The 72,089-nt window shown below is 34.7% G+C and overlaps 2 protein-coding genes across 3 annotated transcripts; both read left to right on the top strand.

Moving 5' to 3' along the window:
• The first annotated feature begins 18,346 nt into the window (after positions 1 to 18,346).
• LOC114195651 (probable alpha-mannosidase At5g13980) lies at positions 18,347 to 53,328 on the top strand. 2 transcript variants are annotated; one of them, XM_028086204.1, is made up of 30 exons: positions 18,347 to 18,757; positions 18,853 to 18,936; positions 19,415 to 19,503; positions 19,726 to 19,900; positions 20,287 to 20,406; positions 20,661 to 20,744; positions 20,835 to 20,906; positions 23,724 to 23,837; positions 23,950 to 24,050; positions 24,150 to 24,243; positions 24,334 to 24,501; positions 24,584 to 24,673; positions 32,075 to 32,140; positions 32,239 to 32,295; positions 38,491 to 38,710; positions 38,797 to 38,930; positions 39,128 to 39,199; positions 39,503 to 39,562; positions 39,641 to 39,712; positions 40,372 to 40,419; positions 40,608 to 40,727; positions 41,394 to 41,459; positions 41,829 to 41,941; positions 43,031 to 43,115; positions 51,026 to 51,136; positions 51,251 to 51,349; positions 52,000 to 52,047; positions 52,432 to 52,500; positions 52,587 to 52,856; positions 52,962 to 53,328. In XM_028086204.1, exons 1-29 carry the CDS (start codon positions 18,524 to 18,526, stop codon positions 52,809 to 52,811), a joined length of 3,090 nt encoding a protein of 1,029 aa, XP_027942005.1. In that variant the 5' UTR covers positions 18,347 to 18,523; the 3' UTR covers positions 52,812 to 52,856; positions 52,962 to 53,328. The 2 variants fall into 2 exon arrangements, with proteins under 2 accessions (XP_027942005.1, XP_027941997.1); XM_028086196.1 differs by lacking the exon at positions 52,962 to 53,328 and having other exon boundaries at positions 52,587 to 52,948.
• A 1,491-nt stretch (positions 53,329 to 54,819) lies between these two features.
• LOC114181096 (RING finger protein 10) lies at positions 54,820 to 63,331 on the top strand. The gene is given in 10 exon segments (XM_028067441.1): positions 54,820 to 55,124; positions 55,335 to 55,381; positions 55,499 to 55,745; positions 55,748 to 56,763; positions 58,252 to 58,340; positions 60,625 to 60,727; positions 60,803 to 60,907; positions 61,329 to 61,446; positions 62,660 to 62,833; positions 62,954 to 63,331. Coding segments are annotated over 10 exon segments (2,229 nt in total). The 5' UTR covers positions 54,820 to 54,949; the 3' UTR covers positions 63,109 to 63,331.
• Positions 63,332 to 72,089: the final 8,758 nt, after the last annotated feature.

Genomic DNA, 72,089 nt, shown 5'->3' with positions numbered 1-72,089 from the left:
AATCAAAAATAACAAACGCAAATGAAAGGGATGAAGGATTAGTGAACTTCCTTTCTAAACATGCTTAGTCTTCTTAAGCATGTGCCTCCATCCTTGGTTGGGGTCAATCCTTCATCATCCTCCCCTTCTTGGAGAGAATTTAACCACAAATTCTTTAAGCCTTTGTGGATGGAACTTGACTTGATTTGGGGGAGGATTTGCGCCTCCCTTTTATGAGCTTTTGTTCCATCCTTTCTAAGGGTATTACCCCTAGCTTTGGTTAGGCCATCTTTATTTTCTAGACTACTCTTCCTCTCTTGCTTATGCTTTGGGCCTTCCTTTTTGGCTTGGGAAGAGAAGGAAGAGTGATGCACATCTTGCTTTGGAAGAATTTTTTTGTAGGCAAGTAACACCTTGGTGAAAGCTTGCCCCTTTTCTTTTTCTTCTTTATATTTTCTTATTTTATTTCTATCCTTATTAACTTCTTGAGGTGATAGAGGTAGTAAAGTTGTCTTTTTCCCATTTTTGAAGAAAATGTATTGGTTGGTATGGCCATCATGTAAAGTTTGTTTATCAAATTGCCATGGCCTACCTAGTAAGATATGTGTGACTTCCATGGGAACAACATCACATAGCACCTCATCTTTGTAGCTTCCTATAGAGAAGTTAATTAGGACTTGTTTATTGACATCTATTTCTCCCTCTTTACTTATCCAAGCAAGCTTGTAGGGCTTAGCATGAGGAATGGTCTCTAAGCTAAGCTTTTCCACCAACCTTGTGCTAGCTACATTGGTACTACTTCCTCCATCAATAATTAGAGAGCAAACCCATTTGTTAATTTTGCATCTAGATTGAAAAATGTTTTCTCTTTGAGTTGGCTTAAGCTCACTTTGATCTTGACCTATCATGCGCCTTAATAACATAGGGTCTTTCTCAAAAATTTTAGTTTTACTAGAGGAAGAAGGTTCTTTTGAAAGAGAATGGGGAGATAAGTGTTCACTTTCAACATCATTACTCTTCTTTAAGATCATGGTCCTCTTGGTTGGGCAATTTAAAGCAATGTGATTATAACCCAAACATTTAAAACATTTAATAGAACTTGATCTTGGAGAAGTGGAATGGTGAATGTGATCACTTGGTGACTTACTTTTACTTTGTAGTTCTTGATGAGAGTTAGAAGGGAACTTATCATGTTTCATTTTATCATTTCCCTTCCATGAGTGACTAAAGTAGTGGTTGGGTGAGTAACTCTTCCTTGCCCTTCTTTTTCTTTTCAATTGAATTTCAATCCCAAGGGCAAATGTGAAAACATTTTCAAGAATGGAGTACTCATACAACTCTACTTGGTCTTGTATGTCTCTCCTAAGACCACTCACAAATCTTTTTATTTTTTCTTTGTTAGTTTCTTTTATTTCAACCCTACGCATTTGAGACTCTAATTCTTTAAAGTACTCACTCACACTCATAGAACCTTGGTAAAGCCTTTGGAGCTTCAAAAGAAGTTCCTTCCTATAGGAGGGAGGAACAAATCTAGCGCGCATAAGAGTTTTAATGTCCATCCAAGAAGCCACGGGTGGCCCTTGGTCATAATTCTTACAAACTTTATGCCACCAAGTATTGGCATACTCCAAAAATCCTAAAACTACTATATCAACTTGTGTTTGATCCTTTACATGATTTTCATTGAAAATTTGATCAACTTTAGCTTCCCAATCAAGGAAGACTTTGGGATCACTTCCTCCATAGAACTTAGGAATCTTTGGAGTTTGCTTCTCTTGTGATGGGTTGCGCCTAGAATACCCTCTTTTCCTAGCCTCTCTTTCTTGCTCTTTAGCTTCAAGCCTTTGAATGTGCTCTTGGATTCTTAGGTCACTTTGCTCCTTGTCTTTTCTTAATTGTTCAAAGGCCTCCTTCCTAGACAACTCCAAATCCCGAAGCAATCTCATCAATGTATTGTTTTTGTTTGGTGTAGGTGCATTTGATGAACTTGCCATGATTCCTACAACAAAAACACTCAAATCCGAGACAAAATAAATGGATTAGAGGTTAGACAACATGAAAACCGAGACCAAATCCAACCCAAATTGTAACCCAAGTGTTTAGATCACTCTCCCAAAGTAACAAGGCAAGGCTAGCACTCAAAATCCACCAAAGGAGTGAAGCAAACACTTTTAAAATCTTGTTCAAAACCTTTCAAATGCAAGACAAGTGATTCGGCCACAACATCCCAAGAGTTTCAAGAAAAGAAAACTACTAAGACACAACAAAGAACACCTAGTGACAAGCAAAAAAAGCACAAAAACAAGAAAGTTTAACTTCTAAGGAAATTTTGTTTTAAAGACAAAACGTGAATAAGACTAAAGCAATGAAAAACACTTTTAAAGACTCTATGGAAAGCATTTGAACAAGCCAAGATTATACCTCAAATTATGCATACACCAAGAAAGATCATAACCAAGTTAAAGCATGGAACTAATTTTCCAATATCACCCAAAATCCAAGTATAAAATTTGGTAGCATAACACCTAGTAAAAATGGCCAAATGGATTGACCAAGCAACACATTAGCTCTCGGCCAAACTGTTTTTGGTCATGAAAATAATTTTTCTTTTCAAAACTAGGTACTTAAGATGATGAGAAGGATATTTTAGGGTGTCTTGAACACTTAGTTCCTTAAAAATTAGGTCAAAATCAATTTCAAGGAGCATGCTACAACAAAAGGCATAGATCTCATGCAATAGCTCAAATACTTAGAAACAAGAATAAGAAAACTCAAAGAAGCATATGACATATGACTCAAGTAAAAGTTAGACACATTTAAAGACTCAACATGACATACACAAAGACACAAACATGTAGCTATCATGCATTTAAACTCATGGATTTGAGGATCAAATACTAAGCATCAAAAGACATGTTATCCAACCACATTTAGGAGCAAAAGAGTCACAAAACCGAAGCCAAAATTGTCACAACATAACCTGAAAACGTTGTTTTTCGTATTCTCGGCAACTCTGACCTTTGCTCACTCATTTGATCATAACTCTCTCCACAGAACTCCAAATGCATTAATTCTTTTTTTGTTGGAAACTAGACTCAAAGAGATTTCTTTTGATATAAAGAACGTTACTTTTGGACTACTGAGCAGGTGCAGTTTAATCTTTTAAAATCGTGAACAGTTTCTGCCAGCATTGTTTTTGTGTGCAATGGAAGTGGATTTGAACCATACAAAGATAGCTACAACAAGACAAGGTTAGCACATGAAAAACACCATATTCAAGATAACCTAGGCTCTAGATACCAAATGATGAAGGATTATCTTGTTCACTAATCATGTTTAGAAAGGAAGTTCACTAATCCTTCATCCCTTTCATTTGCGTTTGTTATTTTTGATTCCCTAAGTTGACTTAGTTGAATCAACTTTAGTTGACTTGTTGACCTTTGACTAGGTTTGACTTGTTGACTATAGTTGACTTGACTTAAGCCAACATGCTAATCTATGTTTATTTGCTTTGTAGGTTAATTAGGAGTAAGAAAGCAATGCTAGGTGGCGCATGGTGATTGGGGAGCATAAATGATGTGGAGGAGAGAGTAAAGCAAAGGCATAAAGCATAAAGTAAAAGGTATGAAGCAAGTGTACCTATGTACCTTTGGTCTCCTTTGTTTTTAGCACACTTTGGCCACTTTTTGGAGACATATGAGACACATTCTTTGTCTCCTTTTGTGCTAGAACGAAATTAGCCTTGCACACACCATAGTTGGCTCTTTTGTCTCTCATTTTTGTAACCTTATTTGACCTAGCTTCTAGAAGCTAGGTTAGGTTTTTGTAGAGACATCCTTAGGTATCTTTTATTTGCTTAGAGGCCCCTAAACTCTTCTATATAAGGGGTGCTCCTAGACATGTAAAAGGGTTGAAGATTTTGAAGTAAAAACACTCTTGTGTCTCAACCATTTGTGAGAGTTTCCTCCCTAGGGAGTGAATACTTTTAAGCCTTATCTTGCATAGCAAGTGGCGACACACATCCACTCATCTTCAAGGTTGTCATGGCTTCTAGCCTAGCCTTGTAGTGGCGTGCTTCTCACATTTTTACCATTTCTTTCCTTTCCAATTTATGTTTTCTTCTTCCTTTAATTGTTCTTGGTTTTCTATGATTTATGTGCTTTCCATTTCCTTTTTATTTTGAATCAATCCATCATCTTCTTCTCTTGAGCTTTGTGAAAGGAACCTTCACATCTAGATAGCTTGCTATCTTAATGTCCAGTGGGAATTTCACTTAGCTTTCTTAATCAACTCACACCATATTCAATATTCTTAAAAAGGAACAAGATGATCCTTCATCAACGTGTGAGGCTAAGGCTAAAAAGGTAGAAACTAGGAAGGGAATAAGGGAGGAAGGATCTCAAGTGGGACGTTAAGTTGAGTCAAAGCTTGGAAGATTAATCCGATAAGGTGGTGTTCTAAGAAAAACGGGTCTTTGATATATGTCGCTGAGTCGGTTGAAGTAAATAAGTACATTAAAGGATACAAAGCATAAATGATGTGACCCTAATAAGGCTTACAGCATTGGGCCAATGCCTGGGCCCATTCCTTTTTAATTTCTTTTATTTTTCTTTATTTTTAATTAAATAAATGTGTTCTAATTGGGTTTGTTTGTTAAATGCAGCCTATTTTCTAAGCTGCCAATTATTGAAGATTGGCATTGGGCCTGCGGCCCAATTCTCCTTTGCATCAACAATCACACGCTTCTTCAATTTTTCCTTCCAGCACCACATCCTTGCTGCAGCCAACACAACACGAGCCCAATTCTACAATTCATTCAGCACCTTCGAGCCATTCCTCTCTAAGTCTTGCTTTCTGCACACCACGTGTTTCATCCTTCTTCACATTACGAGAGCTTCAGCTTGTTGGGCTGCAAGCTTTCATTTCTTTTCCGCGTACGGAACCTTTAACTGCTACTTCTTCGAATCTTCACACCAACCTAATGCAATAACATTTTGTCTTCATTGGGCCGAGAATCATTTCATGCGTGCAGCCCAATTATCTTTAGGGTTCCTCTCCACGCGTCCCTTTCTCTCGTCAACGCCGCTAGCTTCTTTCTCTTTCACGCTGCTCGGGTTCCTTGTGTTGCACCTTCATCCAAAACTGACAACCCAAACAGCCAACCCAAACAAGAGTGCATCACACGTCCCTGGCCCGCATCACATGTTCTTTTCCCCTCACCCATTTCCCATTAGGATTCTTGTACACGGCCTCGTTGCCGTTAGATCCTTTTCTCTTTCACTTTCGTTTCCCTTGCCGTTAGGTCTGTTAGACGACGTTCCTTTCTTCATTCTGGTTTCCGGTTGCCTCTCCTATAAAGGGCAAGCCAATCTCATGTAACAAACAGCTTTGATGAATGAGAATGCCGGTAGAGATCACTCCCACCGTTCATCAGCTCACCCAAACCCTAGATTAGCTTTTTACCTCTTAGGGTTTCCGAAACCAGTGAGATTCGAGCCTAAACACCATACACGAACCATTCCGCTGCGTTTTCCCTCGCTTCTTGCGAGATTCAATCGGTAGAACACCGATTGGGAGAGGTTTCCAGCGACTACCGCGACGGAGGAGCCTCATCAATAAAAGTAGTGCCTGGGGTATGGATTTTGGTTTTGATTAAGATCGTATACTATTGGTTATCGCCAGTATGAGAATTAGGTTATGGTTGTCTACAAGAGGGAGTTAGTAGTGAGATGGTGGTTTCGCTACAGTTGCGACTAAGTGCAGAGTACTCGGGTTTGGTGGTGTCTCGGGATGATCAAAGAATCCATACTCAATGTTAATTGGAATTGATTCCTTTGTGAGATTGGGACATAAATGCAAGAGTGAATAGGTTATTTTCCAATCTCATCTCGGAACGATGCAATACCGAACAAAGTGGCGTTCGATGATCTAAAGAGATAAATCGACGATGGCGTATCAATTGTGGATCAAGCAGAAATGTGAGGGTAGAGTGTCGTGTGAACCAGAGTTACCTAGCAAAGACAAGCGAAGAATAGACGCAGATGATCTCAATCGTGGAAGAGTCCTAGACGTGTTTTGAGGTGGGTACTAGAATTTCACCTTGGAGTGGTGAAGTTCTTCATTGCTCTAGTATCTGAAGTAGAGTTGGTGCCAATAGTTCCAAATTGGATGTATGCAACACAAGAAAGACATAAGTGGTACGCAGATAGGAAGAGATGGTCATTGGAAGTTGAGGCGGTAAAGCAGGTGATTCTTAGGGTTCCCAAACTACAAGCATTGGAAGAACGATCAATTCAGAAAGTTGACTCGGGAGTTCATCGGCAATATAAAATTAATCGAAGGATCGATTCAGTTACATAGGAGATTGTCGGACCACCACACCTGGCGAACTTGGACCAAGTGTTTCACGTGTCACAAATAAGGATACGCATTGCAAGTCCCAATCATGTACTATAGGGGGATGATGTTCAGATCAGGATGAGGTTCAGATCAGGGAAGATCTGACTTTGGACGTGAGGTTAGTAAGAATATTGTATTCTCTGGTCATGGAAGTGAGGGAGAATGAGATCCAGACAATGAAGGTTTCTAGGATGAAGCTACGCACGAGAAGACGTGGGAAATGGAAGACCTCGCAAGACAAACATAGCCATAGTTGTTTCCAGGTAAGTGCAATTTTTGAGGGCGAAAATTCTATAAGTTGAGGAAAATGTAAGACCCGAGAAAATTAAATAAATAAATAAATATTTATTTAATAAATGTGAGGGCGAGAATTTCTAAGTTAATTAATGTGGAGAGAGAAGACAAGGAATTGTACTAGCTCAAGTGATTCAGAGACTTGGTTATATGAGAGGACTTAGGTAAGTCTTGTGTATGACATTGTGGTGTTAATTAATTACTTAATTTGTTTTGCGTGGGGATAAGATCTCGTGACTTAATGTATAGGCACATGTGTGCATAAAACACCACAAAACATGAATTTGTTGGTTGGTTGTGCTTTTGCTTTGTATTTGTTTGGGTATGGGTTTGAACCTTGGTGAACACAAAATAGTTCTTTTTGCGCTTAGATTATTTTAGCAGTGAGGAGAGATGTTCAGAAAACTCTAGCCGTCAAGATTTTTCCAAGCACACACCTAAATTCAAAGAGAGTTGGTGCTCGTTTTAGTGTGGAGGCAAATGTGTGACTCTTTGGAGCAAAAAGAACTCTAGAAGAGCTTTGATGCAGGAAATCCAGGTTAGAAGAGCTTTGATGCGTGTGCTTGTGACTTTTGTTGTATTGAGTTCTCTTTGTGTCCCATCTCTTTTGTGATTATTATGATTCTTTTTTTTTACTTAGCGTGATGTTTAGAGTTTTTCTTTTAAATACGACACACTTATTTTTTTTATTATTACTACTATTATTATTATTATTACTATTATTATTATTATTATTATTATCATTCTTACTATTATTATTACTTTTATTTTATTTTTATTATATTATTATTATTATTATTATAATTACTATTATTATTGTTATTATTTTATTTCACTATTATTACTATTATTTTTATTATTATTATTATTATTATTATTATTATAATTACTATTATTATTGTTATTATTTTATTTCACTATTATTACTATTATTTTTATTTTATTATTATTATTATTATTTTATTATTATTATTATGGTTATTATTTTTATTTTATTATTATTTATTATTATTTTTACTATTATTATTATTACTATTTATTATTATTATTATGTTTATTATGTTTATTATTATAATTATTATTTTATTATTATTCTTTTATATATATTATTATTATTTATTATATTACTATTATTACTATTATTATTATTATTATTTTTATTATTATTATTTTATTATTACTATTATTTTTATTTTTATTTTTATTTTATTTTATTACTATTATTAATATTATTATTATTATGATTTTTATTTTATTTTATTTTATTTTACTATTTTGTTTTATTTTACTATTCTTTTATTATTATTGTTATTAGTATCATTTTTATTTTATTTATGATTTTATTATCATTATTATTGTTTTGTTTTATTATTATTAATACTTTTTATTTTATTAGTATTATTGTTTTATTATTATTGTTTCATTTTATTTGATTATTATTTTCATTTTCATTATTATTATTTTTATTTTTTCGTTTTATTATTATTATTATTATCATTATTATTGTTGGTGTTGTTGTTGAATTGTATTATTATCATTATTAGTATTTTATTGCTTGTGCGATATTTTGGGGCAATGGTTATGTGTTCTTCGTGCTTTGTATATTGTTTGGTTGTCTAGGATTGTGTGTTGGGTATAACACTTTGTTTTGGTGTCTTTATGTGGATTTATTGTGATTATCTAGGATGTATGAAAGCAAGGATATGCTTGTTTGTTATGTATGACCATGTGATATTGTGTACTTGAGTTCAACTTAATGATATGAAAGTGTATTTACTTGTCATGGATGCATGTTTTGCATGAACTGAGTGTCTTGTGTAAATAGGTTCTTTGGAACCTATTCTAGAGTACCAAAAACCAGTAAATTACCAGTTACTAGTGTGGCGTCTAACGGAACGGTGTAAATCGCCAGGAGATAAGCTACAAAGTGAACTCTGGATGAAAACCCGAGAGTTGGCGCTTGGCGACGGAAGTGGTTCTGCCAGGGGTGTGTTGTAGAACTGGGCCTAGACCAAAATCCAATGGGTTGGCGCCTGACGACGCCAAGTGCCCTGCCAAGCGGTCTGGAACGTGAATTAGCCTAGCGACGTGGGTGTTGCGTTAGGCGATTTGGGTGCAGAGTTGGATTGCACGGAGGATTCTACACAACTTTGGATGGTGATCTTGAGGCGATGTTTGGTTGGGGGCCTAGTTACGAGTGTAGCTTGTATTGGGGTAACACGTGGGCACTAGTGGTTGCAGTCTAGTGGTTTGGAAGTCCAGTGGAGTGTGCAAGATCGTGGCTCGTATGGATGGTTTCCGGAAGATTGCCCTCCTTGAGTTTGGTAGTCTTGGGACAAATACAGACTGCAGTTCATATTGGGGAACTCCACTTGGTGTTGCAGATTGTGGCCGTGACAAGATTATTCCCACGTGTGGACTATAGGTGGTGACCTGTAGTCGGAGGGACGAGTAGACACTCGTGGCAGTAAGTATCAACCAAAGTAACCATCAAAGGGTGTAGAATCAAGAGGCATCTAGAGGAAGATGTGAAAGTGTGGGTCTGAGGTTTGAGTGTAGCAGGGTTTTAAATTGTTATTATAATGTTCCTTATAATGCGTTTTTATTTTGAGCTCACCCTATCTCTGTGTTATTGGTGATGATCATGTAACTCGTTACATGGAAGTTGATGTTGATGTAGGAGAGCACGTGGATACTTAAAGCTGGAGTGGGGTCAGCAGGAGAATTTTTACATGAAATTATTTAAGGATTTTAAGGATTATTTTTGTAATCAGTTACTATAAATCGTTTTATATTTGTAAGCGTTGAACACATTTATGGATTTTATCTTTTAATGCTTTTAATAAAGTTTGAATTTTTTTTCCGCGTTTTGGAAAATAATTTTTGTTATTAAATGCGTTTTATTTTAGCTTCATTTTATTTTATTTAAAATAGTAATATCCAATTGGGATGTTACACTTCAAATTATAGGATTCACCTTACTAATTTAAAATATGTGATAATTGATAAAAAGCATAAACCAAAAAAATTTACAAATTCTCCATGAGAAAAACAAAACAAAACATTTGAAGATAAATCACATTTCATTAACTAGAAGGATGTATATAATATAAAAAATATATACATAATATATGTTGCTCTCTCTATGAAGATCATCTGAAGTCCTATTATTTCACAAATCTCCCATTTGCAATACCATTTGCTCATGTATATCATACGATCATTATAGGTGGACAAACAACTGTATAACAAACAATTGGGTAAACTATAATTAAATTAAAACTTATAAGTTTAAAATAAATAAGAAAAGAATCTACTAGCAATTCAGAAAAAAATAAGTACGTAGCTTTCACAAATCATACAATCTGAATCCAAACACAAAGGTCCTAATATCATAACTCATTCATATACCAAGAACCACAAACACAACCTTCGAATGACTGATGTATTGACTTGAACCTTGAGATCTTACACATGTCATTGCTCAATCACTCTTGTCTCTCAGGAACTATAGTTATAACATGTTCGGGCCTTTACTCGATCCATAAGGCATAACATGGTAAATTCTATATCTCACAATCTCAACTTTAGTCAACCACTCTAGATACGAAACTCCTTTGAATCTCACAACTAGTTGTTTTCATCTATGAATCCAATCACTAGTAGAGTTAGGATGATCTCATCTCAATCCTTATAGTCAATACACCCCACACAAAACCAAATCATTGCAATATTCTCACCCCAAGAATAACTACCTCATCATTTCATTCATATACATCTTAATTCACAATAAATATTACCAAGTTGGTAAACATAGTCATAATAAAATAGTCAAAGAACAATGTAACATCCCGACCGGATATTACGAATTTAAATAATAAAATAAAGAATTAATAAATAAACCTCATTTATTGAAATATCATTTCCTAAAAACGCGGGAAATTTAAAACTTTATTATATTATAAAGTATCGCAAAACATCTAATATAACTCAATTATAAATTCATGTTAAATCTCAAAGTCTAGTAATATAAAATATTACAATTTATTTAAAATCATAAAACATAAAAACTATAATAAAATTATCCTCCCAAGACTAGTCCCGCTTCGGCTCTATGCCTCACCAGATCCACCTACAACATCATTTGCTCTCGTGTATCACGTACACGATCATCGCCAAACACAAGCAGATAAGATGAGCTAACAGTTAAATATTGCCTATATATATATATATATATATATATATATATATATATATATATATATATATATATAACATAAACACACATCCAAACACACCAAAGGAATTCCATCCTTTGATTCAATATCAAATGGTCACCACCATGTTACCTATGTTCTACGTCTTATGATGAGTATCTCAAGATGTCTTGCTGCCACACCTACCAGTCACAACTGGTAGAGCATGTGCGAGAAACCATGCTACGGACCACATTCCATAACACTAGGTAGAGTTTCCAATACGAATAATATTCGTAACGTCCCAAGACTACCAAACTCGTCAACTTAATACTGAGGAGGGAAATCTAACTGAACCCATCCGTACGCGTTTCAACACGCACACTCACACCGGCAACAATCGCCAACTCGAGCCATAACTCAAGAGTTCCTCGTGTTCATCTGCCATCCCGAGCCACAACTCAAGAGATGTCATTTCGAGCCACAACTCGAGGAATGTCATGTGCTTAAACCCTATCCCGAGCCACAACTCTAGAGATGCGTTCTGAGGCACAACTCAAGGAACATCAGTAAGCTGACCTTCAAGATATCAGCAAAGCCTTGTAAATCACACACATCCAAAGCATGCAAAAACACTAGTTTGACCTTTGCATTATCACCTGGCGATGCTCTAGAGACGCCAGGCGACACACGCTTCCAGATCGCCTAGCGGGGGACACGTGCCGCGAGGCACCAAGCGTCTCTCCTACCACTGTTTTGCAACTATCGCTTAGCGAAACAACCTTCACCGCCAGGTGCCACGTGTCTAATACCTCACCGTTTTTGTAACTTCCGCCTGGCGGTTCGAACCACACCACTTGACGTTATACCAGTACAACAAGCCTACTGGTTTTTACCAATTTGCACAATTTACTGACTCTCTTATTACCTCAACACACACACACACACACACAAGATTCATAGACTTAGTTGAATATTATCAACAAGGCTTCCTATTATCCTATCCGATCTTATATAAAATTAATCATCTCCCTACGGTCCCATGTATGAATTTCAATCTTATAATGCCAATTGGACATTATTGTATTCTTGTGTAAATCCTTAATCCAATCCGGGTTTAGTAGTACCAAGTTCCCTTTCTAATTCACTACTTAAGTGTTTACCAATACTTCATTCATAAATTCGAACCACTCAAAGAACAGGGTCAAGGTTCTGGACCTTCCCCATAAAGCTTGCCCAAAACCATAATTTACGCTATACCATACTTTAGCCTAAGCTAAGTCTTAGAATAATTAATACCATAACAAATTAGGCAGCATTCATTCTCAGTCCTCATTCAACTAACCTCATCTATACCTCTCTCACATCACTTTACTACTAAATCCAACCAAATTCTAAGTTTAAACCAACCACCTTAATTCATGCCTTAGGGTTCTATCATTAACTATTCAAAGATATCACCAAATCCATTCTTCCAGTTCCATTTAGGATCACAATAGAACCCAAACCCAGTGTCTGCCATCACAGCCACGCAGTGCAGAATCCACTGCGTTGGCGCTTGGCAGAGATGCAAGTGCCACCAGGCGGTGCATGAAAGTCTGGGAAAATTCTATCTTTTCATTACACTTGCGAATGCCCAAAAACTCCAATACACCTTACATTGATCTTTTACCCAATTCTAGTAGATAATCATTGCTACCAAAGGTACCCATTCTCCAACCAGAGTCAAATTTATAGATTATCAACGCAATTCCAACCTCAAACATTAATAACCCTCAAATCCCCAATTTGCCAAACCCTAAAAGATATTCATGCAATTTCATCCAATTTAAACTTCAATCATGCATCATTCAACGATATATGGCATCTAATCATACACAAATAGATAAAACTTCCTTTTTCTCCGATCAGAATCATCCTAGAAACCCTAAAACACCATAATGGAACCAAAATTGGTTCGCGTCGCTTGGCGGGTGTTCATCACCGCCAAGCAATTCAACAAAACCCAAAAAACTGGCTGGTCAACACGCGTCGCTTGGTGAGTAGGGTTATGCTGCCAGGTGGTTCCTCTGTAGGAACCCATAATTGCATAGAAATGGGATGAGTCGCCTGGTGACAGTTCATCGTCCGCCAAGCAGTTTTTGGAAATTTCCAAAAACACGAAATTAGACAGTATATAAGGGATTCAGGTATAGTCATACTATATTTATCATGCAATTCATTCTTAAACAAAAATTTAATGAGTAAAGCTCCCCTAATTTGGATTCCTTTGCTTAGAATTAGAGATTTTTTAGAGTTTCTCTTTGATCACTATGCCGCCTAGCACTTCCCCTCAATTTAGCTCCTAATTACACTCAATTCTCACCACACACTCTCTGAATTCGTTCTCTTCTTCCTATGCAACAATGACAGCCACAAAAACACTCTCACTTTCCCTTAATTAGTCACTAAATGTTGTCTTAATGAGAGGTAAATGGTGCAAAACGAAAATACCATTAAAATTAAATTTAATTGTCATTCAATGGTGATTTTCTTGCCCTTTGGTTGCCTCTTTTTGTTAGGGTTTCTTTATCCTTTCACATTCATGCTAAAAGAATTTTGGCAAGAGAAAATTTAGGGTTTCTTTACCCTTTCACATTCATGCCAAAAGAATTTTGGCAAAAGAAAATTTAGTTTGTATTCACCAAGGTTCAAACCTATAACCATGTCAATGTTAAATCAATGCACAAGCATTCAACTAATTCATGTTTCGTGATAATTCTTATAAATATAAGATTATCTTATCACTCTTCATTATCCAATATATTATTAAAATAATAATAAATTAAATAATGCATAAATGGCATACATAGGACTTCCAAGTCCATTCACACAATCAAGTATTCTTAACCACTTGAGCTATTACTTTTTCACATTATGTCAATCAATAATTAATGTCATAAAGGCTCCTACTACCCACATTTATTAATTAATTAATTATTTAATTAATTAAATTTAGCGGATCTTACAAACAACATATCACACATAGCTCATTCATCACATTCTCATAAAACCTTAAATCATTACACCATGTCATACATATGTATTTTAACTCAATCCAAACTCATCTTATAACATCAATCACCTATTATTTATTTCAATTTACATGTTAATAATGTATCATTTATTTTCTATTGCATTATCATAACCACAAACTTCTAGTTGACAATCCCAACGATCAAAATTAAGAAGCATTTGTCAAAAACCACCTGTTAAAATTTTATCCTGATCCAACAGTTAACAAAGCAGGAATCAAAATTTTACCGAGACAATACAGAGTAAAAATCCAAGTGACACCCAACGCCGTGAACTTGGCACCCCGTGCCAGAACCCTTGATGCTCATTGTTAAGTGGGCGCCTAGTGCGATTAGGGGACCTCCAAATGCCATGGGTCATTGAAGTTCACTATCAAGTGAGCATGTAGCTTTGGACCACTAAAGCTCATTGACTTGAGTCTTGTAAGTGATGCCCAATGGTTATATGGTACCACCCTGCGTGTATCCGAGTTTTAACTCCCTAATTGACTTGAATAGGTTGTTCAACTCGATTATCTATGAACCTTTAGTTCCTTCTTAGTTTAAAATACCTTGTTTTAGTTCAAAATAACCATAAGATATATCAAATTGGACAATCATAGCCAAATCAATTTAGCTCCATAGACAACAATCCTAAAAACACCCAAACACAATAGTCCAAGCAATAACATCACAATTCAATTCCATTATTATACTTAAGGAAACAAAACCAAAATCAAACAATCACATAATCTCAATTAAAACCAATACACAGGTCAAAACAAATATAAGTAATTGTAAAATTACTATTAGCTACCCTTACTTGGATTGTTAGATATGTATAAGCTATGAGAAGGAAAATATGCACAAGAAGCATTTGATGAAAAACAACTGAAGTATAGCTTTCATATTGATCTATTGGAAACTTGTCCAATATATAGAGTACAATATCCCATGATATAAGAAAAAAATAAAACCTAATATATCATCACAATACATGAATATTTGATAATAATACAAGAGAAAAAATATATGATATCTCCATCAATAGAATTAAAATTAGGAGATATATGATATCTCTAACACCCCTTCTCAAGATGGGCATGAAGCTTATGAAGGCGCAACTTGAAAGTAGTAGTTTTTTTGGAGAGTAGTCGGATGAAAAGAATCTTGAGAACGCGAGAACCTTGAAGAACATGAGAACCTTGAGAGATTGGTTTAAGAAGGTCGAGAACTTGAAAAGGCCAAGAACGAGAAAATCGAGAACTTGAGAAAAACCGAGACCTTGAGAAAGTCAAGAACTTTGAGATTTTTTTTTTATTATTGTTGATAATTGTTATCAACAAGAAAGAGATATACAAGAACAAATTGATTGTTTTCTCCAAGATGAAGAAATAAAGGGTGAGGAGAAGCAAAACTCACCATGAATGAAATGACAAAGAGAAGATAATGGCTGAAGGTGTTTTTGCTATGATATCATGTTAGGAAGTGGGCTTGAAGCTTAACTCAATCCAACAAAACCAGCTTGTAAGGTTAGATTTGCACCCTACTTATATAGTATGAAATTACCTTATCTTTAGTCGATGTGAGACTTCCAACACACCCCTCACTCACACCGAGGTATATACATCTCGTGCATGGGTCTAGAAATGGGTGGTTTGTTAGTGACCCGATAGAGGGTGTAACAGAATGTCCAATATGTATAAGTCATGAGAAGGAAAAATATGCAAGAGGTGTTTGATGAAAAACAACTAAAATTTAGCTTTCATATTGATCTATTGGAAACTTGTTAAATATATAAAGTATAATATCCCATAATATAAGAAAAAAATAAAACCTAATATATCATCATAATACACGAATATTGATAATAATACAAGAGAATAAAATATATGATATCTTCATCAATAAAATTAAAATAAGGAGATATATGATATCTCTAACATGGATAAACGCTCATAGACTCAAAAGGTGCTCCTTATACGTTTATGAACCCTTAAAAGACATATGCAAGTCCAAACATCCCACATGCAACATGTTTTCTTAAAAAAAAACACAAAAGAATGATAAAAGATGAACTTAATCTGATCAAGATTTTGATCAAGTAGAATTGTAGACCTCAACACTATAAATCTACATGTGGTCTCTGATTGTCAAAAAAAAAAGAATGATGAAGTCAGAGATCTAGAAAGAAATGTTTAGAAAAAGTTTTAGAGAAATAATGATTCTTATAAAATGAATAGAAAATCTTTGAACTTTTCATAAATAAAATAATTGAAAGTCATTATGAAAATCACTATTACTTTTGAACTAAGTCTTAAAACAAACAATAAATACTTGTCATAATAAATCTCTTTTCGGTTCTTGTGGAGACAATGTCATTTTTTATTTAACTTTTTATCATGTTATTAAAATAAATAAAAAAATTTAAATGTTTAAAATAATGATTTAAACTATTAAAACGAGTTTGATCCGATAAGTTAGTTCTATAAATTTACAAAATGAACATGAACATGGTTAAATAGAAAAATGTATGACATTAATAATAATTATGTCTAAAAATATAAAAAATAGTTTTATTTCATGAAAAATATATGTGATAAGTTATGCATCAATCACTATATTAAACTTAAAATTAATTTAATTAAAATAAATTAAATTTTAAAAGAATGTTTTTATACCTAGTATTTTTTGTTTTATATATATATATATATATATATATATATATATATATATATATATATATATATATATATCTTTTAAAGTAGACCAACGAAATCAGTTAATATAATCCAAGATGAAGTTAGGAAAAAAAAACTATAAACTACATTAGAAATGGATTAAGTTAGATCCATTAGATGATATGTGGGGCCGATATTTGATGCTTCAAATTATTCCTTGACTCAGCAAATGGATAAGAAATTATACAGTTTGAGATATGTCTGAGACCCCACTTTTATTTTTCTTTTAAAAAAACAAAGAAAGGAAATAATTTATAAATATCTAAAACATTGATCAACATATAAAATATATTTAGAAAGAAAAAAATATATGATAAAAAAGAAAATCAAAAAGAAAAAAGAAATGATTAATATATATATATATATGTATGTATGTATGTATAAGAAAAATATATGTGTATTATCTAAATTAAAACAAAATCATTTGTCTTTATCTGAATTGGGCCCAGTTATCCTAAAACCTAATTAATTATTAAATTAAAAAAAAAGCAAATGGAAAATGCTTTGTAGTGATTATGTCAGACAAATGAAGACAATGCTACTAACAACTGATGGAGGAGACTTCCATTGATTTTGACAAGGATTTGATTAGGGATAAAATATATTTTAATACACATTTTACACTCATTATTTTGTTATTAATATGTGATTCAATATGGTGTTATTTATTTAATAATTCTTTTAAAATATTTATTATTAAATTAACCTTTGATATAACTTTTTTAAAATAAGCAAGTATTTCTTAGATTTATCATGCACCACACTGTATTATTAAGGGGCCATGATTTTGTTTAATAGTTATTTTTTTTATATAGAATTATTTATTAAGTAGTGTTATGCAAACGATAAATAATGTTAAAAAACTAACTATTCTCATTATGTCAATTCATCATTTTTGTTTTAAGAGTGTTAACCGTGTTTTCCAACACACTTTTTTGATCAATTAAAATTTACTAAAATCTCTAAGCTTGGTTGAACAAAATTAATTGTAGTAAAAACAATTTAAACTTACAATTATAGTTGTTAGGATTTACATTATATAATAATATATTGTGGAATGATTGTATAAAATCATTTATTACAAACATGACTTGATCAGCAAGTAAAAAAGTAATAATTTCATTATTCACGAGAAAAGATTGTTAACAACAAAAAACACAGCAAAATGTATTTTTTAACATTAATTTCAGTTCTTATTTTTTAAAATAAGCAAATTTGTATTCTTTTATATCTTACTCCTACCTAAGAAAGAAATTTGCCATAGTCTAAAAAGTAAAAAATAAAACTAAAACAACTATTATTAAAGAAATAGAAATTAAAATCTGTTTTCTGAAACAATCATGTTATTAAGTTGAAATATCCATGAAAAAAACTCACCGATTAACTTCAATACTTTATGACTTACAATATTTAAATCACAGATTATTTAAAAGGATCGAGCCCATTTTCCTAAAACTAACTATTTATTTATTTATTGATAAATGAAGTCAATTTCTATGAAAATGTGAAGGAATTTAAAAATCTTATCCTTGAAATACATTTATTTTTAAAATGATGTACTTTCTCTGTCATTTATTTTGGCTAGATTAGAAGCGAAGTCAGTAAGAATCGATGATTACCAAAACGAGAACTTGATTACCACAAAATAAAAAAAAAAAAAAAAACTAAGAGCCGATAAAATCACCAGTGTGTGCTTCTAACCTTCGAACACAACACATGGAAGTGACTCTCACGAGCTTGCTTCATCACCGCTGTCCATGATCACCGAGTGGGAGGTGTTCCATCTTCCATATTCCCAAACAAATTAAGAAAAATTATATCTTTTCCGCTTTTCTTTGGCGTCTGAAACGGTTTTCCTTTCATGGGTGAAGCCACCATTTTTCATTTTCAGCATCTAATGGCAAAAAAATTGCTCTTTTTGTTGACCCTTTTGGAAATACTCCTCTGTGGGCAATCCAAGTTTATGGTGTACAACACATCACAGGGTATAGTCCCTGACAAGCTCAATGTTCATCTGGTAGCTCATACCCATGACGATGTTGGTTGGTTGAAGACCGTTGATCAGTACTATGTTGGTTCTAACAATTCAATTCAGGTGTTTATTTAATTCTCTTTCTTTGGCTAGACTTGTGAACAATGTGTCTGAAGATTGCAAGTTGAGGGTCTTGTTTGTTATGTTGCAATGTGTAGGGGGCTTGTGTGCAGAATGTGTTGGACTCTATGGTGCACGCACTGTTGGCTGACAAGAACAGAAAATTTATCTATGTTGAGATGGTGAGTTGACTTTTTTTTAATCCCTTGTATGTTGCTTTCTTGAGTTTCCTTTGTTGGATCAAAGTGCTGCTGCTTGTGCCAAGAGGAAATTTTGAAGTTGCTTTTTTGGGCTAAAAGTAGTGATGTGATGTTCCAGGATACAATCCGGCAAAGCATTTCATTTCCTTTTTGTAGTTCATGCCTTCCTTTGCATTCTTTTTACCAAATGTCATGATTTATATTTCACATCCTTCTTGTGGCAACAGATTAATGTTGCTCCTACAGCAAGCTTGATTTACCTAAGACTGTTAATGCTTGTGACATTGACAAATAGGAATACTAAGAAAATGAGGAAAGAAGATGTTTTTGAAAGTATGGATTACTTTTTAGGCTTTCTTTAAATGCTCATGTGAAATGCTCTCTCTTGGGATCAACTCTTTAAAGAAATGCTCTTTCTTTAAAGGCTTTCATATTAATTCTTTCACTTTCATCAATGCAGGCATTTTTCAAGCGATGGTGGAGAGATCAAAGTGAAGCTGTTCAGGATGTTGTTAAGAAACTTGTTAGTTCGGGTCAACTAGAGTTCATGTAAATACCTTTCTGACTACAGATTTCACTGTGATTAAGAACAAAGTCATTCTTCAATTGTGAAATGAAAGCTATCCTTCACTGTGAAAACAAACTGATTAAGAATTCGTTTGTGATAGTTCCAATATCTATGGGCGATTATCTCTCCATTATTGTATTCTTCAATCGTCTTTTACTTGGGGATTGATGCTATTTCTTTCCTTTATTTTCTCCTTGTTACAGAAATGGCGCCATGTCTATGCATGATGAGGCGGTTACACATTACATAGACATGATTGATCAGACTGCACTTGGACATCAATTTCTGAAAGAGGAATTTGGTGTGACTCCTAGAATTGGTTGGCAAATTGATCCTTTTGGACACTCTGCTGTGCAGGCCTACCTGTTGGGAGCTGAAGTATGCCATAGATCTTCAAGCAATGAATCTTGTCATGACTCTCAAATTTATAAAGAATATGTTTCTCTTGTATTTTAATAATGAGGGCAATGGACCTATAAATACATAAGCTTGGTAGTTATTTTAGGAAATATAGATAGCTAATTCTAAGGAAACAAATCTCTGTAACTATGGGATTGTTTTGAATACATAATCCTAGCATTAATAGCAAGATACACATGCAATAAAGAATAAAATTATAGCAAGAATGGAATAAAAAAATTTCTAAAATACATAATGAGCAAAGCATGATTTTGATAATGACTAGTGAATATATTTTGAAGAAGATATGTGTCAGAAGTGTTATGTTCTATGTGGTTTATCAATTGGTTCTACTTTGTATGCAGGTTGGCTTTGACTCACTTTTCTTTGGTCGGATAGACTACCAAGATAGGGCTAAGCGCAAGAAGGAGAAGCGTCTTGAGGTTATCTGGCATGGTAGTAAGAGCCTTGGCTCTTCAGCCCAGGTGAATATCAAGAAATATTTTATTTTTCTCTTTAAATATTTTATGGTTGTTGTTAGAGATCCTACATTGACTAAGAATAAGGTCGAATTTTATAATATATATAAGTAAGTTGTAATCCTCATTTTACAAGTTAGTTTTGTAAGGTTGAATTAGATATAAGTTCACTTACTAAGAGTCTTTGTATTTTTATGATTGGTTTCTCTTAAATTAAATGTTTCCTTTTATTATGTTGAGTATCCTTTTTGTTCTTCCAGATTTTTGCCGGAGCGTTCCCTGAAAATTATGAGCCACCTGCTGGACTTTACTTTGAAGTTAATGATAACTCACCGATAGTTCAAGTAATATTATAAGAACTTATTAATTTTGTTATCACATACAACTATTTTAGTTCTTTGTTCTGCTAAACTTTGCTTACTTTGTTCCTGAAGGATAACATGGAATTATTTGATTACAATGTCCAAGAACGAGTGAATGACTTTGTTGCAGCTGCATTATCACAGGTAAGTTGAGCGTGTTTATCTTCAGACTTCTTAAAAATGTTATTTGACTTTTGAGATTTAAGAACATGATTAGAAACTAAAAATTGAGTTGAGTGATTGAGAGGTGTTGGGTCTTTCGAGGGGAATTCACCATGGAGATTGAATGAACCAAACTCACATAAGGGATTAACATAAGTTTATGGGTCCTTTTTTCCTATATTTTAGAATTATTGCATCTATGTATTATCATTAACCCTAAGTATAGGGTGTAGAGTGTTGAAAACCTCCTACAACTGTATCTAGTTTTGAACCTAGGGTTCTAGTGCAGTCTCTTAGTCTTCTATGTATCCTTGTATAAGATTTTCATTATAAATAGAAGAAAGTGAGAGGGTTCCTTTAAGCCCCCTAATCATATATTTTCAGTTTTAATCTTAAGTCTTTATGTTGCTTAACTTTGTCATTTCTACTCAATGTAAGATTTAGACTCATACTTAGATTTCTAACAATCTCCTTCTCAAGTATCAAATACACGGTTGGGTCTTTCGAGGGGATTCACCGAGGAGTTTTAACATTAATGAGACTTAAGCCAAACCCACATTACCATGATTGTTGTCAAATAAATGTGAATCTTAAGTGTTGCAGTAATTGTCTAATGGTCTGCACTAATCGTCTAATGCCTTGAATTGGGTGTTTGCTTCACAAAAAAATTAATAGAATGAATATAGATGAGGTTAAGCTGACTCAAGTCGTCTCCCAATGATTTCGATTGATTAAGTCACTTAAAACGGTACCTATTAGAATTTGCAATAAGGATTAGAACATAAAAATAGTAATTTGGTGGGGGGGTTAAAACAATAAATGATAAAACAAAAATAAACAATTGTAAGAGGACAAGTTGATTCTCCATCTCTTCCATAATAGCTCTCGCAAAATAATACCTTAATAACAACTCTATCTTGTAGAAGATCCAACTCAACAAACAATAGGTGTAGACGAGGTTCTCCAAATGATACATGTCAGACGAAACCATCAAATGAGTCTCAGTAGACAAGTGCATCAAACGAGTCCATCAAATGATAATATCATTAGATGAGTCTGGCAAACCATTGAGTAGACGCGTCTAGCAAAGCATGTAAGACGAATCCAACAATGTATTGACTAGACAACTTCAAAAATACACTAATTAGACAGTATGTTGACTAGATGACTTGTCTTTTACCATCTTTTCTTTTCCATCTTTAAGAACACTTTATTTTTTTCTCCAAGCTTATGATATTAGCTTCTCTTAACCACTAGAAAATCTCAAATTCAGCCATGCTTGCATTGTCTATAAGGCATTAGACGATTCAAAATTGTATCATCTATAGATGGTTTATGAGATTGCTTTCATTTCAACTATACAAAGCATGCATTAGAACATTTAGGAAACATCTATCCAATTATATAACATCATCAAAGCTCATGTCATAGATGATTTATCAAGTCATCTAGACAAATTCCATAGACTAGACTCGCTAGTTAAACTCATCTAACTAGATCATGTAGTGCCTTTCGTCTACCTAGAACACCTATCATCTAACATGGCTTAAAGAGATGATTTTAATGCATAATTTGATTCAAAGTTCATATTATCTCATTTGAACAAATCCTAGTTAAAACAATGGATTTAAACTCAATTATACCTCAAGATAGCTATGGTTAAGTATTCTAAAAGTGTATAAAAATGTGTTCATCACACTACCCACAACCTAAAATCTTATTGTGATGATTTATGAGTAATCTTCTGTGTATGGTAGGAAATTTTTAGAGTTCAAAGAAGGAAAACCAATCTTTAGTGATGTAAAAAATCATTATATTTCATAGTATAATTGCATAAATTACCAATCATATTTATCTAGAAAAAAATTTCTATTTTTATGTTTTGGATAAGGCATATGTTTACTGTCTAGCTGAATAAGATTTCTGCTATACAAATCGAATCAACAACCAAAAAAACCACTGCCTGAATGACCAGCCTTACTAACTTGTTCTAACTTCCATAAATGGTTTTTGTAGCGGAATAGCTCAAAACAAATTTGCTGCAAAAGCGTCTACCATACAAATAACATGATATTAGATAAATCGCAAAAGAAACAATTAGAAGGTAAACGAAGGAAGAATAAGGAAAAATCACAATAGAAAATAACGTGGCTAAATTGAAGTGTTAAAAATTATAGCTTGAAGTTTCTCTCAAAGTGAACTCTCTTAACTAACAGTTTTCTGTTATACAGTTGAACAACAACTCTCAATTGAAAAAATTGTTGATATATGTTCCTATTTATACAGCATAACTACCTTAACTAAGTTCAGTAAATCACACCGAAACAAGCCAAGAAAAATATGTGAACAGTGCTTTCACTGCTGAGTTTGAAATGTCACTTATGCAGACTCTTCAGATGATACAAGTCTAAGAGGAAGTTAAAGTCTGGATGCAAGCAGACAATTTGATGTCATCGAATGCTCTTATAAAAGACAAAAGCACTAATGAAGATGTACTGACGAAGTCAGACTCACTTGAACCATCAGATGATCTGGAACAGTTAGATGAACTAGGAACCTTAACAAGGTTTTACTGAGTCAACCATCATAGTTTTGAAAAGGGATAAATTAAACTGTAAACAAGAACTCAACCATGACCTTAAATTTAAAGCAAATGGAAAAAACAGAAAAAGATGATATTAGCTTGAAGCTTGAATAGGAATTTTTATTTTGCTACTGAGTTTTTTGTAATAGCGGGAACTTTAATTGCTTTTATTCAGGATCTCATCTAAATCGCTATCTTACACTATTTTACTTTAGGCAAACATAACTCGAACAAATCATATAATGTGGACAATGGGAACTGATTTTAAGTATCAATATGCACATACATGGTTCCGGCAGCTAGACAAACTCATTCATTATGTAAACAAGGTAACTCACTCATATACATGAATTTATTTGTGGTTTAACTTGTGGTTTGACTTCATGTCTTTATTCTTGGTGTTATTATGAACTCTTATTGTTAAATGTTTTGCAACTTTAGGATGGACGTGTTAATGCTCTGTACTCTACACCATCCATATATACTGATGCAAAATTTGCTACCAATGAGTACTGGCCAATCAAGACGGATGATTTCTTCCCGTGAGTTTAATATGTAGCTGTTTCATAATCTATTTGCTTAATTATTATATTTTTGTATGGTATGACATTTCTCCTCATATGTGCATGAACAAAACCCAGTTATGCGGATCATGCAAATGGTTACTGGACAGGATACTTTACCAGTAGACCAGCTATCAAACGCTACGTCAGATTAATGAGTGGCTATTACTTGGTATGATTTGTATTTTTATAGTTTACAAGGTAATCATCATCTGTAGTCCACCTGTGTTTTGATATTTACTTTCTACAAATAAATTATTAGGCTGCAAGACAACTAGAATTTTTTAGGGGGAGAAGGAATTCAGGGCCAAATACAGATTCATTAGCTGATGCTTTAGCAATTGCTCAACACCATGATGCAGTCACTGGCACAGAAAAGCAGCATGTTGCCAATGATTATTCTAAACGGCTGGCAATAGGCTACACGGAGGTGTGGTTTCAGCGTCTGTTTCAAGTTATTGTGTATAACCATTTGTTAGTGTATCGTCTAGTGGAATATTGCTTTTTTGCAGGCTGAGGAATTGGTTTCATCATCACTGGCTTGCTTGGTTGAATCACCATTGCTTTCTAGATGTCAAAACCCAGTTACAAAGTTTCAACAAGTAAAAGATCTAGAATCTTTTTAAGTTTGTGCACTATTTGTATTATTTGCTGAAATGGCCTGCTTCTTCCTTGTCCTAAAATGTTTTTTCAAAAATTTAGCTGTTGATAAATGATTTCTTATCCTTTATTATTCCTTAGCTCGATAGTAAATTACCGTTTGGTGTATTTCATGTCAAACCTGATTTTGTTTATTTTTAATGGATTATATTCCTTTCTTCATCTTCACTACATAGAAATATCTTTATTTATCAAGTATTCAGTTACCAAAAAAAATGTTGTCATGTTTCTTGTATTAAGCATTTTGACTTAAAAGGGATATTTTCTTCACAATAGTATTTATTTTTTTATATACGAAGAAACATATTGGGAGAAAGATGAGAATATAACAGAGCTAAAATAAATTAAGAATTTGTCCTTAACAAGAGAAAAGAAAAGTATACATCAGGACCAAAATGTAGTAAAGCTACCCATTTGAAAAATAGGTACTTGCTTTACACCATGTGGAAGCAAAACATCTAGTATGATGCCAAAGCAATTACTTATCTGAAGGCGTTTCCTAAATAAATGCAAGAGCTTAGCTCCACCCAGATGTACCAATTAGCATATTGCACTGTGCCACAAGATTTACTTCTTTATTTCTTCTGAAATGAAACCAGTAAACCTGGTCAGTGAGAATCGGTCTGAGGATTTAGGACATGCCAAAATCTCCAAATCCAAACAAATAATTCCATGAAGCTGTAGCAGCAGAACATAGCAGGAAGTGAAGAACAGATTTTGAGAGATCCTGGTACCAGTTGATGGTAATACCAGAAAAGCATAATTACAGAAATGAAAGTAAAACAGGGTGCTTGAGAGACCCTGCACTCTCCCCTTAATTGTATTATTCTTCTAGCTTTTCTTGATCTCCCTAACTCCTTTCCTATGCTATATGGGTCAACTTCCTTCCTATTCCTTGCTCAAATCACTCAATTATTTGATTATATAAATCACTCAATCCCCCTTGATTGCTGCACATGGAATCTATTACACTAATCATTTCATGTGATTTCCCTGTCATTTTCTAATATAGAATAGGTGAAGCATATGTATCACATGAGTCAAGCTTGTTACAAATCATATCTTTAACAATCCCCTCAAGTTGAAGCTTATGTATTATTTGAGTCAAGCTTCTTACAAATGTCATCCATAGAAGACCCCTTGAGAGACTTTGTGACCAAAACTGCTTAGAGGACACGACAATTACTGAAGAGAGAAAATAAAAAACTCGGAGTACACTGTTAGGTTTCTTAGAGCTAGAAACCCAAGCTACTCGGGCAGAACTCACTCACACCAACACAGAAAGAAACAGAAATAGACTTTTATTATTCTCTCAAAGAATGCGTCCAGGGAAAGACAACAATTCCCCCCTCACAGGATCTGTTATGACTCCTGTTTACACTTACAAAAACAAAACGAATACCCCCTTTTACAACACTACCCCCCTTCTTATTTATACTTTTCCTAAAACAAACTTTCATTCCCAAACAACCTACTAACAGACTAACTAACTAACTAACTCAGTTCTTATTTCTTCTCACATACACCTTTAATATTCTATCATTACTCCCCTCTGGCTGAGCAACCTTGTCCTCAAGGTTGAAGTCAGGGAACTGCTGTTGGATAGTTGTGACGTCTTCCCAAGTAGCTGTTTCTACCCCTTTATCCTTCCACTGAATTAAGACTTGCGGTCTTGCATCTTCCTTCCCTGGTATAGGTCCCCATCTGTTATCCAATATCTTCTCTGGGAACCAATTAGAGGTCCTGCCTTGCAAACCTTCTGGCAGGTCTTTCTCAACTTGATGAGTGCCTACTGCTTTTTTTAATTGTGAAACATGAAATACTGGGTGGATCCTGGCAGTTTCTGGAAGTTGTAATCCAAAGGCTACTGGACCTACCTGTTTCAGCACTAGAAAAGGACCATAATATCTAGCAGATAGCTTTGGGTGCAGTCTGGTGGGCATTGAGACCTGTCTATGGGGGCGAATTTTCAGAAAAACCCAGTCCCCTACTTGGATGGAGGATTGTTTCCTGTGTTTATTCGCATATTTCGTCATATGCTCTTGGGCTCTTGCGAGGTGGAACTTGAGTTGGCTCAAAGCTTCATCTCTGGTCATGAGATCTTGTGCTACTGCTTCCACAATGGTTTCTCCTGGAATAAATCTGCTGATGGAAGGAGGTGGTCTGCCATAAACTATTTCAAAAGGGGATTTTTGGGCTGCCCCGTGAAAACTGGTGTTATACCAGTATTCTGCCCATGAGAGAAAGTGAGACCAAGATTTGGGTTGTTCTGAGCTAAAGCATCTCAAGTATGTTTCTAAGGTTCTATTTAAGACTTCAGTTTGGCCATCTGACTCAGGATGGTACGCAGTGCTCATGTTTAACTGTGTTCCCTGCATTCTGAATAACTCCTTCCAGAAGAGACTTAAAAATGTAGGGTCTCTGTCACTAACAATAGATGCAGGAATCCCATGTAGTCTCACTATTTCTTTGGCAAACACCTCTGCTATGCTCTTGGCTGAATAAGGATGTTTAATTGGTATGAAATGCCCATATTTACTTAGTCTATCCACCACCACCAAGACTGAATCATACCCATTGGATTTTGGTAGCCTGACAATGAAGTCCAAACTAATGTCCTCCCATACTGCATTGGGTATGGGTAAAGGTTGTAGCAACCCTTGTGGTGAAGATGCTAGGTACTTGTGTTGTTGACACACCAAACAAGCAGCCACAAAATCTGTTACCATCTTCTTCATTCCAATCCAGTATAGTGATTGGCTTATCCTCCTGTAAGTTCTGAACACCCCTGAGTGACCTCCTGTAGATGTGGTATGGTATTCAGCCAGCAGTCTTGGAATCCAAGCAGAGTTGGCTGATAGCACGAGCCTGCCTTTATGATGAAGTCTTCCATGTTCTAAAGTATACTGCCCCTGCTTCCCAGGATTCTCTTTCAGCCCTTTTATGATCTTCTGTAATTCTGCATCTTCTTCCACTTCTGCCAATATCTTCTGGAAGTCCTGCCAGAATGGTATGGACATTATAGTCAATTCTTTGTCATCCTCCTCATTCTCCCCCCTTCGAGAAAGGGCATCAGCTACTTTGTTGGATGCTCCAATTTTATAAACAATATTAAATTCATATCCCATCAATTTGGCCAACCAATTCTGCTGGTTTTGTGTGGTGATACGCTGCTCTAACAAATACCTTAGACTCCTCTGATCTGTATATACTGTAAATTTTTGCCCCAATAAATAAGGTCTCCAATGCTGTATGGCTAAAACTAAAGCCATCAACTCCTTTTCATAAATGGACTTAGTTAAGGAAGTGTCCGATAGGCCTTTGCTGAAGAAAGCAATAGGACGTTTGTCCTGTGTTAGCACAGCACCCAGCCCACTGCCTGATGCATCACACTCAATGGAAAAAGGTTGGCTGAAGTCTGGTAGTTTTAGAACAGGGGCTGTTGTTATAGCTTTCTTTAGAGCCTCCATAGCCTTAGTGCTTTCTTCATTCCAGCAGAAACATCCCTTCTTTAATAGACGTGTTAATGGTTTTGCTACTTTTCCATAGTCTCGGATGAATCTTCTATAATACCCAGTCAACCCAAGAAAACCCCTCAAGGCTTTAAGATTTTTTGGCAAAGGCCACTGATGAATTGCTGCCAGCTTGTCTTGATCCATCTCTACCCCTTTTTTAGATATTACGTGGCCCAAATATTTCACCTCTTGTCTCCCAAACTCACACTTCTTTTTATTTGCAAAGAACTGTTGCTGCTGCAGTGTATGCAACACCTGTTTTAAGTGACCCATGTGATCCTCCCATGATTGGCTGTAGATTAAGATGTCGTCAAAGAACACCAATACGAACTTCCTTAAGTATGGCTGCAAAACTGTGTTCATGGCACATTGGAAGGTTGCTGGCGCGTTGGTTAGCCCAAAGGGCATGACCAAGAACTCATAGTGGCCCTGATGTGTGCGGAAAGCTGTTTTCTGTATATCCCCTTCATACATCCTGATTTGGTGATAACCTGCCTTCAAATCAACTTTGGAGAAATAGGTAGCACCATGTAGTTCATCCAATAACTCTTCTATCACGGGTATTGGAAATTTATCAGCCACAGTGACCTTATTCAAGGCCCTATAGTCTATGCAAAACCTCCAACTCCCATCTTTTTTCTTTACTAGGATGACTGGACTGGAATATGGGCTATTGCTGGGCCTGATGATTCCAGATTTCAGCATTTCCTCCACCTGTTTTTCTATCTCAGATTTCAGCAGATGAGGGTACCTATATGGTCTCACATTGACAGGGTTTTCACCTACTTTGATAGGTATTTTATGATCAATCCCCCTCCTTGGTGGCAGCTCCAGTTTTTCTTGGAAAATGATCTTATGTTCCTGCAAAACCTCCTCCAATTCCTCCTGCTGCTTGGCTGACAATCCTTTCCCCCCTTCTTCCTCTTCGTGACTGGTTAATCCCAACTCCCACACTAAGGAGATTGCTTCAATTTCAGTTTCCTTCAACAGGGCTTGTGGTGTCACAATTCTTTTTGTCAGAGTGGGATCCCCTTGAATGTTCACCACTTTTCCAGCCACATTAAAACTCATGGTTAAGGTGTTCCAATTTACCTTAACTTCTCCTAAAGATGCTAGCCATTCCACTCCTAAAATCACATCAACTCCTCCTAATTCAAACAGGAAAAATGTCTCTTTAACAACATGATTCTCCAAATTAACTTCTACATCTTTGCAACACCCTTGTGTTTGCTTCTTGTGTCCATCCCCTAATCTGACACAGTAAGGAGGGGTATCTTCCACCATTAATCCCAATTCTGTCACCAATTGTGCTGAAACAAAATTATGACTCGCCCCACTATCAATTAAAATTAATACCTTTCGCCCATTGATATCTCCCTGCAATTTCATGGTATTATTTTGCGTTAAGCCTCCTGCTGAGAACAGAGATAGCTCCATTCTTTTGTTTTCCAACACTCCAATTCTCTCCTCTCCTCCATCCTCCTCTCTGCCCTCACTATTCTCCTCATCTTCTGCTAGAATTACCACTCTCAAGCTTTTTTCTGGGCAGCGGTGGCCTGGCCCAAAAGCTCCTCCACAATGAAAACATCTTCCTTCTTCCCTTCTCTTTAGGTACTCTGGGTAAGGCAAGTTTCTGACTGCCCTGTTTTTACTCCCTCCTGTTGTTGGATTTCCACTTGTCCTAGAGCCCATAGATGAGGTTCCCCCTCCTTCTTTCCTTGCTGTACTCATATTGCTGGGAGAAGACTGAGAGTTTCCAGCCCCTTTAAAAGTCTCAGTTCTTGATACCACACCCATTCCTCTCTGAAATCTGGTGTCTGCTGCTGATGTTGTCCGATAGGTGTTTGTTCTTCCTGCCCATGATTCATTAAGAGACTCCTCCACATCCCTAGAGATCTCCATTGCCCTCATTAAATCCCTTGGATCATGTGGCTTTACTTGGCTTCTGATCCGGCTTTGTAATCCTGCAAAAAAATACCCCAGTAGTTGTTCTTCTGATAAATCTGGAATTTGAGCCACCAATCTTTCAAATTCTTGTACGTATTCTTCTACTCCCTCATTCTGCCTTATGGATGCTAATTTCTCAAAGACTGTACTCCTATCCTTGCCTCCAAATCTTTTATTCAAAGCTTCGACAAAACTCTCCCAAGATGGGTTCTTGGATTTCTTTTTCCAGAAGCTAAACCAATGACTAGCGTTTCCTTCCATACTTATGAATGCTAATCGTAATTTCTCTTTTGGAGAAATATTTTGAATCTCAAAGAACTTTTCTGCTCTAGCAATCCAGCCCATAGGATCACTGCCTTCAAAAGTTGGTAACTCTACCCTTTTCATCCACTGCTTCTGGACCTCTTCTTCACTGTCAGAATCAGACTCCTCCTTTCTGATCATCTTTACAACTCCTTTCTTGTTGTTAACAGAATTCTCCCCATTTTCAGAACTCTTCTCAGACCCTTCTTCTGATTTCTTGCTATTCTTAATCATATTTCTGATTTCGTGAAGATTTTCTTGAATTTCCAAGATAATCTTCCCATTCTCGCTGGTCCACCTTTCCAACGCAGCAACTCTTCCCTCCATGATAACAGGCCCTTGGATCCGGCAGGTTGGACCAATTGTTAGGTTTCTTAGAGCTAGAAACCCAAGCTACTCGGGCAGAACTCACTCACACCAACACAGAAAGAAACAGAAATAGACTTTTATTATTCTCTCAAAGAATGCGTCCAGGGAAAGACAACAATTCCCCCCTCACAGGATCTGTTATGACTCCTGTTTACACTTACAAAAACAAAACGAATACCCCCTTTTACAACACTACCCCCCTTCTTATTTATACTTTTCCTAAAACAAACTTTCATTCCCAAACAACCTACTAACAGACTAACTAACTAACTAACTCAGTTCTTATTTCTTCTCACATACACCTTTAATATTCTATCATACACAGTGGCTTCCGAATAGCAAAAATATCTTGAAGAGCATTGTGCCTGTAGGGAGCAAGGCAATGCTATTGGTGGCTGTCATCAGCAGAAAAAATAAATAAACTGGAAAATGTCACGGTTTCTAAAAGAAAATTGCACCTATAATAAGCAGTTGTCTGGCCCATAGAAGACCCCTTGAGAGACTGTGACCAAAAATACTTAGAGGACATGACAATTACTGAAGAGAGAAAAAAAACACTCGGAGTACATAATGGCTTCCGAATAGCAAAAATATCTTTAAGAGCATGGTGCCTATAGGGAACAAGGCTATTGGTGGCTGTCGTCAGCAGAATAAACCGTGTTAAATGTCACGGTTTCTAGAAGAGCTATGAGCAGTTGCCTGGCCCATAGGGAAAGCGTAAACTAAGATTCCCTTCTCATTAGACTCTTAATGCCATGTTGAAAGTCAGAGTGGCAATGTTGGGGCTAATGCATCTAGGGAAAAAGTCATGGCCTAACATCAAATTAGTGACAAAACAGAGAAATCAACAAGGCATATGATGGATTTCGTGTTTGGTGTACAGACATGAGTAGGAATAAATCAATAATTAATAATGTGAAATATTTGTTAAGATATTTCCCTATGTAATAAAATATCATATTTCTCTATTTGCTGTAATCAATCATTTTTTAACATGTTAATATATACAGTTTGTCCATTCGATCTTTGTTGTTATATTTTGATGTAGTTCAATTTATGTTATAATGTAATGACATGTGAGCTTTATGCCTTCCCCTTTTGTCTCAAAAATATTATAATAACTATTAGATATGATAGTTTTTTATTATCATATTTAAGTTCAAGCTTCTTATATTTTCAGTATTCTTTTTCCTTTTTCATATTTTACAGTGTCCACTTTTGAACATAACTTATTGTCCTGCATCAGAAGTTGATCTAGTTCGAGGGAAGAATTTGGTAAAATTGATCACATATTTTGTTCTCCTTTCATCAGTTATATTGTTTTATAATTATTTCTTAAATTCTATCTTCTCATGAATTTTTTCCTTGCTTAGGTCATTGTGGTTTACAACTCTCTTGGTTGGAGGAGGAATGAAGTCATTCGATTTCCGGTGAGTGATATCACTCTAGTATTTGTTGATTGTTCTAAATTCAATATATGATGGAACATAGAGAAATTGAAACTAATATAATGAAAATAACCATAATCTTTATCTTTTTTGTTCTTCTAGTGGTCTTCATTCATGAAATACTAATGTATCTTCAATATGATGTGATAGCTGTAATAAATAAAATCTGTTAGAAAGTTCTTGGAGAAAGTGATATGATATTTTATTATTTCTATCTGTGTGAAGCTGAATACAAAAGGGAGCATTTGTAATGGCTACCCTTGAAAGCAGAAACTCAAAAAACCCAAAACAAATTCACCAAAAGGGACAGTTAGAAACAACAAACCAGAAAGGGGAAAATGTGACGGAAAGATAGAAAGAGAAAAGAATATCTTCTATATTCTTTTATTCTATTAAATCACTTGAAAGGAATAATTTGAAAGAAAGAGAATTTTACTGTATTGTTAATTCACTACAAACAGTACATCAACTTCTCTATTTATAGAGATCTCAAACCTTAAAGTAATAATTACAAGAGATCTCTAGAATCTTCTAAGAGCTTCTAATAACTTCTAATAATACATTTAATATACTACCAACAGCTTTTAATATTGCATTTAATATAACAACACTCCCCCTCAAGCCGGTAAATGGATATCTATCATTCCCAGCTTGCATGTGAGATTATGAAATCGCTCGGTGGGAAGACCTTTCATGAACAGATCTGCTAACTGAAGTCTAGATGGGATGTAGGAAGTAGTGATAAGGCCACTATCCAGTTTCTCTTTAATAAAGTGTCGATCTATCTCTGTGTGTTTAGTCCTATCATGCTGAACTGGGTTGTGACCAATGCTAATGGTTGACTTATTATCACAATAAAGGATCATAGGTTCTTCACATGCCACTTTAAGATCATTTAGGATAATTCTCATCCATAGCAATTCACACACCCCTTGTGCCATAGCTCAGAATTTAGCTTCTGCACTAGACCTTGCAAGAATATTTTGTTTCTTACTTTTCCAAGTCACCAAATTTCCACCCAAGAACATGGAGTATTCTGAAGTGGATTTTCTATCTATGATAGACCCTGCATAATCTGCATCAGTATACACTTCCATTATTAATTTTTCATTTCTCTTAAACAATAATCCCCTTCTTGGACTTTTCTTCAAATATTGAAGGATCTTGTTTACAGCCTGTAAATGTCTCTCCCTTGGATCATGCATGAACTGACTTACAACACTCACAACATAGGCTATGTCTGATCTGGTGTGAGCTAAGTAGATGAGCTTCCCAACTAGTCTTTGATATTGGCCTTTATTTACTGTAGAACTGCCTTCATCACTTCCAATTCTATGGTTTTGTTCTATAGGAACTCCAGTAGTCTTACAATTAATCATACCCGTTTCTTTGAGAAGATCAATATCATATTTTCGTTGGGAAATAAATATGCCTTTCTTTGAGTAAGTTACTTCTATCCCAAGAAAGTACTTCAATTTTCCTAGATCCTTCATTTCAAATTGGGCAGCAAGCTTTTCTTTCAAGATTTGTTTCTCATGTCCATCATCTCCTGCAACAATCATATCATCAACATAGACCAAGAGCAGTGTAAGATTACCTTCTTGGGAATGTTTGATGAATAGGGTATGGTCACCTTGACTCTGTCGATACCCATGGAGATCATAGCGTGTGAGTCTACCAAACCAAGCACGAGGGGACTGCTTAAGCCCATACAAAACTTTCTTCAACCTGCACACTTTATTCCCTCCTTTAGTAGATTCAAAACCTGGAGGAATTTCCATGTATATTTCTTCCTCTAAATTTCCATGCAGGAAAGCATTTTTCACATCAAATTGTTGCAATTCCCAACCAAAATAAGCTGCCAATAAGAGAATGATTCTAACTGTATTTATCTTTGCCACCGGAGCAAATGTTTCCTCATAATCAACGCCATAAGTCTGAGTATATCCTTTGGCAACTAACCTTGCTTTGTAACGGTCTAATGTGCCATCCGATTTATACTTTAGACTAAAAACCCATTTGCATCCCACTGACTTTTTATCTAGTGGCCTGTCAACAATTTCCCATGTTTGGTTCTTTTCTAAGGCACTCATCTCTTCATTCATGGCTTGAATCCAATTCTCATCTTTCAATGCTTCTTGAACTGATGTAGGGACTCTAATTGCATCAATGGCAAAGAGAAAACTTTGGGGCTGCATAGAAAGGTGTTTAGTGGTCACAAAATGGGAGATAGGATACTTGGTACAAGACCGAGTTTCTTTTCTCAAAGCAATGGGCAAGTCATCAAGGTCAGTTTCACAGTTACTATTCAAAGACTTTTCCAAAGGTTCCAGGGTATCAATAGAAGGACTACTTACCCTCGGTTCAGACGATTGAAGTTGTTCTTGCATAGAGTTAGGTTGCTTTTGTCGCCTTTGGTATTGTATACGGAAAAAACTCTCTGGACGACTAGAGTCTGTAGATGACCCTGACTCTGTATTGTTCGGAGCAATTTTAGAGACATCCATAGATGTTTCTGGAGAAGTATTATCAGAATGAGATAGTTCCTCTATGGAAGGTACAAAAGATGACTCAAGAGATTCAAAAGGCCCAACTTCAAAAGAACTCTCCCCCTGAAGTTGAGGACGCATGTAAAAAGATTTAGTTTCATCAAAAGTAACATCCATGGAGGTAAAAAACTTTCGACTTGGAGGATGGTAACAACGATATCCCTTTTTATTAGATGCATAACCAATGAAGATGCATTTAATAGCTCTAGGATCTAACTTTCCACGGAATTGACTATGAATATGGACAAACACAACACATCCAAACACTCGACTATGAAGACTAGAAAGAAAAGGAATCGATGGATAGAAGGAAGATATGGACTCAATGGGACTCAGACCATCTAGAACCCGAGAGGGTAATCGGTTGATAAGATAGGCAGCAGTAAGGACATCCTCTCCCCAATAAGATTTAGGGACATACATTTGGAAAAGAAGTGTCCGTGTTACCTCAAGAAGATGTCTATTTTTTCTCTTAGCAACACCATTTTGTTGTGGTGTGTCCACACATGTGAATTCATGAACAACACCATTCTCGGAAAAGAATTTAGACATGTCATGGTTTACATATTCCCTTTCATTATCAGAACGCAAATGTTTAATTGACTTTCCAAATTGTGTTTTTATCATATGGAAGAATCTAATAAATAAGTTAAAAACTTCAGATTTTTCTTTCATAAGAAAAATCCATGTAACTCGGGTACAATCATCAATAAAAGTGACAAACCATTTAGCACCAGATATACTAGAGTCTGATGGAGGTCCCCAAACATCAGAATGAACCAAATCAAAAGGATTAACACTCTTTGTATCACTAGAGGGATATGTAGCACGATGGTGCTTTGCAATTTGACATACATCACATTTAAATGACTCAACGGACTCTTTGGTGAACAAGGAAGGGAACATAGACTTTAAAACAGGAAATGACGGATGTCCTAGACGACGGTGGAGAAGCCAAATTTGAGAAGACTCAAAAGAAGTGCAAGACCGGAAACAAGAGGTAGTTGTTTGCCTACCGATACTATTCTTAGTTTCCAAGTTGTTAAAGCAATACAACCCTCCCTGTTCCTTAACAACTCCAATCGTCTTCCCCATGGCAGGATCCTGAAAAGTACAATGAGTGGGAAAGAAGGTTATGGAACAATTTAGGTCATGAGTAAGCTTTCGAATGGAAATAAGGTTATTAGATAGTTTTGGAACATAAAGGACATCTTTAAGACTAAGGGATGGCAAAAGAGAAACATTTCCACGTCCATGTATTGGGATATGGGTCCCATTGGCAATAGTAATGTGGTTATCAGAAAAAGTAACAAATGACGTTAAAAGAGATGAATGAGGGGTCATATGGTCTGTTGCACCAGAGTCAAGAACCCAAGAGTCCTTACGTAAAGTTCTAGAAACATTAAAAGAAGAATTAGAGTTCTTACCAGTCATAGTTAGAGAGCAAGTACCAGAAGGTGGCTTACTTATTGACTCCATAAGATTTTTAGACATTCAATCTCAGCATGTAGTGTAGGCATTCCTTCCTCAGTTGAAGAGGAAGAAGGTGTCTTGTCAAGATTTTCAGAATCTGAAGAGGCCTGATAAGCTTTCCTTGAGAGTTGTTTTTTTAATTTTGCTAGACGATTGAGAGCTTTCTCCTTTCCATGTAGCTTGAAGCAAGTGTCCTTGGTGTGACCAGATTTCTTACAATGAGAGCACCAACGCTCTTCCTTACCTTTTAAGCTAAGTTTAATATTTGCAAGATTTGAATTCCCAGGTTTGGAAGTCTTTCCGGAAAACATGGCAGCTCCTTCGGTGGAGGTCTCATTCATCATGACCATTCGACGAGCCTGCTCACCTCGGACAATGAAGAAGACTTCAGAAAGAGAAGGAAGTCTTTCCTTCCCAAGAATTTGAGTCCTAACAGGGTCATATTCAGGATTTAATCTTGATAAGAACTTAAATATCCGAGATCGTTCAACAAACTGAGCAAGAGTGATAGCATCTTTGCTATTCTCAAGCTTCAAGTTTTGATACTAGTCCAACTCAATCCACAAACCCTTCAACTTTCCATAATATTCTGAAACAGAGAGAGTTCCTTGCCTGGCACCAAAGATCTTGCTTTCTAACTCATAGCACGTAGAGATGTCCTGTTGCATAGAATAGGTAGTTGCAAGGTCCTCCTAAATTTCGCGGGCACTAGAATAGAACATATAATTTTTACTTATCTCTGTAGTCATGGATCCCCATAACCATGTAATGATTCGTGAGTCATCATTATCCCAAATCTGAAAACTGGGATTATCTGGGGAAATGGCCTCTCCTTCAATATGATTGAGTCTTCCTGTACCCTTTAGTGTGCGTCTGATAAATTGGAGATAATTTCGACCATTAAGGCGGTTGTCATCCGGCAATTGTGGAAGATCGGCATTGCTTAGTGGAGTTGCCATGCCAAAAAAAAAAATAACAGCAGTGATGGCAGCAATGCGACAACAGCAGTGATGGCAGATATGGGACAACAGCTGTGATGGAACAGCGACAGCAGCAGTGATGCAACAGCAATGACAGCAGCAGTGATGCAGCAGCGACAATGACAGTAATGATGCAGCAGAGGATGCAGCAGCGGCAATGATGCAGCAACGACAGCGGCAGTGATGCAGCAGCGACAACGACAGCGGTGATGCAGTAGCAACAATGACAAAACCACAACTTGGGGCACTTCGGCAACCCAATAATAAAAGAAATGGCTGCACTTCGGACAGCACTAATGAGAACCGTAACTAAGACGGAAAAGAAGAAATGCAGAAGCAGGGCTCCCTAGACCGGGAGCTCTGATACCAACTTGAAAGGAATAATTTGAAAGAAAGAGTATTTTACTGTATTGTTAATTCACTAAAAACAGTACATCAACTTCTCTATTTATAGAGATCTCAAACCTTAAAGTAATAATTACAAGAGATCTCTAGAATCTTCTAAGAGCTTCTAATAACTTCTAATAATACATTTAATATACTACCTACAGCTTTTAATATTGCATTTAATATAACAACAAAATCCTAATAAAAGTTAGATGTAAAATACACCAACTGACTGTTAGTTATCAAATAAGCTGACATAATCAGTTACCAACTAAGCATGTACGTAGGGAAGTCTGATATCGCCTGCCTCAATTATTGGAGTGAAGTTTATATAACTCTTAGAAAACTTCAATTGATAAAAATTAGTTTTAAGTTGAAATTTGACATGGTATCAAAGCTTATTGATAACAATTAGTTTTGATAGGCTGCCATGGTTTGACAAGCATCTATAGAGGGGTGATGTTGGGAATGTCCAACATTGTCTGTCCCAATTCTTGGTGTATGGTTTATATATGTATTAGGAAAGTTCGCTTAATCCAAATTGGTTTTAAGTTGAATCTGCCAATATATAGCTAACAAAGCCTGCTGGTCCACTTGGCTACTAACTTCCTAATAGATTTTTATTTATGGAAGTTATTATGATGTTAAAGGTTTTTCGAGATTGGTGTTTTAATGCACTGAAATATATATAGTATTTGCTAAAATGGGCTAGTAATTTTCTCTTTAACTATTATAGTACTTACTCCTTGTGTGTGTATAGATGTAACTAATCTTGCAACTATCTTCAGGTTACTGAGGCCAATGTTAGAGTTCAGGACTCTAATGGTTCAGAAATAGAATCCCAACTTCTTCCTCTGGCTGAGAAATATTTAGACTTAAGAAACTACTATGCGAAGGCATATATGGGTCAGGCTCCACTTAAGACACCCAAGTATTGGCTTGCATTTACAGTTTCTGTACCCCCACTTGGTTTTAGCACCTACACTGTCTCGACTGCCAAAAGAACAGGTTCAAATATATATTGCTTTAGTATTTAATTTACAACAGTTAATTTCCATGCTCATAACAAATAAATGATTTCTGTTTGTTTTCAGGAACTACTAGATCGTCAGTAGCTACATATAAAAGTAGTGAAAAGTCTAAATTTGAAGTAGGTCAAGGAAATTTGAAGCTTACATTTTCTACTGATCAAGAGAAGCGTACCAATTATGTTAATACAAGAAACCTGGTTTGTGATACTTCACTTCCCAGCACATGATTCCCTTTTCACTAGAACACCTTTATCTGTGCAATCATGCCTCCGTATTTGTGATGTTCTCTTTCCTGTTTTCATATATACTTTAGCTTCGAATTTTAAATGGATAGAAAAATGTAAAAGCAAAAGAAGTAAAACTTGATTAACAAAGTTGTTTTTTGACATGGAAGGTTGAGGAACAGGTTGAACTAAGTTACCTCTACTATTCTGGATACAATGGAACCAATCAAAAGGATCCGCAGGTAGATAAGTATTTTGACTTTAGATATCAATGTCTTACAGGTTCAATATGTTTTTAATCTCTGTAAATATGGAAATGTTCACTTTTAGTACCTAAAAGCTGTCTCCTTTTGTTCCCTTGTTTATGGAAATAGGGACCATACATGACATTTCCACAAAGGAGGGACCAAAGAGTGGCTAGTTTTTTCAGGAATTAAAAGTAAACATAATTCTATTTACAAACGCTAAACTAAAAACATATTTATCCCCCAAGTCTCTCGCAATTTTACTTTGGATAAAATTTCATAATTTAATTCCCCTCACAGAATTCCGGGGCCTATGTCTTCCGTCCAAATGGCACATATCCAATAAACCATGAAAAAAAGGTTTGAAGTCCTCCCTTCTATATTCTAATCCAAGAAACCAATTCCCATAACAAGTCTCACATTCACTTGAATTTTCAGGCTCGATTGACTGTTTTGAATGGACCGGTACTAGATGAAGTTCATCAACAAATCAATCCATGGATATATCAGGTGTTTTGCTTGTTACATCTTTAACAGCATCTTCATATTAGTTTCTTATTAATAATAATAAACTTCTTTTCCATTTAGCTACATGAAATTGTGGTCACATAATAACTTGAATAAAATCTGGTGTGTAAACTTCTTGACAATCTTAATATGATAGTTTTTCATTTTTTATATAGATATTACAATTGATTTTATTATAGTTTGCCCTGTATATAATAATTATGGCTTCACCTTACTTTCAAAATTTTAGGTGCAACAGGTCTTGATATTTTACATTATGCAATTTACTTTAATGTTCTTTTACTTTAAGTAAACCAAAAGAGTAAATAAAGCTTAGGGAATGCCCTTAGTGCCATCCTGGTAATTTATTTCGCAGTCTCAAGTGTTGCAAAATAATAAATGAATTTTTCCATAAATAGCCTGGAGACAGTCTTACCCAACGGCCCAAACACTTAATAAAATAGGTCCCACTTCATGAATGAGGTCTAGCGAAGTGGAACCAATCCCATTATCAGTACCTGTTTAACTCCAGTTTCTATTTGCCCCAGCTCCTAATATTTTCTATAATGATAATAATTATAGTAATAAATGTTGAGGAATGAGTCTTTTTATCTTCTTTTTACCTTACATTAGAAATTAATGTGCTTCAAATATGTCCGCAGATTACCAGACTATACAAAGGAAAAGAGCATGTTGAAGTGGAGTTTATCGTAAGCTTTAATAATTGGTTTTTATATTTACATTTGTGTCATTCTCCTAGTCGTGATACAATCTGTCTGTGACAGTTTGATTTCCTTTGTTTTCTGGTATATACTGTAATAACTATTGAGATATATTCTTAAGGATTTTATGGATAATGTTGGAAACTTATTTGAACTTATGGTATGTGGAATATCAGGTTGGCCCTATACCGATTGAAGATGGAACTGGTAAAGAAGTTGCAACTCAGATTTCAACTACTATGGAAACCAACAAAACATTTTACACGGATTCTAACGGGCGAGATTTTATCAAAAGGGTATGCAGCTCAGACTGATGTTCCTTGTAATACTACATCTAAGTAATTTAGATCATACATAATAGTTGGCACCAGATGCTACCTTGCTTACCTTTTCATTATTGTCTTTCGTTAAAATTCTTTGATCTAAGGTATAGAGAGAGGGAATGGAGAAAAAAAAGATTGATACTAATAATCCCAATTAAAAAAGAAAACAGATCATAAAATACTACAGTGCATGGAAACTGAGAAAATAAAAAATTTGATCATTGAAGATATTTATAAGATACTCTAAGGTATTCTGAAGATATAATATCACTAAGATACTCTGCTAGATGACCTTAATTATGGGAGTCTAAGAGAGAAGAAACAAGGGAGTCTATCAGGCAATAAAATAACTTATTGTGATATTTCTAAAACTGATATTGACTTGATGTGATATGTTCTCAGATACTCAAATAATCTGAAAGTTGTAATATTGATATTCTTAGATATTCCAACATCTTTCTATTTCCAGATGCTGGGTTTTGTGGCAAAATATTATTCTCTCATGGAAGTCAAGAAATGGAAACAACATATCTTTTTATTTGATTTTAAATTTGATGGCATATAGAAGCATCTGCAAAATTTTTCCATTTTCTTTTCCTTCAGTTGTGAAGTAAATTTTTGGAACTCATCCCACTGCAGATACGGGATTACAGAACTGACTGGGACCTGGAAGTGAACCAACCCGCTGCTGGAAATTACTACCCTGTATGTGAACTTTTATATTCTGTTATATTCATCATTGGTGTTCAAGACCTCGTTTCCCCCTCTTTCCTGCAGGGATGCTATTGCTGAAACTGTTGTGCTTGCAAACTGTTGTTTGTTCTTGTATGATAAAATATGAAACTTCTAATAATAAACTGCATTTTTAAACTTATTTGGCTAATTGAAATCATTGATTTTCATGAGCCTATTAAGTCAGCCATGTGCAGATCCTTTCTAGAACTGCTTGCCGATATGTATGCCCAACCACACTTCAGAATTCAGACTGCTTTCTTTATGGCACAGGAGTTTGATAAATTCCACAAGTTATATCCATTCTTTAGGTTATTAATATTATTTATTTTTATCGATCAGATTAATCTTGGGATATACGTGGAGGATAATAAAACAGAATTCTCAGTTTTGGTGGACAGATCTATTGGAGGATCCAGCTTACAAGATGGACAAATAGAGCTGATGGTCCACAGGTATGTGTTATTCTTCACATGGTGCTTTAAATAGATTGATATTATACTGAAGTTACTTGAAATTATAATTGAACTACTTCATTTTAGAACTTTGCATGGCCTTGTTTCTTGGAAATGTGGTCTTTTTCCATCTATGGTAAAATCTGTAAGCATATAGAAGGGAGCAAAACCTTTAAAAATTAAAAAGTTTTGGAAGAAGGGAGGGGAAGATTTCTTAGATGTACAATTTAGGTTGTGATTTGGTACTTTAGTGAAGCATAATGCAACGTTTTTTAGATAACTTATCTGCTTCAGCTTTTAAAGTGTGGGCATGTTGGCTGTGTCTTCATCATTTAAGTGGTGGGGATGAATTACTTAATTCAGCATCACGATCTCCATTTTTTCACACTAGAGTTTGGATTGCTTCTTTCAGAATACAGTATTAACCCACGAGTCAAAATTTTGCACATCTGAGATCTGACAAGACTTTTTTGTGCTCTAAAGTTTTCACAAGAACTATGAAAAGCATTTTCTTGGTTTTAAAATCAATAGTTCTCTGTCATTTATCTCATTTTTTCTTATGCTGAATAAATAATGTTATTCTTACTAGTTTTATCGTCTTGCCATCTATAATTGTTTACTTATCTTGTTAATTGGTGAATTACATCTCTTATTAAGGTACTACATAATACGTTAGGTTTTCTTCAGTACTTATTTTTGAAAAAATAATGCTATTAAATTTATTGGTATTTATAAAGGAAATATGCAATTGATTTAAAGTATTTGGCATTTTGATGAACAAAAGAACATCCGTCATGGTATGCTGCTTTTACAATTTGAAGTTTTCATGAATTTCCACCCGTACCTGTCTTATGTATTGGTGACTTAGTGGGTGATGAGGGTCTACATAGCGGGGGATATGCAATGGTAAAGAGACCTCTCATTGCTTTTGATTGCTTCCCCCACCTCCCACCCTCACCCATGCAACCAGCAGCAACCCTTTTCTTTAGGTCTTGTTTAGAGGGTGTCTATTTTCACTGTTTGATTCTGTTATTGTATTTTTGTTTCATTTTTAAAGGACTAACCAAATTTCTTTCTTCTCGTAAACAGGAGATTACTACTTGATGATTCAAAAGGTGTTGCAGAGGCTCTAAATGAAACAGATTGTGTTGGTGGTGATTGCAGGGGTCTAACTGTAAGAATTTCGTGCATATTTTTTATGTTGTTTAGTTGTTTGTTTCTTTTATTAGTTAGATGTGTATTTTGCTTATATATATTCTCACTTTATCAGCTGACAATTGCTCTCAAATGGGTCTGAAAATGCTGATGGCAGAAAAAGGTTTGACAAATCAATGTCAATCCACATTTTGCTAAAGCTGACGAAAATGTCAATGTCATAATTTTGCATTTAGTGTCAAAATCCCATGACCTGCATTTAATATTTTCTTATACAGTTTTAATTACATAATTAGGAGGTTTAATTACATTCCATAATTAAGAGGATTAATAGGCTGATTGTATATTTTATATTTATTGTATAGGATCATTGGTCCTGAATAGTAGGAATAGATTATATCTAATAAAACTTACAATTTTCAGTTATTAAGCAATTGCTCCTCAATGAATAATATCATAAACAGTTTTTGACGTGGCATCAAAGTCACTTAGAACCTATCATAGTCAAGTTCTTTGGAGTTATTATGCCACTGTTATCGGGCTCTTGTTAGACCACCCACAAATATCTAATCTTGTATTCAAGATGTTGATCCAATATGAGGAGATTTGTTGAAGATCTCACATCGACCAAGAATAAGGCCAAATTATAATGAGTCGGGTGTAATATTACCTTACAAGTTGGTTTTGTGAGGTTGAGTCAAGGTGGAAAGCTCATGTATTGAAAGATAAGGATAATTCATTCTTAACAGAAAACCTCATTCTTCCAAATTCAGTCCCATTAACACTTCATCATCTATTGAGTCTAATACTTCACCATCTACTGAGTCTAGTCATGTTGCTTCACCATAAATAACTGGAGAAAAAGTGTAATCCATCTACTGTAAGTATATACTCGTGAAGAAGAAGGTTTTTTATTCAATCACCACAACATGAATATGAATCTATACCTAAAATACCTGACATTAATGAAGAACAAAATATGTCAGCCATTAAAGTTTGGGACCTTCCAATTGCATTAAGGAAAGGTGTTAGAGGATGTACTCAAAAACCAAGGTACCCATTGTCACACTTTGTGTCTTATGACAAACTATCCAGTAATCACCAAAGCTTTCTTGGTCGTCTAAATACTGCCATTGTTCCAAAAACTATGGATGAGGCATGGAATAGTAAGAATTGGAAAAATGCTATGAAGGTTGAAATGGTTGCTCTAGAAAAGAACAAAACTTGGAAATTGGTGGATCTACCTGAAGGAAAAAATCTTGTTGGATGTAGGCGGGTGTTCACTATTAAATCCAAGGCAGATGGGAGATTAGAAAGGTACAAGGCAAGGTTAGTAGGTAAGAGTACTCAAACATATGGGGTTGACTATCATGAAACTATTTTACTTGTTGCAAAAATGAATAGTGTCAGAATTTATTGTCTCAAGCAACTAATTATGAATAACGATAAATAGTTTTGCAACAATTTGATGTCACAAATGCCTTTCTGCATGTAAATCTTGAGGAAGAAATTTACATGGAGGTCTCACCTGAGTTTAAAGTCGAGGAGAGAAAGGTGTGTAAACCATGGAAAGTACTCTATCGACTGAAACAATCACTTAGAGAATGGTTTGACAGGTTTATTATTGTAATGAAGATCGTGGGGTACAAGAAAAGCCAAGGTGACCATATATTGTTTATTAAGCATTCAACTTCAGGGGAATTACTGCACTAAGATGATACAGCTGTAACTGAAAATGATGAGGTAGGAACGAAAGCCTTAAAAAAATGTTTGATAACAGAATTTGAAATTAAGGAGTTAGGTAGATTGAAATATTTTTTGGGCATTGAAGTGGCTCATTCCCATCATGGTATTTTCATCTCTAAACAAAAGTATGTGCTGTATTTATTGGCTAAAAGTGGTAAATTAGGACGCAAACCAACAGAGACACCTTTCAAACAAATTCACAAACTTGGTGAATAAATTGAAGATGTAGTTGTGGATAGACAATCTTATCAAAGGCTGGTCATGAAATTGATCTACTTGTGTCACACTAGGCCAACGTTATGGAGTTCTAAGTCAGTTCATGCATACTTCAAAAGGAGCTCATCTCAAAATTGTTTATCACATTCTACCGGACTTGAAAGAAACTCCTGGAAAAGGAATTTTATTTACAAAGGGGAATGAGATGATCTTAGAAGCCTACACAAACTCTGACTATGCAGGTTCTATAGATGACAGAAGATCTATCTCTAGATATTGCACTTCTCTTAGAGGAAATTTAGTCAATTGAAGGAGCAAAAGACAAAATATTGTGGTGAGATCAAGTAGGGTTTAGAGCCATGGCCTTAGGGATTTGAGAAATACTATGGTTAAAGATAACTTTAGAAGAACTGAGTATTGATTGGAAGAAGCCTATGAGACTGTATTATGATAACAAGTTAGGAATAAATATTGCAGATAATTTAGTGCAACATGAGAGAACTGGACCTGTTGAAGTAGATCAACACATCATAAAAGGAGAAATTGGGTAACAGCACAATATGTACACCATTTGTATCCTTTGGAAATCAACTTGCATATGTATTGACAAAAGGGCCAAGTGGTGTTACATTTTAGTCTAGTGTTGGCAAATTGGGAATGTTGAGAATAAAGAAAATAGGGATTGAGATTAATCTTCCTTGTGTATAAACCACACATAGGGTAATCTATTTATAATAGAGAGAGGTACAAGTAAAAAGAGTAACTGAAAATAAAAAGATTAAATAGAAGATATTGTTTGATATTGTGGTTATCAATATCTAACAATATCTTAATAATATCAAACAATATCTAACACTCCCCCTCAAGCTGGAGCATACAAATCGTATGTGCCAAGCTTGTTACAAATATAATCAATTCTAGGCCCTCGTAAAGACTTAGTAAAAATATTTGCTAACTGATCACTTGAGTTAACAAATTCAGTCTTGATGTCTCCAGACAAAACCTTTTCTCGAATGAAATGACAATCAATCTCAATGTGTTTGGTCCTCTCATGAAAGACAGGATTAGAGCTAATATGAAGAGCAGCCTGATTGTCACACACAAGTGTCATTTGAGTAACATCTCCAAATTGTAACTCTTGAAGCAATTGCTTGAGCCAAACAAGTTCACAGGCAGCTGAGGCCATAGCTCTATATTCTGATTCTGCACTGGATCTTGCTACAACACTCTGTTTCTTACTTTTCCACGAGATCAAGTTACCACCAATGGAGACACAATACCCAGATGTAGATCTTCTATCAGAAGGAGATCCTGCCCAATCAGCATCTGAATAGCAAACAACTCTTGTATGGTTATTAGAACCATATAACAATCCTTTTCCAGGGGATCTTTTAATATACTTCAAGATACGAATGACTGCATTCCAATGATCTTCACATGGGGAAATAAGAAATTGGCTTACCACACTGACTGCAAAAGAAATGTCAGGACGAGTAACGATAAGATAATTTAATTTTCCAACTAATCTTCTATACTGCTCAAGATCAGATATAGGCTCCCCCTGATTTGGTAGAAGTTTAGTATTGGGATCCATGGGTGTATCAACAGACTTTGAACTCACCAACCCAGTTTTCTCCAGAATATCCATGGCATACTTTCTTTGAGATATAACAGTATCATCATTGGACTGTGCCACCTCGATACCCAAGAAATATTTGAGTTTGCCAAGATCTTTTGTCTGAAAATGGTCACAGATATGTTGTTTCAACTGAGAGATGCCATGGTTGTTACTCCCTGTAAGAACGATGTCATCAACATATACTATCAAATAAACACATCCAGCACTCGAGTGTTGATAAAAAACAGAATGATCTGTTTCACACCGAGTCATACCAAATTGTTGAACAACATTGCTAAACTTTCCAAACCAGGCCCTAGGAGATTGTTTTAGGCCATATAGTGATTTGCGAAGACGACATACCATCCCAGAAGACTCCCCCTGAGCAACAAACCCAGGAGGTTGCTCCATATAGATTTCTTCTTGCAAATCACCATTGAGGAAAGCATTTTTAACATCCAGTTGATAAAGAGGCCATTGTTGAAGAGCAGCCATGGCGATAAATAAACGAACAGAAGCCATCTTTGCCACGGGGGAAAAAGTATCGCCATAATCCAAACCAAAAATTTGAGTATAACCTTTGGCCACAAGACGAGCTTTGAAGCGATCAATAGTACCATCAGGTCCAACTTTGATAGCAAACACCCACTTGCAACCAACAACAGATTTCCCAGACATAATGGGACCAAATCCCAAGTTCCACTGTTATGAAGAGCATTTAGTTCATCAATCATGGCCTGACGCCAACCAGGATGGGCTAAAGCTTCACGGACAGTTTTCGGAATGGTCACAGAAGAAAGAGAGGAAAGACATGTATAAAAAGGTAATGACAAGCGATGATAACTCAAAGCAATATAATAGGAAGAGGGATTACGGGTAGAACGCATACCTTTTCGGAGGGCAATGGGAAGGTCAGACTCAAGTGTCAGAGCCGGAGGAGACAGAGCAGTTGGCACTTGAGTGGAGTCACATGGTGGTAGTTGTGATCGGTTTCGGCGACTATAAATCTGAAGAGGTGGTGGAGAAGCAGACTGTGGAGCAGGAACCGATGGTGAAGAAGACACAGTAAGAGGGTCACAAACAAGAGGAACATTAAAGGTATTAGAAGAGGTGTCAGGACTAGATGGAGATAGAGGTGAAGTTTGACTCTTAAAATAAAGGGAGAACTCATCAAAGGTGACATCTGCAGACACAAAATAACGATTAAGAAAAGGAGAAAAACATTTGTATCCTTTTTGTGATCTTGTAAACCCTAAGAAAACACACTTATGTGATCTAGGAGAAAGCTTGTCAAGACCAGGACTGAAATTATGAACAAAACATGTAGACCCGAAAACTCTTAGAGGTAAGGGATGAAGAGGGTCATGAGGAAATAAAATGGAATGAGGGATGTTATTCTTTAAAACCGAAGAAGGCATGCGATTAATAAGATAACATGCAGTAAGAATAGCATCACCCCAAAAATGTTCAGGAACCGCTCCATGAATTAAAAGAGTGCGAGTGGTTTCAATAAGATGTCTATTTTTACGTTCAGCTACACCATTTTGTTGAGGGGTATAAGCACAAGAAGTTTGATGCAGAATACCGTGAGAAGCCATAAATTGTTTAAAAGAATGAGAAAGATATTCACGGCCATTATCACTGCGCAAAACTCTAATAGAAACACCGAACTGAGTTTTAATTTCATGAAAAAAAGATGGAAAGATATGAAATAAATCCGAACGATGCTTCATTAAAAATAACCAAGTACATCTAGAATAATCATCAATGAAAGTAACAAAATATTGAAAACCTAATGTAGATTTAACGCGGCTAGGACCCCAAATGTCAGAGTGAACCAAGGCAAAAGGGGATGAAGCACCACGTGTGACACTACGAGGAAAGGAAGTACGACTATGTTTGCCTAATTGGCATGACTCACACACCAAATGAGATAAGTTGGACAAGGCAGGGACAAGCTGCTGTAACTTAGCAAGGCTTGGATGACCTAACTGAGCATGAAGAAGAGAGGGAGACTCCATAACTGCACCAACTTGTGTAGAAGGACGGAGATGATAAAGACCATGAGACTCACATCCTGTGCCAATCACCTGTTTCAAACTCCGGTCCTGTAAACACACAAAATTGTGGGTAAAAGAAACAACACAATCAAGAGAACGAGTTAGACGACTGATGGACAACAGGTTAAAAGGAGACCCAGGGACATAAAGAACATTATCAATGATTAAAGATGGGAAAAGTTTAACCGTGCCAATACCATGAGATGAGACTCTAGAACCATCAGCCAGTGTAACAGAAGGTAAATGATTAGGAGAGGATAAAGAGGAGAACAAAGATTTGTTACCAGTAATATGATCAGTGGCTCCTGAATCAAACACCCAAGGACCAAGAGAAGAAGATCGAGTCAGACCAACAAAAGATGTACCTGTGTGAGCGATAGATGCAGTGGAACTAGAAGACTCATGATCCTTATACCATTTGAGAAATTTGTTGAACATAACAGGTGTATCAGGTGAAACAGAAGGAGGATCCCAGTAGAGGAAGGTGGGGAAAGGTTGGTCTGAACAACTGCAGCAGAGCGAGGAGGACGTCCATGCAATGCATAACACCTGTCAATCTTGTGACCTGGCTTGCCACAATGTTCAGACTCATGTAATGCATAACACTTGTCAATCTTGTGACCGAGCTTGCCACAATGGTCACACTTAGGACGCCCTTTTCCCTGTTTGCGAAGGCGAGTCCGGTCATCGCGGTGAGATACCAATGCAGAAGAATCATCAACAGAAGCAGGTGTATCAGTGTTAGGTTGTTCTGGTACACACAAAAGAGTAGAGCATGTTGAAGTTAAGGTGGGGACAACCGGGGAACCCAAAATTTGATCACGAATATGTGAATATTTATCAGCAAGCCCGTGTAATGCTCCGAGCATGAAGAACTTTAAGCGTTGTTCGATCTCCGTGGCAGAGTCGGGGGAAGGAGGCAATAATTCATTGAATTCATGAAATAGAGCATGAATTTTGCCCATATAATCAGTCATAGAGTCTTGATGTTTAGAGGAAATAAGCGTTGCAAATTTAGAACAGACACCATAGAGACGTTTAGTATTATTGGTGTATAATAACTTGGCATGCTCCCAGATTTGAGCACATGTTTCGTAGGAACGAAAAAGTTGTTTTAACGAAGGATCAAGAGTACCCTTAAGAACCACACATAATTGAGCATCAATGGTTTCCCAACGGTCGTTCTCAACAGGAGTGAGAGTAGATGCTTTCGGGGCAAGATGATCAAGATACCTCTGACTCTTAAGCCATAAGCGGACGTCTGATGACCATGTGGCATAATTATGGCCAGTTAACTTGTCAATGGATAAGTGTACATTAACATAGTTAGTGTAGATGGACGGGTCAGACACACTAGAAGAGTTTTCAGAATGGGAAGAGGCAGCAGAAGACGCCATGGAGGAGGCACGGCTTCAAGGTTGCCGGTCAGAATTGGCACTCCAGCAACAGAGGTCCGGCGGCGGTGGTCTGGCTGGGTCCGGCGAAGGTCCGGCGGCGATCTGGCAGAGGCGGCGGCTCCAGTGGCGACGACAGAGGCAGAGGCAACGGCGATGAAAAGAAAAGATACCTTAAGCTCTATACCATGTTGAGAATAAAGAAAATAGGGATTGAGATTAATCTCCCTTGTGTATAAACCACACATAAGGTAATCTATTTATAATAGAGAGAGGTACAAGTAAAAAGAGTAACTGAAAATAAAAAGATTAAATAGAAGATATTGTTTGATATTTTGGTCATCAATATCTAACAATATCTTAATAATATCAAACAATATCTAACAGGGAACGAATGACATCCACTCACCAACTTGAGGGGGAGTGTAGAATTTCATGATTTATGTTGCAGTTAATATTTCCTTGTACAGTTTTAATTACATAATTAGGAGATTTATTGTACAGATCATTGATCCTAAATTGTAGGAATAGTTTATATTTATCATAAATTAGAATTTTCAGTTATTAAGATTTTGTATTCTATTTAGGAGCAATTGCTCCTCTATCAAGAATATTAGAAACATTTTTCTAACATTTAGAAATGTTTAATTGATGTATAAATGAGAAAGAAATATTTCAATTTTCAATTGCTTTCCGAAACGGATTTATTCCCAATGTTGTCAATAAATTATGCCTACCCAATTTTTTTTGGCAGTGTGCAGTTTTGGCTGTTAGTGTATTTGGCTAGAGCAGTTTTCCTGCATTTTGTCTAATGTCATTCATGGAAAATGTCCCTGCTGCTGTGTGATTTAGATTTTCATAATTGGCAATATTTCAATAACAACCTATTTTGTAGGTCCAAGGCAAATATTACTACAGAATAGACCCCTTAGGGGAGGGTGCTAAGTGGCGTCGTACTCTTGGCCAGGAAATATATTCTCCACTTCTGTTAGCCTTTGCTGAAAAGGTGAAATTCAATACTGGAAACGAAGTAGTTCTTAAACAGATATCTACTTTTTATTTGATAAATTGTGAATATTTAGAATTATATCAGGTACTAAGGGTCTATTTCATTGTGCAGGATGATAAAGATGACTGGACGAATTCCCATGTATTAACATTTTCAGGAATAGATTCTTCTTATGCATTACCTGATAATATCGCTATTATAACATTACAGGTATATATGTCTTCAGCTTAAAGGGATTTCCTTATCCCCAATAGTATTAGTTCAGTAACTAACAAGTGAATTTACAGGGCCAATACAATGATGGTAACAAAACTTTGTTTTTTTTGTCTTGTGTGTGAGGAAGTGCACATATGTTAGGCCATCAAGATCAGAAGAAGGGTGGAAACAGAGAGAAAGAGAAAAAGAAACCAAGGAACATTGAATTCACCAAAAAGAATTTCTGTTAATGGATACACATGTTTTTTACCTTCTTGTTATAACTAACGAATACACATTACTGATGATATAACCAATATTCTAACCACTGTTGTGAAATGTATATAACTTTTATTGAATATATTGGAATTGTTCAGATTCAACAACTGATGGCTAAGAAAACAATGAGAAACTATACTCTAAAATTTTTTCCGGAACTCGTAGCACAAATTGAAACCTGAGAATCAAAGGGTTGAGAAATTAATCAGTAAAACCACAACACATGTTACTTGTTGTATAACAATAACACCTTACCCCACTTAATGATCTATTTTCCTTCTAGATAGACCTTCAATTTTGCAACCTCTTGGTTCCTAACAATTTATGAAATCTGTTATGCTGAAATTCTATTTTTTGTAATATATCTATGTTCTTGAACTTTGCAGGAACTTGAAGATGGGAGGGTTCTTCTACGGTTAGCACATCTATATGAGGTCTCGACTTCATCTTATGTAGCATTTCTCTCAAGTTTTTCTTTGACTTCAGATTGGAAATGAGAAGTTGTAATGTTTTATTGGTACCATTGCTCTTGTATGTTTATTTCATGATCTTTGCTGGAATGAAGTATAAGCCTTGGCATTGAAAATAAAGTGCACCAATTAATACATGAATGAAGGGAATGCATTCCTATCTCAAAACTGCACAAGTTTTGTATAGAGATGGGTTCCTGCCATTGTGATTGTTTGCCAACTAAATAAATACATCATAGTTGTTACTTATGAATATGAATATGAATACTGTAATTAATAGTTAATAGAATATGAATTTGCTTCATGCTTTGGTCCCTAATTCTCTTGGTCCGTCAAATTAATGCACAGATTGAAGAAGACAAGGATCTCTCTGTATTGGCAACTGTGGAGCTTAAAAAGCTCTTCCCTGGGAGGAAGGTAAGTGATAGGTTTCATGAGAGTATACAATTTTTATCTCTTTTCTTAGCTTGTTTTCTAACTCAAGTTCTTTCCTTGAAAAATAGATCAAAGAGGTAAAGGAGATGAGCTTATCTGCCAATCAAGAAAGAACAGAGATGGAGAAAAAGAGACTTCATTGGAAAGTAGAAGGCTCTTCTGGAAACAGACATGTTTCCAGGGGAGGACCCGTTGATCCAAAAGAGCTAAAGGTGGAGCTTTCTCCAATGGAAATCCGCACTTTTACCATTTATTTTGATGGTGTTTCAGACCAACCTTTTTATGCAGTGTAGAGCAAAATCACTAGTCCAAGTCCTTGCTTTTGAACAAGTATATTGGTATGACACAAATATTAATGTTTCATATACTAGATGTTTTGCATAATACCATATCTTGCTTGAAGACTAATATAGCCTATTTCTTTCATTCTCTTATTTGTGTAGTTTTGTTATAAAATAAAGTGATGAGACTATAATGCAACCCTAACAAACAATTAGTTGCAAATTTTTAAAACCCTATTTTCCATGTCGTGATTCACGGAAGCTGCGCCGAAGACCTTGCTCCAACTGTTGCTGGATTTTTTCCTTCTTCCGCAAGTTGTAATGGTTGTGAACGTTGAGTTGTTGCTGGATTTTTTGTTGTTCTCTCCTTCTACTCTCTTTTCTTATTCTTTTATCTATTACAGATTAATTTTGCTCTTTAAAGTGTATTTCTTGTTAGATTCCGAGATCCTCAAAAAATATGGAAAAGTTTTGTTGTATCCTTAGAAGTTTGTGCAACACAATATGAATAAGTTTTTAAGGACAATAATCATTAACGCCTCATGAATCAAGTTTTATTGGAATTTTAGTATGATTGTACAACAATCTTAAGAATTTATGGTTAACATCAACAACAACTTAATTCGAAAAATCAAAATATTCTTTGGAACTCAAACGATCTTTGCGAAAACATTCTCGGATGTGTCAAAAATTGAGATATTCTCTAGATAGAACTTTCGGTGTTGGCAAGAACTTGTCTCTACCATGTTAGACATGTATGGAATTGTTTCTGTTCTTACATCTTCATCTTCAAAACCCGACTCCAATATCCTTTCAAAACAAGTTAAAGACTGGATTTATGTGAACAAGGCATGTCGACACACTTTACCTAGTGTCTTGTATAATGAGTTGTTCGATGTGTACTGCTCATATAAGGAAGCGAAATACATTGAAATACATTTGAGATTCGTTGATTTTCAAATATACTACTGAAGACTTCGTCCGAAAAAGATTTGTCATAGAAAACTACTATAATTGGACCGGAAGATATCAAAAGAGAAAAGGTGAATTCAATACAAGAAATTTAATGAAGAAAGAAACAATTTAGGCTCAATTTCATAAGATTTTTTTTGTCTATGCTTTTTTTTTTTTTTTGCTTTTATTAATATATAATGATAATTACGTAATATAAAAACATAGTTACATATTTTATATGATAAAAATATATTATTTCATCTAAAATTAACATTATAAAAATATTAAATAAAACAATTGATGAAATTTTTTGTCCACACAATTTTTCAAAGATTTCCAAAATTATTATCTTTCTATATAAATATTAAATATTGATATGTTAATTTTTTTTTCTTAGATTTTAATATAAGACATATTCCACACCTACTATTATTATTATTTTTTTCTTTAATCAACTTAATTTCTCCGTATTTCTTTTTAACATTATTTAAAGAAAATAAAAAAGAAACACATTGACAATATTTTAAAAAGGGTTAAAAGCGAAATTAGAATTATATTTTTTAAACTTTGACAAATTGTTATCTTTAATTCTAAAATTGAATATATATAATTATCTGTGTTAAGTTTTTTTACATGTGATATATTTTGGGTTGACATTTATATTATTTATATCCTTAATACACTTTAGTTCAAATGTCATTTTATGCTGTTTAACATATAAAAAGAATCTAACAATATTAAAAATACTATATTTATTTATTTTTGAAAATTAAGAATCAAACTGTATTTAAACATAAATAAATTTCAATTTTATATTAAAATTAAAGAATAAATATATTTAACCTTTTAGAAGATTAAAAACAATCAACTATATTTTATTAATAATTTCTATTTTTTAAAATTCAAATAATTTTTTCTTTTCAAATGCATATTATTTACTTTAATATTCATAAAATTAATATTCGTTGGATAATAATTGAAAAAATAACAAGGAAAACAAAGAAAAAAAAAACAAATGAGTCTATTCACTGTTGTGGTGGTGTAAACCCGATATTCGGCGAAGATGCGGCAGCGATACCCACGGAGACCAACACATGAGAAATAAAAGGTTGTGTTTGATTTAATGAAGTTTGGTAAAGTAGAATAGAAGCTGAACCACCAACGAACACACCCCAAACCCTCCTTCCAGAACTTTCATGTCCATCTTGCCCTCACAAACCCAAGCGTCATCTTCGTCCTCTTCATCAGCGCCATCTCCTAACCCTAATCCCCAACATGGCATCGGAAGCCCTCTTCCTCAACAACCTTTCCCTCACCTCTCACCCCCACTCCACCACGCCCTCGGATCTCTCCAGATCTCCGATATCGCAGGTTACTTCTTCGATCTTTCCCATTCCCTTTAAATTCTACGTGGACACGAGGAAATAATCATGATTCGTCACTGCTTCTGTGAAATTGGGGTGTTTTTGTTTTGTTTTGTTTTGTTTAGGAATTGAATGGTCAAGGTGGTGGTTAATTTTTTGTTTGTTTGATTGGTACTATGCTTTTTTAACTGATTAAGTGGTTCAATGTTGTTGTTAGGTTCATCGACTCAAGCTGCCAGAGATTCTGGTGGATCTTCCGAAAAGGTAATTGTTGTTCTGATTATCTAGGATTGTTTTGTGGAAGCTTATGGCCTGGTAGAAGTGTAGAAATGTGTTTGGGTATCTGTTGGTTACTATTTTGTTCCCTTGTGTGGCTTTTAGGTGACAGAATTAGGGTCTCCAAGTGGAGTGACGGTTTCACCTCAGCAAAACTCTAGAACACGTTCTAGGAGTCACGGAGGAAGACGGGCAGGAATGGTTTCTTCTCATAGAAACCAACAAGCTCCTGGGTCCCTGGGTTCTCATGGAAGTACCCCTTTGGCAGGGAGGAAATCTCAGACTGTGAACGGAAATTACTTGCTGAATTTTCAATATGACCCGATATCCCGTTCTCAACCACGGGGTCCCCCTCCCCCCCTGCTGCAAGAAGGCATTGGAAGAGGAAGCCATACAATAAAGATTTGTTTTTGCAGGCAAATTACAAGTTCATGGTATTAGATTCGGGAAATTATACTCCTGAGTCGATGGATCCTGATAAAATGTTGCAGTGGGAAGACATTATATGTGTGACATATTTGACCCCCTTCTCAGTTCAGTGTCCAATTTGTTTGGAGTATCCACTGTGTCCGCAGATAACCTCATGTGGACATATTTTCTGTTTCCCATGTATTATACAATACTTAATGATGGGTGAAGAGGATCACAAAGGTGATATCTGGAAAAGATGTCCTCTGTGTTTCGTGATGATGTCTGCCAAGGATTTATATACAGTTCACATCACAAATGTTAAACAGTATCAAGTAGGAGAAAATGTTGAGTTCACCTTTTTAACTCGGAAAAAGGACTCATTTACTCTGACAAGTAAAAATAAACAAGAGACAAATATCACATCATTTGGTAATGGACACTTCTGTGATCCCTTTTCAAAGTTTACTCTTACATCAGATGTAGATCTCTCAGTGAGACATTCAATATCAGATCTAGATGGTTGGCTGGCCAGAGCAGATTCTGGTCTTGTTGATGACATGGAGAAGCTTCCTTATGTTTGTGCTGCAATGCAGCAACTGGAACAGAGGAAGAGGTATTGGAATGAGCAAAAGTCTAATGACAGTGAAAATTCTAAGCCCATTGATCATGGACATCAGATACAATCCATGGCTACAAATTCTATGGATACTGATGATGAAAACTGTTCTAATGGGTCAAAAACTGCCTCTACTGATTACAGTGACCAAATTAAGGTTTCGATTCTGGAGAAGTCAACTGCTGGAGCCTGTTCTGACCCAACTTTGAATGTGGAGAAAGAACTAATAGAGCAACAAATGAATTTATGTTCTTCATATGAGGAGAAGAATAGTATTCAAAGGCCAGCAGATGATGGTGTTGTTGAAGAAGTGAAGGGAAATGATTCATACAGTTTCTACCAGGTAACTAATGACAGTTGGTTTTAGTTGTGTTCTGCATCATATCATATGTTTCTTGCTCCATAATTTTCTATTTGGATACAACAAACGTGTCTATAAAGTATGAAATGATTTTTCATATTGAAATCATGTGGAACAATTTGATATTATATAGGGTTCATTTGGTAGGAAGGAGAGAAATAGTTGGCAAATAGTGTGGATGGAAATGAAGAAGGTGAATGGAAATAGGTGAGAAATGAAGTGGAAATACAGGTGTTTGGTTTAAGAGAAAAAAGAGGTAAATATTTAATGAAAAATAGGCGGGAAATAGAGTGAAAATAACTAGGTGTCCTCTAATATCATTTTAATTTCTCTCCTCCCTCGTTTTCCCTCTACCGAATGCACCCTTTTTATTTCCCACCAATTTCTTTTCTCTGCATTCTATATCTCCTTCACCAAACAAGGGTGTAGTAAGACATTTTCACTCAATTTTTCTCTTTGAAAGTGGTCGGCTTGACTGAAGATAAATTAGGATTATAAGGATTTGTGTAGATGCATGAAGACATTAACTATGTTACTATTTTGTACCAAAGCTTTGGAAGTTCTGATGCCTGTTTAGTTGGATGGCGGCATTAATACCTCACACTTTGGCATACATGTTTCATCAAACATGAGATTTGGGGTGTGTTTGAGTAGACAATTTAATTAGAAACTTACTAAATAAAGGCTTATCATCTAAACATGTATGCATGAGTTGTCAATAATTAACAAGGAAATAAGCTTAATTAATTTTTATAGAACTTCTAATCGCTTTTTATAAGTAGTCTTGGAGAGCTTATTGAAATAAGCTGAAAGCAACTTGTGGACATATGATAAGCTATTTTCATAAGCTTTGCTTACACGTGTTTGTCATAAGATATTCCCTACAAATATGTTCTTTCTTAGAGGGAATGGGACAAAATCAGTTTATGGGTGAGATTAAAATGAACCCCTTGTGTTGTTATCCAATGAGTTGGTGGGGAACCCTGAGAGTTTTCGCCTATTAATCTTTCAACTTTAAAGTTCTCAAGGAAATCAAAATGAGTATCTGTTAAAGAAAGCAACTTGTGATAGGATCCCTAGAATCTGGCCACCGTTTCCTACTTAAAGGCTTATTTATTCATAAAATCCAATTATAAATGGAAAAATGAGCTGCTTTTGATTCTATACTTGGTTTGGGAATAACTTCTTTTGATGTTCTTCATTGTGTCCTAAAGATGTAATTTTCCATAGCGGTCGGTTATAGTTATTGTGCTGGCTTGGTTAATTTACTTGCAACATGTTGACCATGGTCTTTAATTTTCCATTGATTTCAAATTGTCTACCTACCCTATACCCCTTTATTTTGTTGGACTCTCAAGTTGCTATCAGGAATTGCTGTTTTTAGTTTCATTGAGCAATTCCCGAATGCTTTAGGCCTGAAACTAGCTTTAATGATGGCATCTGGATGTTACATGCTCTTGTCTATTTCAGGCTGCTGATGGTCAGCATCTAATTCTTCATCCTCTGAACATGAAGTGTTTGCTCCACCATTACGGGAGCTATGACATGCTTCCACACAGGTTTGAACAAAATCAAATTATAATTCTCCTATGTGCCGAGAAAATAAGTGGAAAAATGTGTGGTTGGTTTGTGAGCTTAAGATAATATGATATTGGCATAATGTGGAACTTTTATCATTTATAATAGCATTAAATTGAATAATGAAGTCCCAGTTTTGGTTTATGTTTATGTGCACCATACAATAAGAACTTCAAATCATGTTAATATTATTTACGTAAGGTCTACTGTTCCAAAAAAAAAAATGAATACCACCCAAACTACAACGATTTCACCATTTTTATATCCATGACATTCTTATTACATGTACCATTGATTTCGAAATAGAGTTGAACCTTAGTTATAGACTATAAAATAAAGATAGCTTTTAAATATAGTGAAGTTTGGCTTGTAGTTTTTGCTTCACAGAAACATATTGAGATCTGTTAGAGATATGGTTTGATTATGTTAGAGATATGATTTGATTACATTAAATAGGAATCTATGATATGATTTGATTACATTAAATAGGAATCTATGATATGATTTGATTACATTAAATAGGAATCTATGATATGATTTGATTACATTAAATAGGAATCTATGGTATGATTTGATAGGGAAATATCTAACCAAATTCATGAAATTCATTATATTCCTTCTCGATTTCTCTCTTCTCAATGGGGTACTAGAGTGGTACCATCCCTAACAAGAAGGGAACTTAAATCTCTATTTTCTCTATGGGTCTTGTGTGAGATCGCACATGAACTAGAAATATGACCAAACTATAATATATAACTGGGGTGTAAACTTTACTTTACAAACTGATTGTGAGGTTGATTTAGGCATAAACCCTCTCACTAAGATGGTATCAAAGCCTTTCCTAGTGATGTGTTAGGTTTATTGTGTCACATGTTGTCAGTCTCTAACTTTATTCACATGCTCAATGTCCTCGGTGTGAACACTCAATGTCTTTGTTGTGAAGACTCAATGCTGTTGGTGTGAGGGGATATGTTGAAGATGCTACATCAACTAGAGAAATGGCCAAATTATAGTATAGGGTGCAAACCTAAACCAAATATATAGAAATTAAATTGTCATTTTGTTCAGAAGAAGTTGTTGGTCAAAGAAATTTGCTCGTAATTTGTCAACTCTAATGATCAACTCACTTATTTTGACTAAGTCCTTCAGAGGACATCAAATTCAATTTATAGGTTCCAAAGCTTGGTACATATTGTTATCAAAATATCGAATAACGAAAATTATTGAAGACCCAAAAATGCTTTATGAAAATATGTTGGAAGCCATAATGGGTTATTGGCATTGCGGATTTAAATAAAATAAAATATATTCTAATAAAGAGAATACAATATATAGATGTAGATAATTTTAAAAATTCAATAGTATAATTGTAATTCAAAAACAACGAAAGAAAAGGAATAACCAAAAATAATATCATGTCTAAGAAATTTAAATAACAATAAAATCAAATTAGAACACAAATTTCATGCTTAAAACTTAAAATACAACTAAACATAACGAATGAAGGAGTTGCTGGTTCAAAGTGGGTAGGGTAGGATAGACTTGCTGTCCACAGTGGCAGCAGCAAGACTACACAATAATAAAGGAGACCGTTAGTTCAATGTGGATAGGGTGACCTAGGTCAATATTCTATTGTATTTCCTATTGGACATCTATGTGTAGATCATCATATATTTTTGTTTCACTACTGATGCAAGTTTCCTTATAAATGAATGAATCAGCTAAGAGAGAATTGAATTCTCTTGGACATTTTTCATATTTTCCAGTTTCAAGTATATAATATCTTATTATCATATCACTTTTTCATTATAAATATGAGTAATGTGTGTACACCCTTGAAATTCATTATATTCCTTGGTTTCTCTCTTCTCAACATGGTACCAGGGCTGTACCGTCCTCTCCTTGACATGTTTTGTCACTAATCCTCTCAACAAGACCACTGGGAAACACCATGAGAAGTTACACTAACAATATGGGCAGTCTTAATGGACTAATCACTGTTGGGCTCCATCAAAGACCAAATTTTCAGTAGATGTTGCTTTGATCTTATCCATTTCCTCAGAAATGTCGATGCCTACAATAGTAGTAGTGGTAGAAGTTGTCGTTTCAAAATGTATGGGTTTGAGGTATTAGTTGATGTTTAGGATGTTTTGTGTGTATTTATGGTTTAATGTCTTGGTCTTCAATGAACGTCTTTCTATTTGGAGTAGCATCAGTGAGCAACCAAGCGTTAAATTCTTTTTAACCAAAGTTTGGTCATTGCAGAATAAATGGAAGGATTCTACAATTGGAGACAGTCACTCAGTCTGAGGCCATGAGGAGGCGATATCGATTCCTAAGTCATTTTCCATTAACCACAACATTTCAGGTACCTGTTCAAAGAGTTTTATAGTTCCAAGATATTTTTTTCATGATTTATAATAGGTGTTTACTAATTTTGCAGCTTTGTGAAGTTGATTTGAGTGAGTTGTTACCTCCTGAAGCACTGGCTCCATTTATGGATGAAATAAAGAAACGTGCAAATCAGAGGAAACAACTTGCAAAAAAGGTATCAATGTAGCCCATCATATTTTAAAATAATCCTTGACCCACATTAGCATTTCTTAACATGTTTATAAAACATGGTAGTTATGGAAAGGAAATTCTCTTAGAAAGCTAATATTTTTTCAACCTTTTCCATTCATTATTTATTTCATTTGTAAACGTATAGGTTTTTGAATCTAGAGACCCTTTTTTAGATTACAGTTCAATGTGGGTTTTAGAGACCCTTTTATAGATAACTTTTTTGATGGACTAAAACAGTGCTACAAAGCCTTCTAGTTGCAAGTTCATGCTTGCTGTTTTGCCCACTGTTGATATTTTTATTTTTATTTTTTGTTATCATCATATGCCTTTTATTCAAATTTCAAGTATTTGTTTTGTTTTCGAAATTTTGGAATGTGCTTTCCCAGCTATATTTTTGTTTTTAGGAACGGAAGGAAAAAATAAGGGCTGAAGCTACAGATACCTATTCCCTTCCCATATCATTTAGTAGTCAGCTTACATCTCGTGATGATCCTCCAACATTCTCCATGGATGACTTTGAAGGTAATCTGCATTTTGGTTGTTAGAATAAAAGTTCTGCTGTTATTTATTAACAATCCCTCCATACAGTAATTTTTATTGAGGTAGTTCCATAATGAGAACAATAACAGGACTTGAACATATAAATAAGAGATAAGGAAAGAATACACCAGGAAATACTCACACGAGTCAGACATGCTGAAGACACAGTAGCAAAAAAAGATAGTTACATTTGTATGGATAATACTTAAATTCAGTTCCTTAACTCCTACTGTCAAAGTTAGATTTTACCCTGGTGATCTGTGCTGACCTTTATTGCAAGACTTAATTATGTGGATTATTGTAGTGAAACCCCGATTTTAATTGGAACAACACCTAAAAGCCTAAGAAACTGTATTGAAGTTTTGTCTCTTATGGATACCCCTTTCCCCTCCATCTTCATACGCTCGATGTTTGCACCAAAACCATCTCAACTGATATGACATCCTCCTGACTCTTCCCAACAGTTTCCTTGAATTCTCCACTTCCTTAATGGTTCTCCCTGTCCTTTGCAAATTAAACCCTGTCCTCCATTTAGGATAGACCAATCATTGTCTTTAACTTCCTTTGGGCCTAATGTTGATTCTCTATTAGAATGTGGTTGTTTAAAATTCCGTATTGACTAAGTATAAGATCAAATTATAATATATAAATCGGTGCAAATCTCACATTAGAAGCTAGTTTTTGTGAGGTCGAGTTAGGTTTAAAGTTTACTTTTTAAGATGATATCAGAAATATCTTAACAAGGTTTTTTGGGTTTATCATGTCACTTTCTATCAGAATATATTTATTCTCATGCTTGAGATGTCCATTACTTAGCGGGAAGGAGTCTGTTATAGATCTCATCGCCTACAGTCAAATTATAGTGTATGAATGTGTGGACATGTCAACTTATAAGTCAGTTTGTTTTGTAAGATTATGTTAGACTTAAAAGTTTATTTTCTAAGAGTTGACACATTATTGGAAATCTTACTATTGCAGAAATAGTTCTGTGAAAAATGAGTGAATTATGCGTGCTGTACTTGTGTAACCGGTGTTAATTTCCATCATCGCACTGAGGCCTTGCCCTCTTCTGTTTTACTTTTCATTACAGCAGTGTTGTGATATGGTATATGCAATTTATGGTTTTGTGCTATGTGGTGTATCATACTTGGACAATGTTGTGACATGGTGTATGTAATTTGTGTGTTTTGTTCAGCTCTAGGAAATTCATCTATTTCCTCAAGTCCTCCCGTAGCTGGGGAGAGAAAATCCTTCTCGAATGTCACAAGACTTGGGTTTGCTGCTGCTCATGATTCTCCATCCTTGCAAATTCAAGAAACTAGTGGTCTACACAATAACAATACCACAACTGATTCGTCTGCCCCAACTGGTAATATATGTTTATGCAATTTTATATATTCTGCATGGAAAAATTTTCTAAGTGGTATATAACGGAAGAATGAAGTAGTTGAAGTGCCCAAAAATGTTTTTAACCGTTGTAATTCCGTAGGTTCGAGAAACGGGGAGATACAGTCATACTCGAATGTTATATCAAGAGCAGAATCAAATATAAGCTCGAATGCACCAAAGACTAATGAGTTGGGGAAGAAAGGTAAGAAGCCAAATCGAGTTCTTCTATCAACAGCTGGAGGTAGACGTTATTGATTACTCGGTCAGATGATTCCCAACCACCTAAGCCTAAGCCATACTATTTTCCAGATGATCTCAATTGTAGAATTGTTAACCTTCTATGCATTCACATGTACTTGATGTGCCTCTAATTCACTTTTTAGTTGTAGATAGGTAGACATGTGTGAAGAGAATAAATGTTTTCAACAATAAACAAGCCATGACAGTTGCAACTTTAATTTATTGGATTCAGAATCAATAATGAGCACTCCAAAAAAAAAATAGCAAATGTTATAAAGCATGTATGGCTAATCATTAAAATTTGGTATGTTATATCTTTAATTAAGTATAAAAATGGATTTTATACAACTTGTTTGGAACGTGTAGGTGTACCATCTGTGGTCTCAATGGTTGTTCCAGCTATATTACATTTTAAGAGAACGACAGTTTTTTTCCTGTATTTCATAATTTCAACTTGTATCTTCATAAATAATTTGTATTATGGAATGTAAAAATTAGAATATTTTTTTTATGTTATATATTTTAGAATACAAAATAAAAAATGTATTTTAGATTATATAATTTAAGATATAACTTTTATATTTTGAATTATATCTTTTTTACGATAAAAAATGTATTTCAAATTGTATATTTAATAATATAAAGTAAAAATATATTTTGAATAGTATAATTTAAAATATAAAATTTATATTTTATATTGTATAATTTAGAATACAAACGTTTATTAATGTTTCAAAATATAATGAAATTTCTATAGGTTTCAGTGACCATTTTCTAATTTGATTATGTAAAAAGAACTTTGATAACATGATCTTTACAATATACTTTTTCATGAAAACGAAATCTACAACGTGAAAAATAAAAATAAAGTAATAATTTCTCAACAGGAGCATGTCGGGTTTTAACATCTATTGAAATTTTGTTCAAATAAAAATTACACACTTTATTTCGTTAAAGTATTCTTGACAAGGCTCATACTAAATAAAATGCTTAAAGATATTTGCATAAACACACTGGAACTCAATTCAATATTAACTTTCTTGAAAATAAACATTCTTGGAAACAAGAGTAGGGTTCAATGCACATCTACACAGAGAATAATACGGTCATTCTTAACAAATTCAAATCCTCTTCTCGGCGTCACTCTAAATCCACCACTTCTCAGCAACTTCAAATCCCCATAAACTAAACAAAATTAAATGTTTGAGTCCAAGCTCCAAGTTTAAAACAAAAGTGACAAATTTCTCTCTAGGGTTCACTCGCGATTGTAAACCAAGCTTCATCATCTTTGATTGAACTCCAATTCTAGGTTAGGGCACAAGGTTACAATGTGAGGAAAGTTAGTGAGATTAAGCAAAGCAAGGTTATAGTGTGAGGGAGAGAAAATACTTCGTGGGGATTGAGGACAAGAAAGAACAAGACTTGGATGCTCACACGATCAAAATTTAATTTTTCAATAATTTATTTATTTGAAATCCATATGTACATGCTTTCAATTACTTACGGATTTAATTACAATTAAATACATATAACATTTTTTAAAAAATTCTTGACTCAACCTACCAAATTTACATGCAAATTTTACATAAGAAAAGGTGAGATGAAACTAATTTACTATTGCATACAAAAACAAATAAATTCATATGTAACTTGATTTTACATATGTATAATAATCCTTATAAAATTCGCATGAAAAACTTAGTTTATTTATTAATTCAAATCTATATATAATTATGAATAGGTAACTATTAGTTTTTATTTGTAGTGTATTTTTATCTTCTCTTCAAGAAATGACTTTAAACATGTTCATGAAAAAATAACTATTGTAATTATTTAGAATGTCTTTTGTATATGTGATAAGTCGCTTATTTCTAGAGTTTTTCTTAACTATTTGTACTATTTTGGATAGGTTTAGAGTGTTAATTAAGAGTTATTAGCTTAGAATTAGTTTAATTAGATTTTTATGCTAGTTTTACGAAAGTAGCTTAATTAGGTAGTTTTTGGCACATTTTTAGTGTAAATCTTAGAAGTACTATTAGATGGTCTCGTTTAGCATATAGGATAGATTAATAAATAGGTTCATAAGCATCTTAGTTTAGTCTTAGTTAATATACATAGACTTAGGAGTTAAGTAATTAAGTTTGTGGTCTAGGTTAAGAGTCATTAGAAAGAATTTAGTGTAACTGATATCCTTTTGGAGATTTTTAAGTGTAATGTAGGAAGAGGATCAGGGATAGATTCAAGTGATCAAAGAAAGTCATAGTAGAATCTGAATCAACCAAAAATGCAAGAAAATACTTAGAGTTGACTCATAGTTGATTTTTTGAATTTCAAATCTAATTGATGTGGGCACTTGTGGAAAAAGCTTAAGAGCATTGAATTACATTTGTGCTAACCTTGAAAGAGTATGAAAATTCCAATTTTAGTTTTTGCTTATATAGTTTTGGGTTGTAAGTGCTAATCTGTTTTTTAGATTTTGAATTCAAGAAAGCTTGCTTTGCAATGTTTCAAAGTCTTTATTGAGGAAATACAACACCAATGAGACCTGAGTCCAATCACACAAGGAATTGACACCACTCTCAACCCAAAACCTTAAGACAATGAGTTTATGGGTCTTCTTTGTATAGTATTTTACTTTCTCATTTTTAGTTAATGTGGGACTTAGACTCACACTTGGATTCCTAACTGTATGTGAGGAGTGGAATTGGAGGCAATTGGTCAGCTGTCTCACAACTGCATGAATCACTTGTTGTAGAAGGTTAAAGAGCTCCAATGGACTAAACGCACTCAAGGATGCAATGTTGAACTACTCCAGCCTGTAGATTTAGATGGCAACGTGCTACCTAGGTGGCTGGTCAAAAGTTTGTTAAATTAGTGTAAGATGGAGTTTTTGGCAGTTAACCCAACCTGCAATAAGCAATTTTAGGTGTTGTAAAACTGAGATAAATACTGTGTGGACTCATTTAAACACATACAACACCACACCACACACCAATGCCATTCACACCATCACAATCATCATTCACACCACACACCAACGCCATTCACGCCATACATTCACGCTAGAACCACTCATCCACACTACCACAAAACCACTTTCCTCTCATTTTTCTCTTTTCTATGTTCAATGTTTTCTGCATAGTCTTGGATTGCTATTGGATGAACAACCACATAGACAGAACAAAAAAAGTGGTGAAATTGAATAAGGAAGAGAGTAGAAATTATAAAGAGAATAACACTTTCGAAAATTAGTGATTCCTTGTAACAGCATAACGAAAAAGAGAAAGTCAAACTAAGTTTAAAAACGATAAAATAATGTTAGATAACTAATTTAAGTTGTTTGTTTTTTTAACAAAAATCATATTCACGAATACTTTTAAAAGTATTTTTATCACTTAAAACTTAATGAAACTATAACTCTAGTCTACTTTTGGAATTTTATATATCTTATAAATATCTTTTATAAATTTTAGCTTGATAAGAAAACGATACAACATTCATTGGTTTATATTAAATAATTAATGCAATAATTTTTGTGTAACATTCCATTTAATAATATATCTACTAAACAAAATATTCTATATGATAATCATTAAGCATATAATACTAACATGTAATTATTATATTACAGTCATCCAAAATATAAATTCAAATATAAGTTTATACATGACAATCTAAAGATCTAGAGTTTTTCAAAAAGAAAGTATGTACACAAGCTAAACAAGTGCATCATCCTCTCCCTCAACTGGTCTAACTACAACTCCTTTATCTATTTACACCAATCAAGTGATAATTGCAATTAAGAATATAAGACGAGACAAAACACAAAAAAAATGGTAAGCTAATGTACAAAAATGTTTAGTCATTTAAAAGAATAAAATCAATTGATCATACACAACCAATCATAAAGTCATGAAAGAATACTATCCTAATTCATACCAAATTTTATATGACTCAATTATTTGGATGCATGCATTGATATCGGATCCTGGCAAGTTGTGCACTTGTGGTGGCCTCTACTACTGCAAAGCCGCTGCTAGTGAGTTTCACCCTATCACTCACAAGGTTAGTTCGTTTCCGTCTTTGACCAAGGTAAAATCCCTAGATTAGAACCTCCTGCTCCTCTCACTACATGCCCCATCCTTCTCTATTTGAGAATTGAATGGTCATTAGAGCGTCAGGATAACTTCCAACTGGATCCATATACCAATGCATACACTACTATAAATTACAACTAATCCCTCTTGAATTAGTATCAACCATTTCCAATTTAATCTCAAATACCAACCATTTCATAAGTAGTAATTTACATTAGCCACAATACATCAAAATTAAGCATAAAATAACTACTAGACTCTAATACACTTACTCAACGAGACTATCCATTCGCTAGGCGAAAAGTGCAGAAATTCCCCCTCGTCCAACGAGGACATTCTCGACCAGCGACTTTAAAGTCAAAAAAACTCTTTGACTTTAGATTCGTTCAGCAAGCAAATACTCGACCAACGACCTCCTCAAGTCAGTAAGTCCCCTAACTTTGGATTCGCTTAGCAAACTCACCCTTGACCAACAGTCTGCATAATTCTGCAATACTTGATTTCTAATCCTGACTAAGCAGCCCACTAATAATCACAAATGCCAAAAACATGTCACGCTTAATTTCACCACAATCCTCAACACCAATTGATCTCAATTGTAAAACCCCAAATCAATCAATAGAGCGTTAGGAAAAGGTTTGTAGAGAGATGATGTGTTTATAAATAATGAAACTCGTTTATAAAATAAATATTTATATGTTAACTTTTTAATATTAAAATAATCAATATTATTATTTTAAACACTCTAGCCATTCTAAATACCATTTTCTAGGTCTTTTCATATTTTTACTAATAAAAGAATAGCCACTTTGATAAATTTATAAAGATATATTATTACAAAAATATATGAAAATATTACATGTAACACTTAATCTCAAACTCAATACTTTAAAAGCATGCATAGCATTTGTCTACTAAAATTAAATATTCATTCAAACACATATGTTCAACCTTCATTAGCCAACAATGAATTTGTAACAAATTTTTTGTTTACACAATGAAAATATGTTGGAAGATGAAACTAACATGAAAGTTTGATAAATACCAAAATGTGAACGAATAAAAGTAAAGAACTCATGAAGAAATAATCTTTCTTTATTAATATTGTTTCTCTTTTGTCCAAACTTGAGATGTTCCACTTGGATTGTTCTTCAAATAAAAGAAAGCAAACAAATGAGACCCACATTATTGCATCAATGGTTCCAAATCTAAAAGGGTGTCATGATTTTATAAATTCAAATCAAACAACCAATATAAAAGGACAAAGTAAAGAAAAAAAAAACCATAAAGAGTTGATACTTAGATGTATAGAGTGAAGAAATGGTTTAAAAAGAAAAGAACAAAAACTTTGTTAAAAAAAAGAAAAAACCAGAAGAAACTATGTCAAACAGTGTTGTATTTAACTAATACTAAAACATCATATTATAGTTTTCTTATCAAAAATGATATTCCAACATAATTTTTGAACTCATTTTTGACATGGCTGACGTGGCTGACTTTTTTTATTTTTAATTTTTTTTTAAATGAAACTTAAGTGATGTGCACGTGCCTGGAAGTTACCCTGAAACTTCTTTTTGGCGAAATGAAATGAGACGGAGAGAGAGAAAAGGGAGAAAGTGTTGTTTGTGTGGCAAAGAGAGAAAGGCGTAATCAAACAGAGAGAGAGCAACGCTTGGGTAAACTCCAGTTGTTAGAGAAACGGAGAAAGAGAGAGATCAAAAGCCATAGAAGAAGACGTTTGTGGTTGCCGGAGAACAGAGGTGTAACTAGAATTCATCGACGGCGACGTTTCCACAGTTAATCAAAGAAGACGACCACTAAGGCTTCCAAAAATCCAACACCTCCAGCAAACAATCGCTCCCAGAGGTGGGGAGTTCTGTCAAATTATATGGGGAGTGCTGGCAAAGATTTTGGCATTCCGATTTTCAAATAAAAAATGGAACACCCACCATAAGGTGCACAACATCATGACCTCACATTCATGGAAATTAAATTAAATTAAAGGTACAGTGAGCTCAAAAATCTTTTATCTTCCTTGCTTGGAGGCATTTCCAAATAAATAAAAACAAACAACACCTCCTAGAGGTGGGGAGTTCTCTTAACATATATGGAGAGTGTGCTGGCAAAGATTTTGGTATTCAAATTTTGAAATAAAGAATGGAACACCCACCAAAAGGTGCACAACATCATCACCTCACATTCATGGAAATGAAATTAAATTAAAGTTACAATGGGCTCAAAAATCCTTTATCTTCCTTGATTGGAGGTATTTCCAAATAAATAAAACAAACAACCGCTCCCAGAGGTGGGGAGTGCTCTCATATTACATGGGGAGTCATGACAAAGATTTTGGTATTCAAATTTTGAAATAAAAAATGGAACACCCACTTTGTCACTTTAATTTAATTTCATTTCCATGAATGTGAGGTGATGATGTTATGCACCTTATGGTGGGTGTTCCATTTCTTATTTCAAAATCTGAATACCAAAATCTTTGCCATGACTCCACATGTAATATGAGAGCACTCCCCACCTCTGGGAGCGGTTGTTTGTTTTATTTATTTGGAAATGCCTCCAAGCAAGGAAGATAAAGGATTTTTGAGCCCAGTGTAACTTTAATTTAATTTCATTTCCATGAATGTGAGGTGATGATGCTCTGCACCTTTTGGTGGGTGTTCCATTTTTTATTTCAAAATCTGAATACCAAAATCTTTGCCATGATTCCACATGTAATATGAGAGCACTCCCCACCTCTGGGAGCGGTTGTTTGTTTTATTTATTTGGAAATGCCTCCAAGCAAGGAAGATAAAGGATTTTTGAGCCCACTGTAACTTTAATTTAATTTCATTTCCATGAATGTTAGGTGATGATGTTGTGCACCTTTTGGTGGGTGTTCCATTCTTTATTTAAAAATCGGAATACCAAAATCTTTGCCAGCACTCCCCATATATGTTGAGAGAACTCCCCACCTCTAGGAGGTGTTGTTTGTTTTTATTTATTTGGAAATGCCTCCAAGCAAGGAAGATAAAAGATTTTTAAGCCCACTGTAACTTTAATTTAATTTCATTTCCATGAATGTGAGGTCATGATGTTGTGCAACTTATGGTGGGTGTTTCATTTTTTATTTGAAAATCGAAATGCCAAAATCTTTGCCAGCACTCCCCCATATAATTTGAGAGAACTCCCCACCTCTGGGAGCGATTGTTTGCTGGAGGTGTTGGATTTTTGGAAGCCCTAGTGACCGTCTTCTTTGATTAACTGTGGAAACGTCGCCGTCGATGACTTCTAGTCACACCTATGTTCTCCGGCAACCACAAACGTCTTCTTCTATGGCTTTTGATCTCTCTCTTTCTCCGTTTCTCTAACAACTGGAGTTTACCCAGGCGTTGCTCTCTCTCCGTTTGATTACGCCTTTCTCTCTCTGTCGCACAAACAACACTTTCTCCCCTTTCTCTCTCCCGTCTCATTTCATTTTGCCAAAAAGAAGTTTCAGGGTAACTTCCACGTGCACATCACTTAATTTTCATTTAAAAAAAATAAAAATAAAAAAAGCCAGCCACGTCAGCCATGTCAAAAATGAGTTCAAAAATTATGTTGGAATATCATTTTCATTTTCTTATTTTAAAGGATACGAGGATGAGAGTCAGAAATTGAGTATAAAATTATTAGAATGAAAAGAGAAGAAAATTTAGAATTGTGATTTCATTTATAATAAGCATTCACATTTTAAAAATATATAACTATGGTGTTTTCTTTTACATAGAAAAAGAAATTGTAGATATAAATTATGTCACAATTATGGAAAACCCATAAATTTATATGTATAGGGCAAAATTACTATTGGTAACCATTTTCCAAAATCTACTTCAAACAAAAATGTAATTATGATTACAACATATAAAGCTTTAGGATCTCATTTAATTTTCTACAATATCAAAAGTTGTAAGGAAATAAATCTTAGCACTTAACCAGAAATAAAAGAAAGAAAAGGTACAATAAAAGTAGTGGAACGTTTGGACAAGGAAAAAAATAAACAAATGGAATACTTGCATTTTAGTGGTAAAAGCAGCTACTATGATAAAAAAAAAGTTAATCATGTTTTTAGTCCATATTTTAGAGTCAAAATCTCAACTTAGTCCCCAACTTTTAAAAGTTTCAAATTGGTCTCTTTTTTTGTTAAAACGTCTCAAGTTTGTCTTTTTTGTTAAGTCTTAGTTGACGTCGTTAGAGGGAGGGTCACGTGACAGTTTCTAGATTTTTTTATTTTTTATTTATTTTTTTATTTATTTTTATTTAAAAAAAAAATCAAACAAATTGCCATGTGTCAAGCTGTCATCGTGTCACGTGGCAGTGACAATGACACGTTCCAATTTATCAATTTGGTCTCTTTATTTTAATTTTTGTCTCAATTTAGTCTCAATTTTTGTAAAAATTAACAAATTTGTCCATCTCCAAATTGAAATCAAATTTAATTTCTATATAAATGTACACAAATAATTCTATCAAAATTAATATGTCAAGTAAATATTTTTAACCAAATTAAGTTCATTTAATTAATATTTTACATTGAACTTTATTTAAAATTGTTTTAAAGTTGTTAAAAAAAAATAATGTTAATAGAAAAAAAATTCATAAATTAACTAGTTCATGTAAGAATGAAAAACATACAAATTTAAAATTTGAAAAAAATTTAAGTAAAGTTGAATAAACTGCTGCCCTATGTTAAAAATATGTAATAAAAATATCAAATTTAATAAAATATTTGTATAACATTTATATAAAAATTAATTTTTGTTTTAATTTGGAGATGGATAAAATTGGATTATTTTTACAAAAATAGGAACTAAATTGAGACAAAATTTAGGATACAAGGACCAAATTGAGACTAAGAAAATGACA

This window comes from Vigna unguiculata, chromosome 1 (genome assembly GCF_004118075.2).
Source record: "Vigna unguiculata cultivar IT97K-499-35 chromosome 1, ASM411807v1, whole genome shotgun sequence".
NCBI classification, from domain to species: domain Eukaryota; kingdom Viridiplantae; phylum Streptophyta; class Magnoliopsida; order Fabales; family Fabaceae; genus Vigna; species Vigna unguiculata.
This window is presented reverse-complemented; position numbering and strand designations above follow the sequence as displayed.

Bases quoted from the DNA above. Each gene is read 5' to 3' on its own strand.
- LOC114195651 (XM_028086204.1), top strand. From the start codon at position 18,524: ATGGGTGAAGCCACCATTTTTCATTTTCAGCATCTAATGGCAAAAAAA. The intron at 24,502-24,583 runs GTGTGGTTTCAG...GCTTTTTTGCAG, and splicing joins TGGCAATAGGCTACACGGAG to GCTGAGGAATTGGTTTCATC. The intron at 32,296-38,490 runs GTGAGTGATATC...AACTATCTTCAG, and splicing joins ATGAAGTCATTCGATTTCCG to GTTACTGAGGCCAATGTTAG.